A 72089-nucleotide genomic window follows, 5' to 3' on the forward strand; every position below is an offset into this window, starting at 1 on the left:
CTAATCCGCTTTAGATGTTCTCCTTTCCCAATCCGTCATTAGTTTTTTTGCTCCGTATGTAGTAGAATTCGTTAACTTCATCTACTTCGTAACTATCAATTCTTATGTTAAGTTTCGATCTGTTCTCAATCTGCTGAAAGGTGGCTACACTGAGCCACAGCGCCAAAAATCGCGCCAGAGAGTATTGTTCCGCCGCCTCCACTGGCAGTGCTTATTGAGAGTTAGCGGCAGGCAGTTCTTGCCGAGAAGTTGTGGTGGACACTGCTTGTAGCTGAAGTGGGATGAGATGTGGTAGTGCAGAGTGTTGTTCCATGTTTTATGCAGTTGTTGATGGGAGAGATAGCAGATGTTGTTCCAATGCAGATATTGTAATGATCTGAGTGCTTTTCGTCAATATAAATTAAGGTAACTAACTACTGTTCTTTATTTTCTTATATTTGTGTGTCCTGAATAATGTGTCATTACAGGTTCAGTCAACAAAGCATCTGGCTTGTGTTCTTGTATTAGAGTGTAATTCTGATTTTCTTGCGCCATTATAGTATTTCTAATTTTCTTTTATCACGTCAGTATAATTGGTATTTAACATTTCTTGTCTTGTTGAAGAAGAACCGTGCCAGATGTGCGTTGAGTCACACTACCACACACAGAACAGCGACACTTGTGCTTTGTTGGTTTCATAGATTTTATAGTTGCTCAGGTGCAAACAGCAACAGGTGACATCATCTCAGTAGAATCAGTCCATCAGTGGCACCCAGCATTGTGGAACAGGTGCTGACAGCAACAAGTGACATCATCTCAGTAGAAGCAGTTCATCAGTGGCACCCAACAATGTTGAACAGGTGCTACAGCAACAAGTGACATTATTTCAATAGATGCAGTCATCAGTGGCACCCAGCAATATTGAGCAGGTGCAGACATCAGTCCATAATATTCACTATCACTAATCACACTGTTGATCAGAGTTTATCAGCAGAAATGAAACATGTCCTAGTGGCACCAATCACGTAGAAAAAGTGCAAGTAACAGTCCATAATATTCACTATCACTAATTAGACAGTTCATCAGCAGTAATTAAACATTTCCAGGTGGCACCCATTATGTTGAACAAGTGCAGGTAACAGTCCATAATATTCACTATCACTAATCAGACAGTTCATCAGCAGAAATTAAACATTTCTAAGTGTCACACATCAATTTGAACAGGTGCAGGTGTGAACAACAGTTTGAATGCACACACAATTGCTTTTACAAAATTATTATCAATGCTCTTACACTAAACATACAAATCATAACAAACACATAAATGATGTCAGATAATTGTCATATTAACTATTACAAGTACACAAACATCAGTAAACCTATAATATTTATGGGTGTCAGTGCAAGCCACTACAAACAAATAAAATAATATTTAGGAGATAGGTGGGTAGGATTAGGAAAGGAAAACACACAAAACACACTCACTAATCTTTCATCCACATTAAGTACTACTGTGTAATTGAATAGTGTTAACTGTGTACATGCACTTCTGTCAAAATTTCGTGTTCATCATGTGTATCAAGTAATAGTGGCAGCAATGTATAACAGTCAATAATAGTTAAGTCAACGTCATAGTCATCATGTCGAGACCAATGTTTGCCGAGCCAGATCAAAATGTACGGATGCTGAACAACTGTCAGTGTGCCAAGATATGCAACTTCCTCTCTCCAAAAAAAAAAGTACTTACTGCTTAGTGATTTAACAAAGTGTGTGTAGACAATCTTCCTTCCATTTTAGTGTTCTAGTCTGCTATCTTCATCCTCCTTGTTCCATATAGACCAAAAAAAAAAAAAAATATGCACCTCACTTACTTCACCTCTTATACACCAAAACTCCAATCAACTTCATATAATCTCAATACCTCAATAATACCTCTTCAATACGTCGATACATATAAACCTTATTGCCAGTATCATTTCACTTCCATAACAACTCTTTCCTCTAGTCAGTCTCCTTGAACAAATACAGATAAAATCCTAATGCAAACTTCCTCATCCCATACAATCCGAAGACACACTGTCAACACACAACCTCTGTGTAATCCATCTGACCAAAATCTTCTATTCATTATGAATTATAAACAAAGAATGCATACATGACCTCTAACAGACTTAGTTCGAATAACTCTCAGTAATTAAGTACGATTACGGAGTGTGAATGATCCTAATATTTCACAGTGTGTACACCACTTCAAGAATTATGGCAACAGAAGCAAACATGTGGAGTATTTCTTGTGTCAAGTGTCACTTCCTATTTCAATTGCTCACGAAAAATGCAGTGTAATAACTGTGTTGGTATGTCATGTCGTTAGCTTCCTTCCTATTGGCATACATTTATACAGCTTTCATAAAACCTCCAGCTCATGTGACTTCTATGAAGTTTCTTGTACTAATGTCGTTCGTCGAATTATAGCAGTTCATTTTCCTATCTTAAAAATATAAGGCACTGAGCGTAAGCAAAGCAAGCAATAGCGAGTAAATATACCAGTAGTGAACAGAATGTCAACAAGTGGATGCAGCACAGTTCTTACAACGAGGCTCTGCCAAGCGAACAATCTGTAACTAATACCATAGTGTAACCTAAACTCTATGTTCATACACAGTATATCAGCATTTATATATACCAAATTAAAGTATAGTTATGACAACAAGCAGAAATGTGTAAATATGCAATCCATACGCATAGCAGTAAACATATATCTTACGTACTAAACAGGTCATTAGCATAAGCAAATAAATGTTCATATGTAATCTTAATAAGTAAAGATGAAGGCGCAAGCAGATAAATCACGAAGTATAACTTACATACCTAACCACATCAGCACAATTAATCAGGTGACAATTATAATTTAAATAAATAAGCACAGCAGGCACATAATAAAATAAATATGACATCAGTGAAAAAGCATAGCAGCCAAGCGATGCATAATATACACAAGTAACAATCCAGTTCATTAATAATCATTGTCAAAATCAGTTAACGTACGCAAGCACGTTGCTTCACAAGTAATTTCATAGAACATGAAATTTAGCACAAAGTATGCATCACGTAATCGCGAGCAGCAAATTACGTCTAAAGTACGTACCTAAGTGGAAATATGTTACCTGAAAAATAAACTCAATTAATAATTACCTTTTTAGTTTATTACTTTCTTCTTCGAAATGACATTTTTCCTGAAATTTTCTCGATAGCAAGTCGTCTTAACGTCGGACACGCACAGAATTTACCTGAAGTTCTTAAATATTTTATAGAACCGTATCCTGAAAAATACTGAATGTTAATAACAGAATTCATCAAGTCACTATAGCTTTATACTGAATTTAGTCGGAGAAATTAGACTGTGTATTTATTTATGGCTGTCAGTGCATTCGCACTGAGCGCTCGATCAGCTGTAGGCGCGTGACGTAGGAAGTGATTGTTTGCGGTCAACGACTGCCTTGTGCGGCGCGCAGACTTGACTCTTGCTTTGAGTATATGCCGCCGCCAAAACACAGCGCGGTATCCTTGTACTCTCCGTGTGTTTACATACAACTGTTAGTTTCTCACAAGTATGTCATTCCTAAAAAAAAAATTTCAAAAGTATATCATTCCACAAAAATTTTAACGTTAGATATATGATGTATTCCTTTAGAGCGTCGTGATTTAAGGGTTTCTACTTCAACAGTGTTATCATGAATAATTTTGCGAATCCTATATGGACCGTTATAAAGCAGAAAAAATTTCCGACACAAGCCTTTTCCTTTGTGAGACAAGCGATGAGACTTAATTAACACCTTCTGACCAACTGATAATATTTTTAAACGACCAGGACGCTTTGCTGATTTCACTCTTCTAGCAGCCGCAGATGCAATATTTTGCAGAGCCAGGTTCACAACTTCAGAATGCCGCAGTTTCCGTGTAGGCGGAAAAGGAACGATTTCAGAAATGCGATTTGTCGGTGCTTTGTTTTTTAATATCAGTATAGGTGGTAAAGAAGTTGAGTCGTTAGGAAGTTCATTCAGAATGTTTTGAAAAATATGAAGATACTGATCCCAGGTTCTGTGATTCTGATGACAATAAAGACGACACAATTTATTGATTTCCTTCATCCATCTCTCTGAAGCGTTAGATTGAGGGTGAAAAAGTGAAATGAAAATTGGTTTAATTTTACAACGCCGTAGAGTACGAAGCCAAATTTTAGAACGAAACTGTGATCCATTATCTGATATAACCTTATCAACATGACCCACTTCTTTAAGAAAATGTTTGATGAAAGCGTTAGATACTGAACGAGCTGTTGCTTTGCGTAACGGTGTAAAACACACATATTTTGATGTCAACTCCACCGCTACGAAAATGTACGCAAAACCATTAGTAGATCGAACCACCGGACCGAACAAATCAACTGCAGCCATGTCCTTTAATTTTGCTGGAATGATAGGAAACAACGGTGCTCTGTGAGAAACTGTCGGCGGTTTAGCCTTTTGACATAATTTGCATTTGGCAAGAACAAATCGAATACGTTTTTCCATATTATTGAAGTAGCAATTTTCTCGTAATTTATGAAAGCATTTTCTGGGACCAAAGTGTGCATAACTGAAATGCGTATACCAAATCAGCTTATTAACCCACTCATCAGGAATACAAACTAACCAAACAGAGTTGTCGACCGATTTTCGTTTGAAAAGAATGTCATTGCGAACTAAATAATGCTGTCTAATCGCTACGCTTTCCTTTCTCCTCCACTTATCCTTAATGTCCTTCCAGATTGGATCCTTATTTTGCTCCTTAGCAATATCCTGGAGCGAAGACGAAATAAAGTTCTCAAACGCAACACCTTGAATATACATCAAACAATAATTGTTTTCCTTGCTGTCCTCTTCAGCACTTTGTTTCAAACCCATAGGTGCACGTGATAAAGCATCGGCAACAATATTTGAAGAACCCTGTATGTAAACAATACTAAAATCAAATTCCTGTAGGTACAATGCCCATCGTGACAATCTGCCGTGAGTTAATTTTGTTGACATAAGAAATTCCAAAGCTCGATGATCGGTGTAAACCTTAGTATGTCTGCCAAACAAGAATGTCCGAAATTTTGTAAAAGCCCAAACAACAGCCAAAGCTTCAAGTTCCGTAATCGAATAATTCTTTTCTGATTTAGAACGAACACGACTTCCAAATGCAATAGTCCTTTGTACTACAACGCCGTTTTCTTCTATCTCTTGAAATAAATGTGCACCTAGTCCTTTGTATGATGAGTCCGTGGGCAAACAAAAATCTTTAGATAAATCCGGGTGTGAAAGAAGTGGAGCAGCAACTAAAGCATCACGAAGTTGTTCAAATTCTGCCTGAGCTTCCTCATCCCAACACCAATTAGATTTCTTTCCGGATAGTTCACATAAACGAGGTGTGGCCAAATTGTCCAATTTAACAAAGCGTCTAAGAAAATTACAGACACCAAGAAAACTACGAACATCACGTTTTGTGGTAGGAACAGCATAATTACGAATTGCGTCTAATTTTTCTGGATCAGGAAGAATACCTTCTGTAGAAATAATGTGACCGAGAAATTTCACCTGAGAACGACCAAATTCAGATTTTTCCAAGTTTACAGTAATGTCAACTCTTGCAAAAATACGTAATAATGAATCCAAAATTTTGTTGTGCTCACTCCAAGAATGTTTAGCAATAAGAATATCGTCAACATATGAAGTAATATTGTCACGAAGATAAACAGATAAAATTTCATTTAAGCTACGAATGAATGCTGCAGAAAATATAGTAAGTCCAAACGGTAAATTCCAAAGTCACTTTTGGGTAAAACAGTCATATCCGGTTATTGTTTATCTACTCTCTAGATAGATTGATAGTAGAAGAGTTGTTTTTGATAGATGCAAAGAATAGTAAAAGAGTAGGTAGCAGTGCAGAAAACTAAAAGAGAAATAGCACCACTACAGCTCGGGGCCCTATGCTCGCTACGGCACATATTCACTTAAGAGTAGAGAATCCCCTGAGGACAAGTTCGCGCGCCTGTCGCTCTCTTGTTGCGTCCCGTAAATGAAACAAATTGTTTTCTTCAAACCCCTCTGGTATCTGTGATTCTAAATTTCTTCTGCTATCTTTTCCTACGATTTCGCCTTCAATTTGTTTGACTTGCTTTTTTAATGCCTCAAATTCCCTTTTCACGCGTTCATTAAATTTTCCCTGATTTTCAACATGTTTATTTATGCTCTGGTACTCTTCGGTTTCTGAAAATGGCAATGGAGCTGTATCATCTGAATCTCTGTCCCCATTTAAACTAAGATTTGTCAATTTATCTGAAATCTCCTCCACTCTTTCCGATAAGTCGCCAATTTGTTCTTTCTGTTTATTTACGTCTTCCGTAAGTGTCGCTACTCGCGTTTCAGTATTAACGCATTTAGTAGTTAACTGTTCATACTGTTGTGTTAGGTTATTTAATCTGTCATTTGGTACGGATTTCTCGATTCTCTCAAATATTTCCTCCTTATCGTGTGCACGTTGTAAATTTAACTCTGAAAAATTTTGCACTATCACGCGATCTCTTTCTTCCTGTTCTCTATCCTGTTCCCTTTGTCTAATCTCTACTGCAACCAATCTATTATTGTGAGCATTCAAAATCGGTTGTACCTCTTCTCGAATTTCTTTCTTTAATTCATCTTTCATATTTTTGAAACATGTCCCTATTCGTGAATCTAACCGTGTTTCCATTGTTTCCATCTCTGTTTCTAGGCGTGTTGCGACCGTTTTCAATTCAGATCCTAACTGTGATCCCAATGAGTCTAACCGTGTTTCCATTGTTTCCATCTGTGTTTTTAATTCAGATCGAAACTGCTCCATTGTTCCTCTATCTGTTTTTAATTCAGATCTAAACCGTGCTTCCTTTGTTCCCATTTGTGATCCCAAATTTAATATTGCACTCATCAACTGCTCCGTGTTAAGTTGTTCGAAATTCTTTTCGCCCCTAACATTTCCCACAAAACTAACTTCCTTCTGCATAGCTGTAAGGCTATCTCTGTTCGATACTACTTCAGAATCCTCTATCGTTAATCTCGTATTCTGTGAATTTTCTGATTGAGAAAAATTTTGAAATGGTTCTGGACTATTCTCCCGACTTATTAAATTGTTTTCAACTTCATTATTCATCACACTGTTGTCCTGTGTTGGCGAGTTCGCCATGTTAACAATTTCGTCATTCTCACTATCCATCATTTTTGCCTTTTTCATCGACCGCGTAATCATTTACAAAATGTACAAAACTCGTCACTATATGAAATTTATACACAATGACACTTTATCACCAACAATATCAATCACACGAAATGCTTCCTTCAAACACGATTAACGAACAATAGAAGAATGACAATCACCAAATCTACACATGCAATACAAGCTACAATTACTAAACTACAAATTACTACAACAATACTACTGTCTACTATTTTTACAATCAGAAGATTCCAAGGGACGATCCGAAGCAGCGGTCGCCACGTGCATGGGGGCTTAATAAAATGTAATGCAAATATTTTTGGTAGCTGTAAGTCCGATTACGCAAGTCTCGTAAACGGCTGACCCTGACAACTAATTGTTACGCTATCTGACTGCATAGAATGACAACAAAGAATGAAATGAAAATTTTCGTTAACACAGTTAATTAATTAAGTCCCCAGCAACTATAAAATCTATGAAACCAACAAAGCACAAGTGTCGCTGTTCTGTGTGTGGTAGTGTGACTCAACGCACATCTGGCACGGTTCTTCTTCAACAAGACAAGAAATGTTAAATACCAATTATACTGACGTGATAAAAGAAAATTAGAAATACTATAATGGCGCAAGAAAATCAGAATTACACTCTAATACAAGAACACAAGCCAGATGCTTTGTTGACTGAACCTGTAATGACACATTATTCAGGACACACAAATATAAGAAAATAAAGAACAGTAGTTAGTTACCTTAATTTATATTGACGAAAAGCACTCAGATCATTACAATATCTGCATTGGAACAACATCTGCTATCTCTCCCATCAACAACTGCATAAAACATGGAACAACACTCTGCACTACCACATCTCATCCCACTTCAGCTACAAGCAGTGTCCACCACAACTTCTCGGCAAGAACTGCCTGCCGCTAACTCTCAATAAGCACTGCCAGTGGAGGCGGCGGAACAATACTCTCTGGCGCGATTTTTGGCGCTGTGGCTCAGTGTAGCCACCTTTCACTGCTCCTTATCTTTACTTTCGTCTTTCTTCAATTTACAGTCAATCCTTACACTACACTCATTAGGCTGTTCCATTCAGGAGACTAGCTCTTCTTCATTTTCACTCAGGATCAGCGAATCGTATCGTTGATACCCTTTCACCTTAAATTTTAATTCCGTTCCTGAAGCTTTCATTTGCGTCAGCGGTTCTTTGACATATAGATTGTACAGTAGTGGCGAAAGACTACGTCTCTGTCTTACACCATTTTTAGGCCAAGCACTTCCTTCTTCGTTTTCCATTCTTGTTCTTCCCTCTTGGTCATTGTACGTGTTGTTTATTACCCGTCTCTCCCTATAGCTTAACACCATTTTCCTCTGAATTTCGAACATCTGACACTGTCGAACGCTTTTTCCAGGTAGACAAATATTATGAACGTGTTTCGATTTTTCTTAAGGCATTCTTCCATTATCAACCGCAACGTCAGAATTTCTTCCCTGTACCTTTACCTCTCTTAAATACAAAATCATCGTCTTCCAACACAACCTAAATTCTCTTTTCCATTCTTTTGTATATTTCAGCTATTTGGATGCATGAGCTGCTAAGCTGTTAGTGCGATAATTCTCGCACTTTTCACCTGTTGCATTCTTCTGAATTTTGTGGATAATATTTTTTTGAAAGTCAGATATAATATCTCTACACTCATACATTCTACATACCAACTTGAATAGTAGTTTCGTTGCCACTTTCCCCACAATCTTATCAGTTCCTTCTGTCTTATGTGATCTTAACTCTTCCGAAGCTCTTTTAAATTCTGACTCTAATTCAGGATCCCCTGCTTCCTCTATATCTACTGCTCTTTCGTCTTCTGTCACATCAGATGTGTTCCCCCACGTAGAGGCCTTCATCGTGTTTTTTCCACCTATCTGCTGTCTTCTCTGCATTTAATAGTGGAATTCCAGTTGCACTCTTAATATTGCTACTCTTCATTTAATATCACAGAAGGTTGTTTTGATTTTCCTGCATGCTAAGTCAGTCTTTCCGAAAATCTTTTCTTTTCCGATTTCTTCACATATTTCTTGCAGCTACTTCGTCTTAGTTTCCCTGCGCTTCCTATTTATTTCATTCCTCAGCGACATATATATTTGTATTCCTAAACTTCCCTAACCATTTTGGTACTTCCTTCTTTTATCGATCAACTATTTTTTCTGTTACCCATGGTTTCTTCCCTACTTCCGTGTGCGAAATTTTTTAAGCTGTCCATTCCTCTTCACCTGTATTGCAATATCTGTCTTAGAAAACTTCTAGCGTATCTCTTCATTCCTTAGTACTTCCGTATCCCACTCCTTTGTATACTGATTCTTCCTGATTAATCTCTTATACTTCAGCCTACTATTCATCATTACTAAATTGTGAACTGAGTCTCTATCTGCTTCTGGAGACCCCTTAAAGTCCAGTATCTGATTTCGCTGGAGTATTCGGTATTTCCATCTGAAATTAACTGCAAAAGTTAGTCTTTGTCTCTCTCATTCCTAATGCTAAGCCCATACTCCCTTGTAATCCTTCCCTCTACTCCTTTCCCCACAACAGCATTCGAATCCTCCATGACTATTAGATTTTCATTTTCCTTTGCCTACAGAATTAGCCGTTCAGTCTCCTCATATACTTCCTCTGTCGCTTTATCTTCAGGTTCCGATGTCGACATGTATAGCTGAAATAACGTTATTGGGGTTGGTTTGCTGTAGATTGTGATGGAAGCAACCCTATCACTGAACTATTTACAGTAACACACTCTCTGAACTACCGGAATATTGCTCCCCTTATACCACTGTCTGCGTCTGTTGATATCACCCTTTACCTATTTGACAGAAGTACCGGCCTTCTTTCCATTTCACTTGACTGACACCCACTATATTTAGATTGAGTCTTTGCATTTCCCTTTCCATATATTGTAGCTTCTCTACCACGTTCGAGCTTCTGACATTCCATTCGCCGACTATGTGATTCCCTTGGACTTCTACTAGGTCTTGTCTTTTTACCTATTTGATCATCTCCTGAATTCACTATCTCATCTATCAAAGTTACTCATTCACCCTCCACTGTATTCCTTTCCCCTGCTCCATTTGAAACACCCAAAAACCGCCTGTTGCTGCAACTTACTGTTAGTCCCGTCTTCCTCCTATGGTCACTTCCCTTTTGACAGTTCCCTCCTGGAGATCCAAATGATGGACTGTTCCGGAATCTTTTGCGTAAGGAGACAATAACACGACCGTTTCTTTTCAATTAAAGGCCACATAACGTGTGGATACACGTTACGTGCCTTTAATTCTGTGGTTACTATTGCCTTCTGCATGCTCATGACGATAGCCATTGCTGATTCTTCCACCTTTAGGGGCAATTTCCCACCCCTTGGCCAAGAGAATGTCCAGAACCTCTATCCTTTCGTCCACCATCTTTGACAAGCTGTTGGCAGAATGAGCGTGACTTCTTATGCCGGAAGTCTTCGGCCGCTACTGTTGAGTATCTTTCTTCAAAATTTAAGTTGTGGCCGGGATAGAATTCGGGACAGAGGACGTTTTGTTAAAGAAAGGCCCTAGCCCTAGACCACGGGTGCTATATGACACTATGTTGTACGCAAATGTGGATAAGTGTAAGAACGTGACTGAGAAGCAAAAGTTGCCTATCGTGTTTTGTCATACTCAAGGCGACACGGTTTATGAATTTACTGGACTTTTAGCAGTGTTATAACACATGTGGCCATGAAACACGAAGTCGGATCCAAACACGACAGGAATTGCTGCATCAAATGAATGAAGGTCCATCCCAACCTGTTAGCGAGATAACATTGCAACAGGAAATGCATGCAACGATCATTTGCAGTTAGTCACTTCGCAGAACACCATTTCCCACACAGGCACATGAAGCTGATCTTCGTAAAAAGCTAGAAACGATCGAATGTGGACAGTAGCTGACTGGCTGAATGTAATGTGGTGTGACGAACGACGTTTTTACATAGATTTAAATGAAACACGCGTCTAAAGCGTCGGACGATAAATGCAGAATTTCTCTGAAATTTTGTGCAAGGTCAGTGCAAGCCGGAGGTGGGCCTTTGATGTTTTTCAGGCGTTTCTCTTATGAAGAATCAGGCCACACATTGAGGAGACTACTAACGTGAACCAACACGCTTATTTGAACAACTGGAAAGATGAGTTGTTGTCTTTCAGTTAATATTTGACTGCCAGAATGAGATTTTCACTCTGCAGCGGAGTGTGCGCAAATATGAAACTTCCTGGCAGATCAAAACTGTGTGCCCGACCGAGACTCGAACTCGGGACCTTTGCTTTCACGGGAAAGTGCTCTACCATCTCAGCTACCGAAGCACGACTCACAACCGCTCCTCACACCTATACTTCTGCCAGTTTCATATCAGTGCATTTCATATCAGTGCATTCTGTGGCTAAGCCATGTCTCCGCAGTATCCTTTCTTTCAGGAGTGCTAGTTCTGCAAGGTTTGCAGGAGAGCTTCTGTAAAGTTTGGAAGGTAGGAGACGAGATACTGGTAAAAGTAAAGCTGTGAGGACCGGCCGTGAGTCGTGCTTCGGTAGCTCAGATGGTAAGTCTGCTTTCCGCAGCGCTGCGGCGAGGACGTCTTGTTTACGTCCCGTCCGCGCGGTCGCGAGTGCCCGTAGTTGTTTACTACTGCGTTGTCGCTAGTTTAGAGTCCATTACTACCGACGCAACATGGCACATTCATACAGACAAACCACCATCAAGATCAGTTTCCAACCCGATCATGCACGACCGCGAGCTTTTGAAGTGGAACGTTTTCTACGTGACGACGTTAAAATTGAACCGCGAGACATAATTGGTATCCATCTCTCTATCACGAGCAGTGTTGTCTACGTCAAGCTAGTAAGTGACGTGGTGTGCAACAGAATCGTGCACGCACATGCGAACGATCTTAAATTCAAACATTCTGATGGCCATATTGGGGCGGTCTCTATCGATCACGCGGGGCTTGGCCTCCGTACGATACGCGTCTTCGAACTCCCTTTCGAAGTACCACCGGACGTAGTCACCGCGGCTTTCCAGCCCTACGGTAGAGTGATCAGCCATATGGGTCTCACACGATCGCTGTTTCCGGAATCCATGTTGATTCCTACATAGTAGATTCTGAGTTTCCAAAAACGACATGATATTCGAGCAAAAAACATGTTCTAAAATTCTACAACAGATCGACGTCAGAGATATAGGTCTATAGTTTTGCGCATCTGCTTGACGACCCTTCTTGAAGACTGGGACTACCTGTGCTCTTTTCCAATCATTTGGAACCTTCCGTTCCTCTAGAGACTTGCGGTACACGGCTGTTAGAAGGGGGGCAAGTTCTTTCGCGTACTCTGTGTAGAATCGAATTAGTATCCCGTCAGGTCCAGTGGACTTTCCTCTGTTGAGTGATTCCAGTTGCTTTTCTATTCCTTGGACACTTATTTCGATGTCAGTCATTTTTTCGTTTGTGCGAGGATTTAGAGAAGGAACTGCAGTGCGGTCTTCCTCTGTGAAACAGCTTTGGAAAAAGCGTTATTCTCCTGTAATGTTACTGCAAATGATTTCTTTTGCCATGGCTTCCGTCACAGCCACAGCACAGCCAAAACTGTATCTGGGACATTAGCAGACATCCCTTTTTGCTGCAGCCGTTGAACTTCCGAACGTTGCTTTCGGCTAGTTTCGCCCACTGCCGTGTAGCAAGAGCCGAGCCTAGGTCACTGGCACCTGTGCGAGTCGCTTCCTTGTGACATAGAAACGAGATTTTTTCAAAGTGGTCGTCTTTGGAGGGCGGTTCTTAGACCTCATGGGGCCAGCCTGTCATCATCGAACAGCTAGATTATCTTATGATATCTATTCTGTGGAATGTGTATCAAAGACAAGGCAGCCCCAACTGTGGCAGGACTTTGAACTTCGACTGCCGCCTGATCACCCAGGTGCTATGGCAGCTGAGCACTCAGCCCCCTTCCTGTGTCAACGAAGCCCAGACCCCCGATGGGGTTCGAATTGAGGATTGCTTCGCGCTCTACCACTGAGGCGACTCTCAGTCTAACGTATTCTGAGTGACAACAGCGGACGCCTGGCCAGTAATGCGAGACATCCCTTTCCACTGCAGGAGCAGCGGTGCACGGCTTGCGCTATCGCTCTCATCGCTGGTCTGAGATAACAGCACACCCGCAGACGCCGTATTCTGTTTTCTCTATTTTGTAAGAAACCAGATTTTTAAAAGACAGTATGGCAACGGAGGATATAAATAATATACATTTTATGCATAATTTAGTTACAACGATGAGAGTAATGTTATAAATATCGACAGATACTCCAATGCTCATCAGGAAAAGAGGTGTAGCTGTGGTTAGCACACTAGATTCAAATCCGGGAGCACAATGATTCAAATATGCCTCCTGTTTTCCAGATCGTAGCTTTCTAACTATATTTACTTCTGTACGAAATTTAGTCCGAATTTACCACCCACTCTATAAAAACGTACGAGTATGTGTTACCAAAACTACGTCTTTACAAACTGTTATCCAACATACACTCGTATAGTAACCTCTAACTAAACAGAATCTAATTTGAAATGAATTGTAACTGATCTGAATGCAACTTCTCTTCATATTAAATGCACGACTGAAATAAAACAATTATCTGGTCCTAATCAAAATTTCCACTTACCTCGCGTGTTGGAAACATTGTTGCAGATTTCCCGAAAACAGAACAGGAAACAGCAAGCAGGCAGGGGCTAAGCTACATCTTTATTTCTAAATGAACGTTCAGGCTGTTGCATAACACACGGTGCATTGTGGTAATGCGTAATGATAAACCACTGAACAGTGGTATGGGGACAGTAACTATTCCTGTGAAACGAATTTCCAAACAACGATTTTTGAAATGAAATATGTATTCAAAAAGGCAGAGTAAAACTTCGCTTGACCATCACACACAACAGTGGTCTGAACTACGCTTATCAAAGTGCACCGTGATGTAAAAAGGTTACAATGTTAACAGAAAATTTCCATAAAAATCAAACAGCTTAATCAGTTGATATCCTATGCCTGATTCAACGAAGTGGTGTGGTCTTTCTCTCAGCTCTGAGCAAATGAACAAATTTAACTAGCTACCAAGAATCATTTCTAAAATTAGGTGTACAGTGCTGCAGTCTTACCTCAGACTTCTTCTCTAAAAAAAAAAAAAAATCGTATTATTTTCACCGTACAATATATACATCATATTCATCCATGCTGTGGTTCACAATTAATCTTTACAATGAATCTTTCTTCATCTAACAGATACAGTTACAAGTCAACACAGCTACTAAACATGTCCATCACTACCACACTTCACTAAGAATGTGTCAGGCTGCGCAGAGGAAAAGACTGTGCCACAACAAGACCAAAGATTGTTTGACGGAACCGTAGCTTGCTCTCTCTGCGGCATGCACGTCGATAGCATACAAAAATCTATATGACATGTCCACATTACAATATGTTGGCCATGATTTCCCTAAATCCCTTCTGGTAAATGCCGATATTGTTCATTTGAACGGACACTAAAGTGTGATTAATGCACAACAGTGAATTACGAGATAACAACAAATTAATGAGACAAGTGCGTACACTAGGCACCATTTTAAAAGCTCGTATACGTCGCTGTTCACACACTATGCGCCAAAATACGTTGATTTACTTCAGCAAGCCACAAACCGCTTAATAAAAAGCTGTAAAGTTCCTGTACCACCAGCAGTGAGCTGGGAGCCAGACCACTACAGGTAAATCAGCAACAATGAAGTATTTAGTGTTACAAAAAGAAAATCACACGATGAAAAATGCATAAGTTAATTACATAACATAAAGAAAACAAACGCATGGCATTTTTTTATATATACAAGCAATAATTTCTTCCACGGAGGAATGACGATAGGTACGCTTCATTACTCTCTGGTGTGTCTTCCGAACATGACGCAGCCAGGACAAAAGCATCATAGGCGCAAAGATGCTACATGGTGCCAGTGCCATAGAGATTCGCCACTTGGCGCTAGTTCCACGACCGCCACAGTTGGCGCTGTGGGTGAAGATATTGACTTCGCCTCGGGCAGTTGCCGGCAAGTAAAATCTGCCAAGTCCGGACGCCAACGGACAGAAGCCTACTTGGATGATATAGTAGCAGCTCTCACCCACTTAGATATAGATCATCATCCATGCTGACTTAGACAGGGAACGTCGTTTAGTGAAAGCTTAGAAATGAACAGACAGTTGCAAAAAATGGCCCTGAGCACCATCGGACTTAACATCAGAGGCCAACAGTCCCCTAGAACTTAGAACTACTTAAACCTAACTAACCTAGGGACATCAGACACATCCATGCCCGAGGCAGGATTCGAACCTGTGACCGTAGCCGCCGCGCGATTCCAGACTGAAGCGCCTAGAACCGCTTGGCCACACAAATTTCATTTGCGTGTACAGTGAAGCTTCCGTACGATTATTTGCACTTAGCCATTGATGGCCTTTTTTGTGTTGTACTACATTCAGTGTTGCAGATTCGATTATTCAACAAGTCACCAAGATAAGTAAACCTTTTTAACTCATTTGTGTGACTCTGTCACTAATTCGTTAGTTGTAGAACTTTCGTTCTCCTATCCAGTTACCTGACCGTGGGGCACAGCTGTGCAATACTGCCACAGAGAAATTGTCTTAGCAGTGTACTGCACCAGAAGCCGTTTCACGAACTCACGTACTCGGCCTACTGTAACAACAATGGCAACTCGGCTTGGAGCAGTAAAATCTCAGTCCACATCGTATCTATGAGCAGTGTATCCATTGACAAATGACGATCAGTAGCCAGAATGAGAAATCCAGAGTTCTGAGACGCGTGGACGTAGTAAGTCTCTGCAGGTTAGGAAGCGCTAAATCAGATCACAAAGAAATTTCAGATACGTGCAAGCTCTTATAATCGTCCTCTTTCTCTTCTTTATACCTCCACAGGCATTAGTTTTTACCACTTCCTGCCAAGGTTCACAATTAATATGTCTTTTCAACAGCGAAGAGATCTGTTACATCTCTTTCAGTCTTAAGACTTCCTGTGAAGCTTATTGTTATTGCTGAATGAACACATGTTGGCTATTTCTGTACTGTACGTCTTACATTTTGAGTTCATGTCTGGCTTTTAGAAACGATTTTAGCATCATCACCTGACACGGTTTGTATCTTCCAGTTTATTTTCATCAACTTGTAATTTCCATTTCTGATACGTATCGTCTAATCTTCTAATTTAATTTCAGTCATCTCGTAACTCCCATTTCTAATCTTTTAGAGGATCGTCATCATAAACATAATGTAAAGAGAATTTAAATCCTACAACATCGGTAACTAACGTTGCCTTAACCTTGGTTGAACGAGATGCACTGATTAAGATAAATAAACACATTAACAATAATGTACAAGTGCAAAAAGCTAAATTTTTCCTCATCTCTTTCTCCATTTCCGATAGATGACTTGGAAAAAGCTATCCTGTAACTTTACACCTGATTCAAAATATTTTGCACACACAAAGAGAATTAAAATGTACATAACGTAACCGACGTAGCCTTGCCCTCGATATAGTCTCGGTGTCTTCCGTCCAACACTGAACCAGTATTTTATAATTTTTTTTCTGTTCCCTCAATGTAATGTTACTTCTTCCTGTATTCTAGACCAGTGAAGTTTTTCACTGGATCTGGTTACCACACATTTCTATAGGAAATCAGTACTTAAATTCAAACGAAAAACGTCCCAGACACACTGCTAATTATACATTTAAGAGGTACAATATGTTCATAACTACATTCATCGTCATCGTCTTCACCGTCATCACAGATTTTTTTTGTATTTTTCTTTCTTTCTTTATTTTTTTTTAACAATCGTATTGACCAACAAGGATTCTGTTAACAACTTCAGTTCCTCTCCTTCCTTTTTTGTTGTTTCCTATGTTTCCTGTATTCCCTCATTTTCTCCCCATGAAGTCTCTTCCTTTCTTCTGTCCATGTTGTTCTCGATTTTTTATTCCTTCTGCATTGAAAGCCTTCCAAATTTAGTATCTTATTTCTAAAACGGTTTCTTTCTGCTATTTCTGATTCTTTGATGTTGTTTCTTTCTAGATCTTTCCTTACTTCTGTAATCCATGCTATAGTCGACTCCTTCTTCCAGAAATGTAGGAGTATATGTTTTGTTAGTTTATTTCCAACCATTCGGTACAGGTGTAAAAAAGGTTAATCTTCGTTTGGCCATTACTTCAGATAGTTTCTCTATATTCTTGCACATTTCCTCATTACTTCTTATTTTCTAACCATCTGCAGTTTTTATTGCACCCATTTATTTTTCTGATAATTCTTCTTCCCAGTACCTCTAGTTTGTCCATCTTATAGTTCATAGTTCGGCATTCAGATCCATATAAACATTGTGGTCGTACCACTGTGGTGTAGTGTTTTAGTTTTGTTTATCTAGATATACATTTCTTGTTGCAAACATTTTTGGTCAGACCATATGCTCTACCCATTTGGTTATTTCTTACATCTATTGCAGATTTTTCTAGTCCATTTTGTTGTATAGTCTCTCCAATATATTTAAGTTTATTTACCTGCTCTATTTCATCTACCTGTGTTCCTATTTGGCGCATTTTATGAATTTTATTTTTTCAGCTGAAATTTTGAAACCAGTTCTGTTTGCTATTTTTTCCCAGAAGGTTTTTCTGAATAACTGCTTCTGTCAGGTTTTCTGAAAGTATTGCCAAATCATCCGCAAAAGCCAAACAGCTTACCTTGATTCCTTTTGTTTTCCTTCCCAGAGTCAATCGTAAAATTCTGTGATTTTTAGTTCCGAAATCCTGATCGTTACAATATCTTCTAGAACACAATTAAAGAGTAAAGGTGAAAAACATCACCTTGTCTAACACCAGTTTATATTTCAAATGGCTGAGGTACTTCTGCCATAAATTTGACTTTAAATATTGTACCTGTTAGTGTTTCACGAATTATATTTGCTAATTTTCATTTAACGCCAAATTCTTTAATCGCCTTATCTATTGTTTATTATTGTATACAATCGAATGTTTTCTTGAAATCAATAAATGATACAATTATTGGTTTGCTGGGTAACATTCTACGACGAACTATTGACTTTAAATTAAAGTTCTTCACAGTGTGGAGCGGCGAGTAAGTTACTTCACTGGTTTAATGACGTGAGCCTGGCACCTAATATAGTGGTCAGGGAAACACACTGACCTTAGTTTCCAGTCTGCACGGCCACATTCTGGTCCAGCCCAATGAAAGAAAAGTGTCTATTTCCCATTTCTTTGCGGGATCAGGATTATGATTTCAGTAAAAGTTTAAAGTTCCAATCAAGATTTAATTTAAATAAAGTTTTTCACAAACAACACTTAAAATTACGTTATGTTCAATTAGAAAACAAGTCTTTCTAATCTAACAGCACCTTTTGCAGTTCATATGCGACCTCTACGGTAACTTCCTACCAGATTGTTTTTCACCCTGACTAACATCATTCAATTGTAAGTTCGCGATAAATGTTCAAATATTGATGCTCGCCATAAAAGTGGAAATAAATTCACCACTTGCCACGCGGAATTGAATTTCACAAGGACGGCACACTAACAGTTATTTTACCGAATTCTAAACGATCCAGGACGGTTTACAGTCCTCGCAAGTTCACTATCCGTTATCACTGCCAAATACGCGCTTGTCACAGCTCAGCTCTGACGTCATCTGAGGCAAAGCGTGACCAGACGTTTAACTGGCGTGGACCTCACGGTGTCTGAGAGCGAAGTGAACCTTCCTAATGCTTCAGGGGTTGTATTTATAAGGTTCTGGTGCGGACTGCCGTGAAAACATTTGTTGTCTCTGTATATTTGCATACGGCGGCAGTCTACAATCGACCGCTTTCTCGGGTACAGAATCTTTAATAATATAGTTACTAATTACTTCAGAAACTTCGTAATTTTTGCTGGTATGCATATAAGCAGTTTGAAAGCACGTAGAAAGTTTCAGCTCGCTAGAATGAAAACTTTGCTTAACAGAATTTATTTAGTGGAACTAACGGTAGATTGTTACCTCTGAAGCATACCTTTGCTGAGACTTACATAACTTGCTATTTATATTACAAGTCTTAAACTTGGTGTACCTCTATTATTTGATATATTTGATCATCTGGTTTCACCAAATTCCTCTATCATTAAAATATCAAGTACTTAATTACAACACTTAGGTACATTTTAGTTACAAAATTAGTCTTAATTTAATTACTCAAAAACTATAAGAGGTGAATTAATTTGGTCTCTCTGGTATTATTTTTGTGGTATATTGAAGCATAAAACAAATTTTCAACTTTCTAAGTCCATTATTTAGCGCCTCTGATTTTTCCGAAAAACGTGGATTCTGGCGTTAATTTTTTTATGGGTTTGGAGACCAGCATCACTTATTTATAACTTCTAACTGTACCTTGTGACCAAATTGTGGCTTCCTAGCGTCATTATTTAGCGCCTCTGATTTTTCTCTTAAAATGGCATTTTTCCGTAAACTATTGAGTTTAGACAATCATGACTTCGTATTTGGAACATTATTACACTAAACTATAGTTGAACAGAGTTTTAAACATAAATTTTGATTTTTAATTTTATACTTAATTGTGGTGCAATACTTTGTGCGCTACATGCAGACGCGTTAAGGTGACGTGGTGCTACTAGCAGTGAACTGGGGTAAGTCCCAGAGCACTCACTCGCCTCTATATCTCACACATGATACAGCGCTTGGTTTGCTTCATCAACCCCTTTTTAATTTTTGTGCGAGTATCTATTTTTGAACAAAATTATGTATCCAAAAAGAACAAACAGGCGATGTAATATTTAGCTTACCTCTTTTAACTGATATTGACTTTTAGGCAATTCCTTATTACTACATATACAAAATAACCGTACTTACATACACATACGAAAATATAGTATACAAGACTTTCACAAAATCATTTACATAAATTTGATTAGTAACATTCCATAATTTTTTTAATAGTTGCAAACTTATTGTTATTAATTTTTGTATTTAATATGAGTTTTTACTTGTAAGCAATACACAAGAATTTATCACTGCGCAGTACTCACATTTTTCACCTTATTTGTAGGCACTACAGTTGGTGTCTCTACAACACTCATTTATTTTCACTAACTGACAGAAACGTAGGAGGAAATCGTACGTACTATGGGTGGTGTCCTTTCGTCCAATCCTCCTACAGCTTGTTGTGTCATTTGTGTTGCCTCCATGTCCCTGAGAAACAGACAACACAGTCTAAGTTTCTGTTCTCAATTTATATCTAAGGGAGGACAAAGTACATCTTCCAGTTTATATTCTGGCACTAGTCTACTAATTGAGAACTTGTCTGAAAGACCATTAGCACTAAGTCAAATCTGAGAAAATGATTGATGTTTTCTTCCTTCCATAAATGACCTTTAAGGTTCTGAAATAGTGAAACTTTCGGCTAATATTGTTACTTGAGATGCTGCTTTAGCTTAGAAAATTGAATAACGTGTAAAATTAATTTGGCTCCATTATCGTATGGATTAGTTTACGAAATAAGTCATTTGCTGACCATCACATACTTTGCTTTATTGTATGTATTATTAAAAAAACTGTATGTAATTCGATTTTTATGATCTGCATTTCCCAATATTTGTAAGATTATGTTGTCTGTTTTTGCCATATCAACCTTATTGACTGCCTTAAGCAAGAATTAAGAGTTTTCCACCATTTTATGAGACGTGAGGGAAATTATTCATCAATTCTCCATCATTTAATTATATATCTCAACTTACTTACTTCATTTCTCCCTTTCTTCCATCTTCAAAATACTCCGGTTCCGCCACTTCTTCTCCCTTTGTCAGTCTACTGACCTCCTCATCCCTCTATATATTTGATGTGATCCTCACACTGCTTCCAAACAGCTCCCTGCGATTAATGCTAAAACGCTATTGCTTGCCTCTAGGGGCATTACATTCTTAACCTCTCTGCTCTTCACAACCTTATTCTAATGGATTATTTTTAAGCATGCCTTGCTTCATTAACATTTTATACTGCAAAATGTTTCTCTTATTTTGTAGTTTCTAAACCTTTTTACAGTCCTGATTTTTATTTATTTATCTTAGCCATTTTTTTACCTCTTATTGATACTCAAATTTATTTTTGCCATTCACTAGGAAGATTACTTACTAAGAAGACTTTAAACCTAATACAATATATACAACATGAAGACATATGTGATTCTTACTTGTTATGATATAACAGAAGAAGGGAATGAAACTTGAAACTGAAATAAAGTTTCATCCAGCTGGGACCGCACGGTACGCCAAACCGTGTATCCGCCAAAGAGTGGCAGACTCCCTACAGTAACCAGTTACTGTTAAATCTAAACTCCTTTAGATATACAATATTTCGTAGACCTAGTTCCCTTTTACTCTTTGGGTATTCGAAGCGGTATGGTCCATGATAGATTTGCATAAACTTTTTCTGCAGAAAATTTCTTTAATTTTTCCTTTGTTCTGACCAGTACTAGCTAACCAATCTTAAAACTAGTGGGGGAAGCTTTTGCGTCATGCCTATTTTTTTTCTATCTAAAGCTCTTTTGCGTATATTTGCCCTGACCTGTGATTTCTTCTCATCCAATGAACTCTGAGTTAGAACCTGAAAGTCTATCATACTTGAAATGATATTATGAGGTTCCTGATTAAACATCAGTTCACACGGAGCAAATCCTGTGGCATCGTGTTTAAGATTATTAATTATCTCTTCAAAATTTTTGATATGATCTGCCCAAGTTGAATGCTTCCTGGCACAGTAAGTTCTACACAGTCTATTCAGCTCCCGCATAACTCTTTCACTCATATTCACCTGCGGAATATATGCTGAGATCCAATTATGGCGAGTACCGTTCCTTTCAAGACACACCTTAAATTTTTCAGTTACAAATTGAGAACCATTATCTGACTAAAAATTCTTTGCCTTGCCAATTTTCACTAAATAATCCTTCTCCAGCTTGTCTACAAGCGTTTTGGCATTAGCCCGTTTTAACGGATAAAGTTTGACATATTTGCTAAACCCATCAATTACCACAAAAACGTGGGTTCAAAATGGCTCAAATGGCTCTGAGCACTATGGGACTTAACTTCTAAGGTCATCAGTCCCCTAGAACTTAGAACTACTTAAACCTAACTAACCTAAGGACATCACACACATCCATGCCCGAGGCAGGATTCGAACCTGCGACCGTAGCGGCCGCGCGGTTCCGGACTGTAGCGCCTTTAACCGCTTGGCCACCACGGCCGGGCAAAAAACGTGGGTACATCCTCCTTTAGATGTCGGGAGGCGTCCAAAAAGATCGACTGAAAATAACTCTTGGGGTTCACTTGGGTCTACGTGGTGCATATCGCCTTGCACTATTCTATTTATTGCCCTTACCTTTTGACAAATAACACGGGATGCCAGCCTTTTTGTTATTCTACGATGCATGTTATAGAAGAGGACTTTCTCACTTAGTTTAGCAATGCACTTCTTAGCCCCATAATGACCATATCTTAGATGTACATTATCTATTAGCGGATCTACATGCTGTGAAGGAAAACACACTTTCCATTCTGCTAAATCTACCTTCCTTCTACGGGACAAAATTTCTTTATGTAAGCAGTAATATTGTGCTACCTTTGAATAATTGGGCTCCCCTAAATAGCTTTTGACTAGGTTCAGTTGATCGTCATCATTCTGCTCACGTCTTAAGTTTTTAAATACTTTCTTTAGGGCACTCTCCTCTCTGAACTGACCTATGGCCAATATACTTACCTCATTCCTATCCGCCAAGGGAATCTCTGATTCATTCCTTAATTCAGCACTTCTTGACAGCCCATCTGCTACTAGATTGTTCTTTCCCTGTATGTAATTAATTTCAAGGTCGAACTGCTGAAGGTACATAGCCCACCTAGTTAGTCTTGGACGCCTCAATTTACAAGTCTACCAAAATGTAAGTGCCTTGTGACCACTATAGATAATCACCTTATGTCCTAACAAATAGTGCTCAAATTTCTGCAGGCCATACACGATGGCTAGTGCCTCTAATTCTGAAATTCCACAATTTCGCTCAGCAGATTGCAGTGAACGACTCGCAAAAGCAATGGTTTTATGAACCTCCTGGTCGCCTTCTGTTTCCATCTGAAACAATTCTACTGCAATCCCATAACCACTCGCATCCACTGACATGCAAAAGTGTTTCGTAAAATCTGGATGGTGCAAGAGCGGACTATTAATTAAACAGTTTTTCAATCCTTCAAATGCCGACTGGCATTCTTGAGTCCAAACCCATGGGGTACTCTTTTTTAATAAGTTGAGTAAACATGGAACATTAAAGAAATGATTTTTAACAAAACATCGGTAGAATCCAAACAAACCGAACATTGACCTGAGTTGCTTTTTATTTCGGGGCGCTACAAACTTTTCAATGGCTGATAATTTGGATTCTTCCGGCAATATACCATCCCCGCTAATTTCATGGCCCAGGAATTTTATTCTGTCCTTTACACATTCAGTCTTTTCTAATTCCAGTTTCATATCTCCATTTTCAAGAGCTTCTAGTACCCTGTCCAACAGATGGATATGTTCTTCCCATGTAGGAGTTGCCAACAGAATATCATTTACGTAAATAATTACCTGATCTAATAATTCCTGTCCTAATACATGAGACATAACTCTAACAAAGGCACTAACAGAAATATTCAATCCGAATGGGACTACTTTGTACTGGTAGCACACTCCTTCATACAAAAAGGCTGTATATTTTCGTGATTCCTTTGCCAGGCACAAATTCCAGTACCCACATGTTACGTCCATTGAAGTGAGGTACTTTACACATCGGAATATTTGAATCAGCTCGTCCATATTCTGAGGAAGGTCACTTTCTCTGATAACAATTTCATTTAACCAGCGTGCATCCAGTACTAATCTGACACTTTCATCACGCTTAGCCACAACAACAAGAGGACTATTAGATTCACTAACTGCTTGCTCGATGACACCCCAAGCCAACATACGTTGAATTTCCTTTCGAACTGCTTGTTTCCTTGAAACATGTATCGGATAAGGTTCTTTGAAAAATACTCTCCCTGGTTTGACATTCAATTTGCATTCATATCCTCTAACTTCACCAGGTGCATTTGAGGGTACATTACTAGGCGTAGTTAACACACTCTTTAATTCTGATCTTTGTTCATCAGAAATTTGCTTTGTTGGTTGTACCTTTCCCTCTATTTCTTCTAGGATATATCTCTCCCCAACATTTGCGTCTTGCATATTACTACAGAATTCAGTGTTTTCCTGTAGGTACCCTTTATTCTTTATTACTCTAATAGGCATATCCCAGGTTTCATTATTACCGCCTATATGACTTCCTATAAAAGGGTCTCTCATCACTTGAGTGTCAGGTAAAGTTAAAATTGAGTTGTTCTGGACAAAATCGATGTTTCCCTGATACTTTGACAAGAAGTCGGTACCTATCAACGTATCAACACTTAGGCCAAGTTCTATTAAACAAGGATGATCTATTACTACGTTACTTATACCAATGGGTATCAAAGCTTCGTGCTGGACTGGTCTAGAAACGTTTCCACTAGCACCTATAATCTTTAAACCACTTACTTTCATAACCGTTAACTCCTTTTATTGGCAATAGTTTCAAAACATGCTTGGGACAAGGCACTTGCTTCACTGCCACTGTCTAGAAGACAGCGTACAGTTACTCCTGATATGTTTGTTTTGATAACAGGGTGACTTATTTTACATTGAATAGGTTGCTCATACACTTCTTCTAATAAATCCTTTTCAATTTGCTTCCAGCTAAAGTAGTTTTGATCAGTTGCCAGTACATTTACATTTAAATTTTGAGGTTCATTAATCTCTATACTTTTAGCTGCCTTTTCCAATCTATCCACTAATTTTAAATCGAAGCATTTGATAAGTCCTTCTACTTCTGTTTACTGCACATCAGCCAAAGTATTCTCTAACTCTGAGCAACTGCGTCCCTGCGCAACATTGCTATTCATAATAATGTCGTCATCTTCTACCATTTGGGGCACGTTAATACAGCTACTAGGTTCCTTCTCCTCGTTGCTATTTCTGCCCCCTTCATTCATCAATTCCTCCTCTCTAAAGTTTTCCAAGACTGATTCTACTTCTGCTACTTCAACTCTAGCTTTTACATTGCCATTATTATCGAAGATGTAAGCTTTTACCTCATCATCATCCACACCAGATTCAAACCCATTCATTATTTCTTCATTATTATCTACAGTGTGTTCTTGTTCTTCTTTGACCCATATCTCCAGCGTATCCAAAATATTGTCCACTATTTTGTGAGAGTGGTTTAACACATCACTGGTACTGTCTGTTCTATTTTCATCATCCCTGTTTTCTGTCTGTGTATGTTGGCTGACTGTTGTTTGTGTTTTTGTTACTGGCTGTGTTACTGTTACCGCCTGGTGGGCGCCACTTTCCTCATAGGTGGGATTTAGTTTCCCACACGCGGCCTGTTGTGTTCATTTGCTACAGCACTAGATACAGTCGCATTTTGTTCCCATTCTGGTCTCAATGGCCTTGTGTTTACTTCTTAGCTTTCGTTATAGTAATTGTGACGAAAGCGTGGTGAGTGTCTACCCCCTCTTCCTCTGCCAAGGTTTTCATTTCGATAATTTGTTCTTGTGTGCCTAACTTCCATATTTCTAAAATTCACGTACCCATTGTCTTGATTTCTGTTTCGTACGTGATTGTTAGATGATCTATTCGGATGCTGCATCTGTTGCTCTGCAGCAGCTACTATTTCAACTCTCTCTAGATATTCAATAAATTTATCTACATTGTCTCTAGGGGCGGAAATGATCCTTTTCTGTCAGTACCACGGCAGCTAACCTTCTAAACCCATAATTATCGTATTCGGTTTCATCTTTTCTGTCAAATGTGACAGTCTTGAAACCCACTTCCTAGAGATATCATTTACTGATTCACGTCCTGGGGAAAAATTTTTACCACTCCAAAATTCTCTTAAAACATCATTGTGCTTGTTATGTGAGCAGTATTCGTTAAGAAATGCAGATTTAAATTCAGCCAAAGTTTTACATTTTATCATTATATCACCCGACCATCGCAAAGCATCTCCTGAAAAAATGACTTCTTATAAATGAAATTTTCTGACCATCCAGTAGGCATTACGTCTTCAAAATCATTCCAAAACTCAAGGGATCAAAGCGTAAGAATTGCCGACATCCAATAAAAGCGGCGTCAACTGAAGCCACATGCTGTACAGTAGTACTACTAGAACTAACAGAGGTTACTCTAAATTCTAGGTTTGCAATGTTAGTATTCATTTCTCCTACTTGTGACTCTACTGCTTGTACCCTGTTAGAACATCTTTTGTCCACCTCTTCAATATTGTGCTGACAGGTTTCTACCTTAATTTTTACCTCATCTATCCTTCTTGAGCAATGTTTGGATTCGCTGCCTAATCTTTCTCACAAACTCCCTTCCAAGAGTTCATCTGCATCTTGAAAATCTTTGCAAACTTTGTCACTTTCGCATTTAAAAGTACTATGCATTTTCGATAATTGTTGCCCTACTTTTACTTGAATATCATGATGGACACCATCCATCTTGTAATTTAAGCTGTTCATTTTAGATTTCATTTCCTCTTTCGGTTCCTCATTACTAACCTCAATCTTATTTTCCAACTCTTTATTACTATTTTTTAGTTCTTTTTGATTTGCCTCTAGTTTAGCAAACAACAATTGCATCCAATTCGGAGCCTCTACTTTGCCACTTGGCATTTCCTGACCTGGCTGAACTTGAGAGATATTGAGCTCAGTTTCACTACCTGATAAAGTTATCAACTCTATCGGCTCCCTTTTGACTTCTATGTCACTGACTGGTTGTAATCTGGCACTCGCATTTAAATTCAAATCAGATACTACTGCTGACAAATTTCTCTCTGATTTAATATTTATGGGCTTAGCGGAACCATCCTCATTAAATTCAGTTTCTGATCCTGAGGATTCATGGTCAGAGACAGGTCCCGTTTTGAAATTTAAGTAATTCTCCATTCTACTAATCTGTTAGCAGTAATTAACAAATAGTGTAAATATTTTTGACTTAACTTAAATGCTTGATTTCGACGAATTGTGTCGGTGCGATGTACCAACAACCGTGATGCGACGCGTCGCAGCCAAAAGCAGCATCTGTGGTGGTGAAAATGACCGCAGGAATCATCTACTGCAGTTGCTCGAGTGGGGGGCTAGGCACCGTTGAGCGCTCGCCTTTCTTCCTTCCTTCACCATTCAAGTTACTGCGGTTCACTTTTATTGTTAATTCACCAAACTCGCGATTAATTCTAACACTGTTCCGACAATAATTCCTGTCTATCCCAGTTCGGTATCCTTTCACTATTCAGAGAAATTGCTTTCATTTCCCCGACGATACACCACATGTGGGACGGCGAGTAAGTTACTTCACTGGTTTTAAAAGTTTGATGCCGTCTTTAATCACGTGAGCCTGGCAACTAATTTGGTGGTCAGCCTGAAACCGCAGGAAACATACTGACCTTAGTTTCCAGTTTGCACGGCCACATTCCGGTCCAGCCCAATGAAAGAAAAGTGTCTATTTCCCATTTCTTTGCGGGATCAGGACTATGACTTCCGTAAAAGTTTAAAGTTCCAATCAATATTTAATTTAATTAAAGTTTCTCACAAATAACACTTGAAATTGCGTTATGTTCAATTAGAAAACAAGTCTTTCTAATTTAACAGCACCTTTTGCAGTTCATATGCGACCTCTACGGTAACTTCCTACCAGATTATTTTTCGCCCTAACATCACTAAATTGAAAGCTCGCGATAAATGTTCAAAAATTGATGCTCGCCATAAAAGTGGAAATAAATTCACCACTTGCCATGCGGAATTGAATTTCACACGGACGGCACACTAACAGTTATTTTACCGAATTCTAAATGATCCAGGACGGTGTACAGTCCTCGCGAGTTCACTATCCGTTTTCACTGCCAAATACGCGCTTGTCACAACTCAGCTCTGACGCCATCCGAGGCAGAGCGCGACCAGACGTTTAACTGGCGTGGACCTCACCATGTCTGAGAGCGAGGCGAACCTTCCTACTGCTTCAGGGGCTGTATTTATAAAGTGCCGGTGCGGACTGCCGAGGAAACATTTATTGTCTCTGTATATTTGCATACGGCGGCAGTCTACAAACGACCGCTATCTCGGGCACAGAATCTTTAATAATATGGTTACCAATCACTTCAGAAACTTCTTAATTTTTGCTGGTGCACAGATAAGCAGTTTGAAAGCACGTAGAAAATTTCAGCTCGCTAGAATGAATACTTTGCTTAGTAGAATTTATTTAGTGGAACTAACGGTAGATTGTTACCTCTGAAGCATACCTTTGCTGAGACTTATATAACTTGCTATTTATATTACAAGTCTTAAACTTGGTGTACCTCTATTATTTGATATATTTGATCATCTGGTTTCACCAAATTCCTCTATCATTAAAATATCAAGTACTTAATTACAACACTTAGGTACATTTTAGTTACAAAATTACTTTTAAATTAGTTACTCAAAAACTATAAGAGGTAGAGTAACTTTGACTCCCTGTTATTATTTTTGGGGTGTACTGAAGCATAAAACAAATTTTCAACTTTCTAAGTCCATTATCTAGCGCCTCTGATTTATCCTAAAAACGTGGATCCTGGCGTTAAATTTTTTATGGTTTTGGAGACCAGCATGACTTATTTATAACTTCTAACTGTACCTTTCGACCAATTTCTGGCTTCCTAGCATCATTGTTTAGCGCTTCTGATTTTTCTCTTAAAACGGCATTTTTCCGAAAACTATTTAGTTTAGAACATCAGGACTTGGTATCTGGAACATTATAAACTAAACTATAATTTAACAAAGTTTTAAAGATAAATTTTGATTTTTAATTTCATGCTAAATTGTGGTGCAATACTTTGTGCGCTACATGCAGACGCGTTTAGGTGACGTGGCGCTACTATCAGTGAACTGGGGTAAGTCCCGGCGCACTAGCTCGCCTCTGTATCTTACACATGATACAGCGGTTGGTTTGCTTCAACAGGATCTTCCCTTCCGAAAACCACCCTGATATTCTCCTAGTTGTTTGTCTAAAGTATCTACCACTCTGTTCAGAAGAATTTTTGATTAAATTTTGAATCCCACTGGCAGAAGTGACACTCCTCGGTAACTACTGACGTTTTGTTGGTCTCCCTTTTTATGTAGCGGGTGGATTAGTGCTGTTTTCCATTCAACTCGAATCTTTTCAGTTTTCCAAATGTTCTCAGAAGCAATTGTAAATCCTTTATGAGTTTTGGTTCTGACCACTTCAAAAATCCTGCTGTATGGGAGTCTTCACAACTTGCTTTATTGTTTTCGAGTGTTAAGATGGCTTCATGAATTTCTAACTCTCTAGGTGGAAATTTTCCTCTAGATTTTGAGGCGTCACTGGAAACTCTAATTTATCTGTTGGAACTGGACAGTTTAACAGACTTTTAAAAAATTGCTAAAATTTCAGAATTTTCTTTGTTATTTAATCCCATTTTGCCATTTTCATCTTTGAAACAAATAATTGCAGCCTGATATCCTTCAAGTATCTATTTAAAAGTTTGGTAAAAATTTTTAGTATTATTTTTGGTGAAATTTTCTTGTATATCAATAAGCTGAAAATCTTCGAAGTTTCTTTTGATTTTCCGGATAATTTTATTATGTTTCTTTTCTTTGTTGTCTGAATCGTTCAAAGTCTTCCTTTTTTTTTCGAACATGTCCACTTCTCCATTTTTGATCCCTTTGCATTAGTGCTTCTTCACACTCCTCGTTCCAACATGTCTTCTTTTTATTCTTGGCCAGTCCTAAAGTTTTCCCTGCTGCTTGAGTTATTTGCATCTGGAGTTCACGCCAATCACCTTCTTCTCTTGTCTTAATTTCTTCTGTAAATTGTTCTATATTTTCTTTTGTAATATTAGCTATAGTGGTGTTGTATCTGATCACTTTTTGGCCGCCTTTTTTGTTTTAGATGGGAGAAATTTTATTTTAATCTTAGAGATCTGAGTCAAATTCCCCATTTCTGACTATGTTAACATTCATAATTTCCGTGATATACCTTTTAGATATGGCTACTTGATCCAGGTGAAATTCTCCTAGGTTGGGATTTGCATGTCTCCAAGTTTGGGCTTTGTTTGGTAGTTTGTGGAAATGCGTGGACATGAGTTTTAACTGGAAGAGTTTACACATATTAATTAGTATTTCACCATTTCTTTTTGTCACTTAGTGTGCTGGATATTCACGTACAGTAGTCCTAAATTTATTTTCCCTCCCAATTTGCGCATTGAAATCACCAATAAGTATTTTAACGTTCTTTTTATGTATGACAGAAACTTTAGATTCTAAAATATCCCAGAATTGATTTACTTTCTCCAGATTTCTACTGTTGTCTGCATTTATAGGTACATCACAGTTTATGAGGGTGTAAATTTTATTCCTTTACTTTATTGTTCACATGGATATTCCTTCTGAATTCGACATAAATACTGTATCACTGTCCACGATTTTTTTGTTTACATAAAATGCTGTTCCAAACATCGTCGTGTATCCCATTATTGTAACAGCTGGTTTCCACTTATAAATTCTACAATGTTGTGTATCAACTACATTCTAATCTATGATATTTTGTTTCCTGGACTGCTATAGTTTTTATCGTTCTTCTGCAGAAATAATTCTAATTCCTTTTGCTTCCCAATTTTTATAAGACAATTTTCATTTAATGTTCCAAAGCAGTACTTCTTCTTGAACTGACACTTGGAAGGCTTTTCATTATATTCCATCTCCTCGTCATCGCAAATGTTGGGACTCCCCAGAATCCAAGGTTCCATTCCATTACATGATGTAATGGTGGATTCCTTATCAGAGTTACCACCTGGGGTAGAGCATCCATGGTTCGAATTTTCCATTTTGCGACATGAAGCTGTAAATTGTAAAAAGTAGGGAATCCAAAGTTATCCCTGAATTCCCAAAGTATCTGTTATTGTTATTATCTTTTTTTTTCCTTTTTTATTGGTTATTAACGTTTAAGTAACTGCCTTAAACATCTCAGTTATTTTGAAGGTTCCTGCCCTCTTATCCTCATAAAATACAATAAATTCTTCCTCTGTTTTACTGACAACTTCTTAACAGCGTTAATTTAAGGCATCTCCGTGAATCTGTGCTTCACTACTAGTCTTTCAAATGCTATACAATTTACAGTATTTCAGATGGCTCTGAGCACTATGGGACTTATTATCTGAGATCATGAGTCCCCTAGAACTTAGAACTACTTAAACCTAACTACCTTAAGGACAACACACACATCCATGCCCGAGGCAGGATTCGAACCTGCGACCGTAGTGGTCGCGCAGCTCCAGACTGAAGTGCCTAGAACCGCTCGGCCACAACGGCCGGCATTTACAGTTGTGTACGCTCCCGCGGTCAGTGTCAGTCGACATATAAGTTTCCTGATTATGATACCGCGTCATATTGTATAAATAAACTATTAAAGGTTTAGACAGAGAAGACCCATAAGGAGGTAATTGAGGCGATTCGGTGGTTTCACTAGTAATAGCTTTTTTACAATATGATGGCGCGTTTCGTCACAGGGTTGTTTGGTAACCGTGATTGCGTTACGGAGATGTTTAGCAAACTCAAGTGGCAGACTCTGCAAGAGAGGCGCTCTGCATCGCGGTGTAGCTTGCTGTCCAGGTTTCGGGAGGGTGCGTTTCTGGATGAGGTATCGAATATATTGCTTCCCCCTACTTATTCCACCCGAGGAGATCACGAATGTAAAATTAGAGAGATTCAAGCGCGCACGGAGGCTTTCGGACAGTCGTTCTTCACGCGAACCATACGCGACTGGAACAGAAAAGGGAGGTAATGACAGTGGCAAGTAAAGTGCCCTCCGCCACACACCGTTGGGTGGCTTGCAGAGTATAAATGTAGATGTAAATGAAACATTTATGTTAGCTACACAATAAAATAATGATGTTCTGATGCCGATGTTCTCTAGCTGTTCACTAACTTGCAGATTTAGACCATGGGGGTGAAAAAGTAATGTTAAATAGTATTATGGTCGCAGAATTTCAGATGACGCTTGTTTGCGGTTTTGGTGAACATGTCATGTTGGGTCAGATGTTAGAGACCACCTAATTTTTTTTTCTTTTTTACATATTTTCGTAAGATTTTTCCTGTGTTTCAATTTGTACAGCTTCAAAGTACTCTCAAAATATTATGGTCTTTGAAGCATATACTCCTTTCGATAAATGAACATGCAAAGTCACAATATTAATTTATTGGTCATTATCTCCATGTGCCCCTAAATTATTGTTAGTATGTACTGCTCATGCGCTACGCTTGTTATAGTGTTATTAAGGGTGTCGGGTAAGGTATGATTGTAATAAAAGAATAATGGGGAATCGTGTATAGTATTTGAAGGCTTATGCACCATACACGAAATCCTTCAGAGCGGTATTTCCTAACACATACATTTGGACGGACGTCGCAGAGAGAACATCACCATACTATGAAAGTGGGCTGAGTAAATGATTAATTCACAGAGAAGAAAGCCCTTCTATATTCGGTGTATGGCACCACAGGAAAGTGACGCCAGATGATGTAATTAAAATATCTTTATTTCATAGTTTTATTTAATAGCCAGTATTAATATTAATGTAGAGATAAATACATCCAGTTTCGTGAATGGCCTGACGGTTCGGAATGAACAGAGGAACCCCAGCAACTAACGCGTACAATGGATAGTTGTGTAATACATCACTGCATAAATGTAATATTGTTTTAAGGAGTGACACAAGTGACAAATACTTATTTCAGTTGGATGAAGTACGGGAGTTTCATAAAGTAAAGGGAGACTGCTTTTAAAAATGTTGCTGTTACACAGGATACAATCGCTGTAGAGAGACATTTAGAATAGATTAACGTATATTTGACATGTTTCACAGCGGTTCGCTGTAAAAGAACATTAACTTTCTACAACACTGTCACATTTCCTGTCTCATCGTACACCACAGGATGGAAATCATTTATCAAATAGAGTCGCTCTAGAAAGTGATGCACTTAATCCTGGAATCGGAATAAATTGTTGAATCAAGCTACACAGGGTTCTAACGGTAGATGTTCGCTTAGTAACTCACCGAGAAGTACAAAATAAGGGAAAGGAGAGACGAGTGAAACAACGAGACAGTTTTGAATTCATTGAAAACCAAATATGTGAATGGGTAGCGACGTATATCCCAAAGGATTCTTTATTAGTTCGATTTATTTCTCAGGTCCCCACAATGTTGATGTTTTTAGATATTTCCAAAGATCGCTTTACTCCTAATCATGGTGATTAATAATTCCTTAAGCCACGGGTGGGCAATTTATGAACTAGAGGTCGAGTGCAGCCTTCCAGTTTGACAGCAGCATAGTGTAACCTAGGGACCCACATTACATCAATGTTATATTTACTATATGCGCAAGAGACACGATTCTTCCTCCCAGTAAGATCATCTTCTGAGAGTAGATGTGTTTCCGTTTAATTGCCGCAATCGTGCTTACATTGAAACTAGGCGCTGCTGAAATCGTTCGATACATATATTTGCTTGGTGTACTTGTTCCGAGTATTCCTAACGGTTGCATTAAAATTGAAAAATGGCTTTTCTTCAAGAGAAATGTAGCTTCCTTGCAGTTTAAAATTTTGTGTCGACTAAGACTGGAAAAAAACATTTCCCTGTCGCGGTCAGGAACCCTATCCACTGACCTATTCAAACTCGACGATATAACCGCCGACGCCAATACCTCATCTCCTATGATCCAGGAATGCTAGTCCCGCGAGGTGTGCTGGAGAACTTCTCTGAAGTTTGGAAGGCAGGTGATAAGGTACTGGCGAAAATAAAGCTGTCTGAAGGGGACGTGATTCGTCCTTGGACACCCTCAGTCGGAAGAGCGATTGACTGTCAAACATCAAGGTCCAAGTTCCGATTCTTGATCCAGCACACAGTTTTAATCTTCCAGGAGGTTCCAAATCATTACACAATGTGCTGCAGAGTGGAAATTCCGCGTGTAAGAGAAATTTACGTCAATTATAACTTGAAAGACGATAAGGATTGAGGGCAAAAAATGAATCAAATACTTCATGCTGTGTTTTTCTTTAGATTTCTTGCTGTTGATTGCATGTCATTTGTTTCGCACATATTAAAGGTCAAAAATTCAGTAATGGTTATCAGACAGTACTAGTTATAACACAAGCATCTGCCATGTGAAATAAATCAGACACTGGTATTTCAGAGTCGCTGAGGATATTTTATCTGACTAGTGACATGGAGACAGCATGATAATTTGTCTCCTGCAATATTCTCTAACAGCAGGAACCCACAACAAATGGTGTACTGAGGAAATAAGAACGGTAGCTTTAGTTTGGAATGTAGCAAATTCATCCATCGTAGTAGTATGTCAGGCTTGGTCGTATTGTCCTCCCGTGCACGAGCAGAGTAATTAGAGTCTACAACTGTAATTGAATTTCCTCACCTCCATAGAAACGTCGCTTCTGTCGGTATTCAGGGTACGCTCATGGAATGTGACTCTCAGCATTGCGAACACGATAAAGCACACACTTTTGGTCGTTCACTGTTCTGTTACGTCGGACTACACACTCGTAGATGTCTAATTTATTGTACAGAAACAGATGATGGTCATTATCTTCGTTGCAACTAATGAACACTGGCAAATACTTTAAATTGTCTTTTGGCTGATACGAAGGGTTTCGTTCATGAGACTTCGGTACAGCTGCAGAAATTCCGTTACATATTAGATACTTCAAAGGAATAATTAGGAATGAAAATACCGCATAGTTGCTTACAGAGAACTGCATTATACGTACAAGAGTCTAATGTGGTTAGTAAAATATACGCTACACATGTATTTCTGTTTCAAACTTCGTGTAGTCCTTATTGTAGCATGTGTGGCATTTGTAGCAGCGTCACAGCTTCTGGTGGAGAGTCACCGAAGATCTGTTCACAAGAAGGACTGTACGCTACCTATGTACGAAGTTTTGCTGTCTTTATTTAAATGTTGTTTAAGACAGAAGGAAAGGCAGCATCGGTAGTAGACTTCTCATACGTTTATTGTAGATAGATTTAACCTACTGTGTAGATATCTTCAGTGCAATTATATCCACAATGAGTCATCGTGACTTGGATATAACTGCACTGTAGATAGCTACGCCGTAGCTGACATCGGTCTCCAATAAATATATTTAAAAAAATTCCTCCTGTCTTGGATGTCATTACTATGGTCGTGAGGACGCTGTTCCTGATGTAAACAAATCTGAAAATAAATCTTATTTTCGCAGCTTCCTACCTTCTACACCAACCACATCTGTTTAATAAATCAGTCTATTACAATGTTTGACTATTGCATACTGTGATACTTTCCTGACAAACGGACCAGCAGCCATGAAAGATTGATGAAGTTTTGGGACAGAGTTATTTTCAATACAGTACATCAAATAAATCGATAACGTACGAAGAAACATAAAGAGTAATCTTCAGAGAATGAGTACTATTACATATTGGAGATGTATATTGGAAAGGAAAAGAGGAAAAAAAGTGGTGATGTGTTCCAGCAAGTGAAATTATTGAACTCTAATTGTGCTGAACTTGGAGAGCAGAGAAGTATATAAATGGACAACTGGTACAGCTATCCCAACTTGTCCAAGAGATTTCTAGACTAGAGCACTTACCCTTTAGGCACTGTAAGACGAAGAAGCAAAACCATACCAGCCATATTCAGTGGTCTGTGGAAACGACTAACATTCACAATATCGAACAACATCGTTGAAGTGAAATGGGCTGATACCAAAAATATGTGATTTTACCTTTTTATTTTCAGAACTACTTGGCAAGATTTTCTGGTTGCTGACAGTGTCATTTACTGATTTTTTCTATTTTTATTTACCTGATATTCATCAGGCATTTCACTACAAAATTTCTGTGTAGTGACTTTATGCGCTACCACGCGAGCAGGAGCATTTTTGGTTTTGCCATAATCCTTAACGAAAACACAGTACGAAGTTTCATCCGAAAAAAGAAACAAACTCTTTTACAAAAGTAGCGTCATAAGATTTGATCCGTATATTCTTTCAACGTATTAACGCTATTAACGACTGCGGCTGCTTTGAAGGATGCAGAGCTTGGCAGGTGATGTGAATGTAGCCTTCTCCCAACCATTTTGCCCAAGTCGGTGGGGTTAAAGACATGAAAACATAGAGCCTGTGAAACCCGTATTAGTCATGGACAGCAAATTTTAATCAAATAGCACCTGTTGCTGCACAAGGGTCTATGCTGAAAGTCTAGAAGATTATAACACATCGTAAGACATTCAAAGAAACTATTTAAGTCCCACTGAAATGGCGGCAGCTGATTTACTGTGCGATATTTTAATTCCTCCCTGCCTTCTATATTAGTAGTACACGTATCATACTGCTATATAACCAAACAAACTTAAATTAAATAATTAGATATCTGAACCTAATCGTCAACTTTCCACGGTCTCCCCTATGTGACTTGTGATAGATTGTAATAAGATCCTTTTCTTTCTTTTGGATAGCTGTCTACCGCAGTTTCAGTGTCATACGCTATAATCTCCCTACTAAAACACCTCCAGAAGAACTTTTACATTACCTGTCGCGAAAAGTTTTTGTTCCAGATATAACTTTTAAGAGGCTCACTTTCTTTAACTGCCCTGGAGTGACCTGTTTAACTTCTTCGTAGTCCGCCTTCTCTTACATACAAACCGTATCTCCACTGGCACGTACGTGCTCTTTATGGGTGGACATGTATATTTATCGCTTGAAACGTCTTGTTATACTAACTTCGCTTTCTGGGAGAACGTAATTCCTTTTAATGTTTGTAATGTGGTTCTTTTCCAAGAACTCTCCCGTCTGGTAAACTTCACACTGTACCCTCTGGTGCGACCGTGAGGTATTTCTGTTGCAACGAGCAGATCTCTCGTGCCCCGTGACATCTTTATCTAGTGGAGATGTACAAAATGACTTAAACCCGTGTAAACTTATCCACTACAAAATGAATTCAACGGTTTAATTTATTACAACTAGTGAAGTAAGTTGCTGTCAACACTTAATTTTAGTTTTCCACATAATTGCTTTTGTATCTACAAAAATTTTGTTCAGTTCTACAGCACTTTTCTCACAGACTGTAGCTAATTCATCGCAGGTATTCCGTTTAAGGTATCTTGATGACCCCGAATTACCTTTAGAGCAATCGACTTTCTATCAAGAAGGTTGAAATACAAATTCCATTTCAGATACTTTAATGCTTCTAACGATTGAATCTCCCTCCACAGGGATTACATCGGAAAGCCTGGTGTTTTCTACATTATCCTACAAAAGTCTGTGGTTTCTTCACGAATTTATTGAAGAGCTAATTGAGAAGTAGCGGCTCCGGTCAAGAAAACTGACAATGACCGGGAGAGCGATGTTTTGACCAAATGCTGCTCCATAATCGCATCCACTGACATGTATCGGCTGAGTATGACCCGGCGGTCGGTCGGTAAGTCCAGTTAGCATGGAGTTTAGTTTACTTTTTTCTTCAGGAATTTAAATTATTCACAAACACGGAGAAATAACGTATCTTAGTTACTTTACAGGTCACTTTTTAGACTAGGTCTTCAATTTCTGCTAACAGTACTTCATCGCTATAGCATTGGTACATAGAATGGCCGAGTATTGGGCACCTGTATAGGCCAGAACACATGTGAAAAAGGGATTGATATTGAACAAAGAGAAGCCATAAGTATAATACCGGGATTGCTTAGACCTACCACTGTTGATTGGCTAACCATAGTAATATAGCATTGCCTGAAATCAGGTGGAATCAAATACTATTCAGACAATACAGTAAAAAACTGTCGAAGCAAAATTTTCCTCTGGATCCAAATCTGACACCAAAGAGCCTTTGAAATCAAGGTCACCTTCATGACAAACAAGTGAAGATGTGTTTCTCTGCGGTTCAGAAAAGCAATGGAAAAAATAGTGGAGCACATCCAAACAGCAGAACAGTAGCCTGGTCGGTGATCCAAATAGCCCAATATAGGGCTTTAACTTCCCGAGAAGAGGGTGGACTACCACAGACTGTTGAGGACAGGCGTCAGAAGACATAGGTAGACGATGATAAGATGCGGCCTCTCGTACGACCTGCAGTGCGAATGTGCACTCACCCAATGGATGGACCACCTGATCATGGCTTTAGAGATGAACTTGAGGAGATGTATAAATCACTGATTCACTGGATTTTAAAAAAAGGCTGTTTAAAATATGTAGCATGCATGACTAATTACGTTCCATTTTATGGTGTACATTCTTTCACATATGTATTTCACTGGGTGAAACACTAACGAATACATAAATGTAAATACATTGGTATATCTGTAATAATATAATACTATCCTGGTAGCCCTTTATGTTTCGCAACTGGTATTTCGGTTGCTATGGGTTTATTTACAGATTGTCATTTTTTATTTGTGGTTCACTGTTGCTATTTGGGTTAACGTATCATTTTCTGAGAGCAGCTATAGGCTCAACAAAATGGAATGGCAAGTGGAGAAATGGGAACATTTCGGACACATTCTTCCGTTTGAGTTCAGTTAAGGGGTGGTCGTAGAAGAGAGATCTAGAAACATTTGTGCCGTGTATGGGAAAAGTACAATTGGGCAAAGAAAATAGTTTACTCGTTTTAAGGGCCAATGTTTTGACATTACTGATTTCCAAGGCCTTTGGCGTTTAATGACGATCGTTGAAACACAATACTCCACAATGATCCACGTCAGTGTACTAGAGGAATGGCAACTGTGGCGAATTGTGATCATTCCACCATCGTGCAACATTTTTTATGCACTGGGGAAGGTTCAAAATTTGTGTGTACCGTTTGCGTATGCTCTACGCCAAAATCACAAAAATCAGTGGATGGTCTTGAGAGTATCTCCGTTTTCTTGTCATAGCTCGAGAACAACAAGGAACTTTACTGATCTTGTATCCTTGCTGGCGACGAGGAATAGTGTATTTATGGTAACACAAGGGAAAAATGGAATGACTGAGCACTAACAAAGCCCCAACTCCCCGTACTCGCATCCAAAAAAGATATTTTTATCCATTTGTGGAAGAGTGACGATGTGGTGTACTACGAATTGCTTCCCCGAGGTGTAACCGTCAATGTTGACATTTATAATCAACAACTCAGACGTCTTGCAGTCGCGCCGGCTTGTGTGGCCCAGCGGTTCGAAGCGCTTCAATCTGGAACCGCGCGACCGCTACGGTCGCAGGTTCGAATCCTGCCTCAGGCATGGATGTGTGTGGTATCTTTATGTTAGTTAGGTTTAAGTAGTTTTAAGTTCTAGGCGACTGATGACCTAAAATTTAAGTCCCATAGTGCTCAAAGCCATTTGAACCATTTTGCAGTCGCAATCCAAGGACCAGGAAATCTGTGTGAAGTGATGCTACTCCACGATAACACTCGTTCGCAGTCTTCTAGGTTGACAAAAGACACTATACAGTGATTGGATTATGAATTCATTCCGCACCCACCTTATTCAGCAGATTTAGTGCACTAAAATAGTTTCCTTTTTCACTCTCTATCGAAAAACTTTCAAGGAACCTACTTTCCGAAAGAAAATGCGCTCCGAAAATGGCTCGACGAGTTCCTGGCCTAAAAACTAAGTGATTTCTACATTTATGCAATCGAAAAGTGTCCCAGCGTTGGCAGACTGATGTAAATAGTGATGCAGAACGTGTAATTGATGACTAAAATTTCTGTTAAGTATATCTGTTGTATTTACTAGGGTTGGAACTTAAATAGTGGCAACTATTTATTCACAACTGATACAAAAGAGATACATGTTTGCACCTGTTGTTCTTCAAAGTAGTCACCAGCTTTGTGTAGAACCCGTTGCCAGCGATGTGGAACGCGTAGTATACTGTTAGCAGAGCCTGTTCTGCTGATGGTGCGAATGGAGCGGTCAAATGCCTGTCGAATCTCTGGAACAGTTCTGAAGAGAATGCCACGAAGTGGTAGCTTCATCTTCGGAATTAAATCAAAGGCACGAGGACTTAAGTCCGGGGAGTATGGTGGGTGGTACAGTACTTCCCAGTCCCATCGACCGAACAGAGCAGCCACTGCTTGCGCTGTATGCGCCCGCGCATTGTCGTACAAAATGATGAGTGGATTGAGCAGAAATTGTCACCGCTTCTTTCGCAAGGTGGTCGCAGGTGATGCTCCAGAAACGAACAGTAATACTGTGCACTGACGGTGGCACTGTATCTTGAGTTTCCACGACTATGGAAATTACGATAATAAAATGAAAACAAAATACAGTTGGCAATTAGCAAAATGGTAGCGGTGTGGCATCTTTCTTAGCCATATATTAGGCTGGAATATATTTTAATGAAATTTCCGCTTCTTACTGTTAATTGTTCATTTATTTTGTACGATAACGGTTTCTGATTTATAACTATTCTTAAGCGTATGTTGAAGTGTTTGTTCAAATGGTTCAAATGGCTCTGAGCACTATGGGACTCAACTGCTGAGGTCATTAGTCCCCTAGAACTTAGAACTAGTTAAACCTAACTAACCTAAGGACATCACACACATCCGTGCCCGAGGCAGGATTCGAACCTGCGACCGTAGCGGTCTCGCGGTTCCAGACTGCAGCGCCTAGAACCGCACGGCCACTTCGGCCGGCGAAGTGTTTGTGTCTGACCCGTTTCTGACACGCCATCGTCGAGAAAACATATATCTGGTCTTACAGACCAGTTTCGTATTAGGAATGAAATATATTTTTTCACGATTATGTGTCACAGACAAGTCAGACATATTTTAACGTTTCAGCATGCACTTGAAAGTGGATATAAATCAGAAATCATGAGTGTGTAAAATAAGTGATCAGTTTACAGTCAAATGATGGAAATTTATTTCAAGAACTTCAATATGACTTTAGTTCCACACGGAGGAAAAATCTATACCCAGGAACAGGTTAAGAAGTAAATAAATATTCTACGCATAACAGACAGGTAGGGATGCGATGTAATAAAAAACAGGGAAGTTCTTCGCTTCTTCCAAGAACAGTGTGGGCTAGTCCGTTAGAGAAATGATTAACTGCGTATGTAGCCATTTACACTAGCGTCAATAGGCAGCGTAGAAGAAAGGCGTCTGCTACAAAAGTAAGGCTACATTCGTAAGCCCTGTTCAAGGGTGTACGGGCTTGTTGGATACATCCATGGCTAGATGAGTGCAATCGGACAGAAAAGTTTCTTCGTCTTTTACCAGGGTCTTGCATTGTCCCTTCTAAGAAAGTCTGTGTAGTCACAGAGTTGTAATACAAATGTCTCCTTTGATAGATTTTCTTCTGTAATTTTTCCCTATTTTAAGCCATTCTCTTGAGTAGTGTCCTTCTTTTTGTTTAAACATGGTGCCACAGTCAATGCCAGAAATATTTGTCTGCGTTTGTAGACAAACCCTCTTCAGTCAAAATACGAACACAAAATACTCACGAAGGCGAGCAGCGTCTCCTTTAAAGAGAGGTTCAACTGATAAACTTCCTTCGCAGGAGTTATGGCATTTTGACAAAGCCTACATAAGTGTGAATTTGACAAAGAAAGTGGCTCATGTACGAGGCACTTAAGTTAGCCGACATTACTGATGGCTGTGACCGAAAGGTCTCAGTACGATACAGACTACGAGATTCTAATTAGTCAAAAGTAATTAATTTTGGAAAAGAATTTTTTATATTATGACGTCTATTAATTATTACTGATTTGATACGCTTAGTCAGTAGCGTGTATGAAGGTGATAATGCGATATAGTATTACAAATGAATATTGTATTATCTATTAAGTGAGTAAATTGTAGTCTGGGAAGTGTGCCTGTAAAGTGGGAATGAATAATACTCGGAGGGGAAATTTGTAATGTTCAATTAGCCCGTTTATGAAACTGTGGGCAACAAACATTTTACGACAATTGAGTTATTGAAGAGGGGGTTATTTCTTATATTTTCTATATTTTTATATTTTCTAAATTTTTTCATGTAATAAACTGCTCATAAACGCTATTAAGCTATGATTGGCGTAGACGAAAAACCGTGGGATAGCACGGGTTTTATACTGATAGATCATTGGCTGTAATGTTTCTCAGCCAATGACAATAGAGTAGGTTCGCACGTATTTTGTGGAGCAAAGAACTGCTTTGTGAGGTCTAAGGACGATTCCAAGCTCAGTCTTCATATGTTCGGACACGTGTGTCGGGAGCTCTGCATGTACGTAATGATCTTGAAGAATTATGAATTCAACTTGACCGTCGTGTCTTGCAAAGTAATCGCGAAAGTGGAAGAAGGATGAACACGCGAAACTCCGAATTTTCAGTTTTTTTTTCTCTTTATTTGATTTCGATTCCTCCAGAGGGGGGGGGGGGGGGGAGGGACTGTCAGCAGCGTAATACGCCGCTCTGCAGCCTGCAGAAATGTTAAAAACATAATGAGGAGATATCAAAACAATAAAAACAGGCGATAAAATGGCGAATGTTTAAAACTCGAACACGGCGAAAATATAAAAACAAAGGGTCGGTGATATTGATTAAAACTTATAGTAATTAGACAGGCACAATTAAAAACATGGTGACAGTATGGTTTCTGTTCGCTAGATTTAAAAAAACACACCTAGCGATAGTACGGTGTCTGTTCGCAACACTTAAAAAGGAGATGCAAACATGGAACACTCACATAAACACTGCACTATAAAGTAAACATGAAAGCATATGGGGGGGGAGGGGGAAGAGCTGAACAGATGAGGGTGATAAAAGGGTAGGAGAAGTGGAAAAGCCAAAAAGGCGGGAGCCGAGGGAGGGAGACGACACAGAAAAAAAGGGGGGCAGGGCAGAGGCGATAAGGAGTGGGGATGCAGTGGAGCGGAAAGCAAAAGGGGAGAAGATGGAATCGAAGAGAGGGTAGGCAAGGAAAAAATAGGGGGTAAAGGGGGGGGAGAAGAAGCCCGAGAAAAGGACAGAGGGAGTGAGGGGGAGGTGAGGATCAGAGTTGGCAGGAGGGATAAATGAAGAGAGAGAGGGCATCGTACAGGACAGTGAGTTGACGGAAGGCACCTTTTAATCGGAGATGAAGGGTGTAGAGGTGGAGGGTAGCGGGGACACAACGGTGAAGGCGCGGCAGTGGGTGGAGGTTGGAGAGGAGAGGAGCAACCAGCAGTTGGGGGCATCAAGTCGGAGGGAAGTGTTAAGGATGCGGATATGTTCAAGGAAAACGAGCAGCTGGGGGAAAGGAATCAGTTCATAGACGACCTGCTTGGAGGATGGGAGGCGTATACGGAAGGCGAGGCGGAGTGCTTGGTGCTCGAGGATTTGGAGGGACTTACAGGATTAGGGAGGTGCCGAATTTTCCGTGTTAACTGTGACTTTTTAACTAACTAAAATCCGCTTGGCATACTGCGCAAATCGAAACCGAGAACTGAACGTTCAAAGTGATCGCGTTGTGGAATATATTGAAAGGTGTCTGTTGATTCAGCGCCCCTTCATTTCGATTACGTATTTTTGGATATCAGTAACAGAAAAGTTCTTATGTATTTTTCCGACCTCTGCTGCATGATAAGTATTTAAGTTTCACTGGCGGTCATTGAAGCGACTATTTCAGCTAATCAATGCCTAGGGCATGGTGGTGCCAAGTCAGTGCGATGTATCTGAAGGAACGAAAGCGCGCAGTTACAAGGTGACAGTTCCCAGGAGTCAGTTGCCTTGAAGCACTCATGCTGAGGCAGTCGGTCTGTTTCGGTTGGATGTGTGAAGATTCAAGTGAGTTTGCCGTTTAGTGCATTGCATGTTTTTATGAGTTAGTCGGTATTGATTTTGAGCAGTTTTGCGAGTGAACTGCATGTTATTGTGAGTTGGTGCGAGCAGACAGCGTTGAGCCGTAAGAGACTGGTTAGTTGTTTCTATCATATGTGGTCTGATAATCCTGTTACCTTTCACTTGAAGTGAAGCGGTGGATGATATGGGTATTGGTGGTCGCTACAGCACTAGTTTTAAGAGGGCAGGCTATGTTTTTTACATTGATTTCGACAAACACATCTTGCTCCTCTCTTTTCATCCGGTTCAGCGATCCGAGGCAAGGTGTAGAAAACAGTAGTTTTCCTTTCCTCACGCTTGGCGTGTATCTAGTGGCAGTGTGACTGATGAACCACGTATTACAGTGACGATTAAGCTAAGCTTAATATTCAGCATTGCTTACGTTCGAATATTTAACCAGAGATCGGGAGTTAGTAAGGGACTGTTCTCATTCATAAAACAGACGGGAAATATTTCTTTAGTTTCTTAATATTTCCAATCCAGGGATCGAGCCATATTACTTACTGTATTAGGTGTTGCAGATGCTACTTGTTGTATTAATTTGTGTATTCTCGTGGTAAATATTATAATAAACGAAACATTTATTAGAATTTTGCTGTATCTTCACTTTGTTAAGAGAAATGTTTTCATCTCATGCTTTTTATAAGGGAGGAATAAATAAAAAATTTCCTATTCATGTTAGTGTGGCTTCTTAACTTTTACTGGCTCAGTACGATGTCTAAGAAGCCTCACAGTCAGGATCAATTTTATAAAAGTAATCTAAGTCAGCATGCCGAATGGCGAAGCTGCGCCTGCCGGTTTCTTATTATTTTCAGGTGGTGTGGCCTTGTCAGTCCATGCCTGAGTAACTGTACCTGTGGTTTAATTTCTTACTCGCATATCTATGGACACTTACTGGCTGCTAGCAGCCTACAACGGTTGTTTAATTATTGAGCCACATCCGAACACCTCCAAAATACTGAAAATTTGTACCTTTGCGAAATAAATATGTTGGTGTCTGTCGAACCGTGCTTGAATTTAGTTAGATACTCAACACCGATATAGATATATAGTTTTAAAAGACGCCATACACTATGACAAAGCGTTCTGTCACAGATAACCCGTTTCGTAATCTTTTCGCTAACATGATTGGTTAACTACCATAAGCTGGTTGTAGTGAGTGACTGTATTTGTGAGTGAATCTCGAAACTGTAACTCCGGACTACCACGGACTTGACGGTGTTTTGTATATCAGAAGCAGCGACATATAGAATAACTTCACTCAAGAACCGTGCATCCTTCGCTAGCTCTGTTAAAGTGATATCGCCGAAAATATCTGACGCCATCAGTAGAAACGCCTAGCGCACCTAGTTTCCCCCTACAACATTCTCTGCCCGAAGAACATTACCAACTTTCTAACAGGACAGACGTGGACTGGACTGCAGAAGAAAAGCTGTTTAAGAAAAGGTGAGTGGATAGTTTTCTGTATGTGTTCCAAACAAACCCGGGGCGCCTTTGCACACTCACCATAGCTTTGTCACTGAAGTTAGGGCATTCAGCTTTTTCGACGATCGGAACTCTTCGTGGTTCCACCGCCTGCTATACCTTCTGGCTCAGAGTCACAGTCTACGACTACAATAACATCTCGGTAATCGACTCACACCAGAATGAAGGACGAACTCTACACCTGCCTCGAAATACAAGAAGGTAGAACTAGGAAGCACTGGTGCTACAGTTGTAAACTGTCATAACGGCGTCGAGGGAGAACCAGAGCTCCAAGCTCTCACAGAGAGCGGAAGACAAAAAATCGCAATGATTAATGGAAACTGCCTAAAGCTGTAGGTAAGTTCAGCCGGAGTTTTAACAAGGGCTTATCGTTGTTCAGAAAGGATACTCTTGGAGACCGCCATATGCGGCCTCATACGTTGGTATAGGATAATCGATTGGAGGTGCGGAGAAATCTGGAGATGTGACAATGTGGCGCACCGAATTAATAGTCTTTTATTTCCGAGAGTTTTATAGTCACTCTCTCTGCTTCCCATTGTGACGTAGCAGCGGGCGTGGTGTGCCTGCACAGCACAGAGGTGCAGGGTAAAGCGTCAGCGGCCAGCGAGGATTCTGCTGGCGCACCCCTCATTTTGACTCATGTCAGTGATGTTGCCAAATCGTAGGAGAGTATGGTGGCCAGTATGTCTCGCCAGCTTGGAGTGGGAGTGGCTGTGGACGTCTGTCGGAGCCTCAACAATCTGAATGACGCTGCTCTGAGGCTCGGCCCCAGATATCTGCACGACCCCGTTGTTTGTTGTCTAGATGGTGTGTACTCGGAAGAACCTACAATGAAATGAAGGACAGCCTGAAAACCAGTCCCAACAGTCAACCAATAAGGCAATACTTGTCTTGCCCAGGAGTAGTGGCGTAGGCTCCCTGTTACCAATACGTGCAAATCACGGCAGGACTGGAGGTTGACGAGTTCAACTCCTCGATGCAGCCAGAAGTTTGAGGACGCATAGCAGTAGATGCAGAGCTGGCGGCACCTTGTAAAGCATTGTTGTACCCACCGGGTCACATGTAACTACTAGAAGCAACACTCCATCGAAATCAGTGATGTATATGGTGCAACCAGAATCTTAGAATGAGTGAAAGGAAGACGAGGGCATTATATCAGTCTATGACACGATGCCACAATATTGGTAATCGAATGTGCTTCCGTTTCCTGATCCTGTCAGCGCTATAGGCTAGCCTAATTTTTAACTTCAGAGCGTTCCTTTATGCACAATTTGCAGCCTTAAAAGCGTTCTTAGGTTGCCCACAGGAGTAGTTACTATATGTAGTGTCGGTACATACTAGTACTGTCTGTTCTACACTGCTGTCCAGAAGCCGAACCCTGATGCTCTCTCTCCTACAGAGGCAGTGAGCCCCCTGCTAGTTTGTACTACGGGTCTTCTGAGAGTGTCACTGGTTATGCCATAGTTGGGTAAATAGCAGGAATTTTCCACTGACGGTCGTCCCAGTCGGTTTTCAAATAAATTTTATTCCTTGCTTAACTGGTATTCTGCAGTGTAGAAACGTATTAAAATCAGTTTGCTGTATCGTGGTTGTTGCTGTTAGAAGTAGGTTATCTTGTTTTGAAACTGAGGTAGATAGTCGCTGCGAGTCAGTATTGTTACAAGTATACCCTAGTACGGTAATAAATTAGTAATTTGCTTCTTTTACCTAGCCCAGTGCTCTTGTCTCGCCTTGTCTTTATCTGCCAGAACTCTGAGGTTTGACGTGGCGAGAACCCATGGGGTTGCCCCGGCTTTGGATGGCCGCGGCTTGAAGAGAGGTCTGCAATACGGGGGGGAGCTGGTACGAAGCATTGCAGCAATTGGTTGGCATAGCGGAAGAGCAGTAGTGGCGCGGAGTTTGGCAGTGGTCACGAACCAGACGCTGTCACTGGTAGTCGGTTGTTTGTGCCTGCTGGGTCCGCCGTGGCCTGTCCTGCGTATGGCGCGGTGCTTGCTACCTTCCAGTGTGTTTGGTACCTTCCTGTGCCTCTGCTGTTGCCGACTAGAGCTGCCTTGGTACCTTGCAACCGAGTTCGTGCTTCGCTGTGTTTACGGCGTTGAAATCGTTTTACCCGGTAGTAGTTGTGTTGCCTGCTTAGTGCCTCGTCTTGGCTCACTCAATTGCCGTGGCAGTGCCCTGGTTGTTAATTGAACATTGTGGTTGTGTGGTTTGAAAATTTGACTGTGTAACAACTTGTGGGAACATCGGAGAAATGATAGAAATCTATTATTAATTTTAACAACTTTTAATAATGCGCTAAAGACACTTACTCTTTTAGTTGTGAGGTCTCCATGAAGTTAGTAAATGTATTTTTTTGTATATACTCTATATATGACAATCTGTAAAGCTCGCACCCAAACGTCAGTTACTTGTCTTATACGGTAAAGCATGGGTGCCATGGTAACTTCTGAAAGTGAGCCGTGTGCCAAAATAATTTTCCTATGTTTTTGATGAAGCTGTTATTAGTCTAGCTGTACCGCCTACGGCGTTGCGTGACCAAGATGACTAAACAGCCTATGCTATTCATGGATTCATGGCCAGCCAAGCTCGACAACTCTGTAATCCATTTTGACTGTTTGTAAATTTATTAACTGAGACGTTGGCAGTAAGTCTTGATGACTGAATTAAATTTGAACAAAGATTTAGGTGTTTTTAGCTAACTTGTTAAATAACTTAAAACCAATTATCTGAAGTTAAATTTCCATTCTATCAAAGTTTTATCCTTTAAAAAACTGCACTGGGAAATCAGAGTGAATCTATGCCGTTGCCAGTAGTAGAATGTTTCATGTTTTTATAAATAACCATATATTAATACTGTGTACAGTAAAATAGGACTCAGTGCTTCCACGCCAGCACCCTGCGCCCTGCAACCCATCTTTCACAAGGGAAATTTGAGTCTCTTTTCGAACAGGTACACGCCACAAACAGTTGTCGTTGTTGGAGATTTCAATCTACACTCCATACGTTGTCGAAAGTACATCTTCAAAATCGGTGGCAAGCCTAAATCATCACCCGAAATTGTTCAAAATACTTTCTAGAAAAAATATTTTGAGCAACAATTTCAGGAGCCCACACGAAGAAGAAATGGCTCAGATAAGATATTTTACCTCACAGCCACAAAAAGTCCTGAGAAAATAGACTGCGCCATAATGGATGGAGGTGTTACTCATCACAAGGTCGTTGTAGCGAGACTGAATACCGTAAATTCAAAGTCACCAAAAGTAAAAGAAAGATATACTTATTTAAAAAATTCAGATATAAATTTGGTTGACGCCTTTGTTGGACGCAATTTGCACCCTTTGCATAGTAACTATGTATGAGTTGACAAAATGCTATGTATAGCACTGGCAGCACTTCGGATTTTCACACTAATGAAACTGATAAGAAGTGGTGCAGATGTCACACTGTATGCAAGGCAGGTCAGGACCCGGTTTCAAAAGCAACGAAAACGCGTGCCGCATTTAAAAGTGTGCAAAATCTCTAAGACTGACTATGCTTTACAGAAGCACGAAATTTAGCGCGCACTTCAATGGGAGATGCTTTTAACAGTTTCCACAACGAAACTCCGTCTCGATATCTGGCAGAAAATCCAAAGTGATTCTGGTTGTATGTAAAATACGCCATCATTAACACACAATCACTAATTTAAATGCATTAAAACGGTAATGCTAACGACGACAGTGATACAAAATCGGAGTTGCTAGTCATGGTTTTCCACAATTCCTGTGCAAAATAAGAGCAGTAAAAGTTCGAGTCGCTCAAGAAGGCAAGTCTTCCGGTCCTCATGGAATACAAATTAGGTTTCTTTCGAAATAGGCTGATGTTATAGACTAGGTTTTAGCAGTTATGTTAAACACATCGGTCGACGAAAGATGCGAACCCAAGAAATTAGGCGTTCAGTAGGCCATAACAATACACAAGATAGAAAGAAGAAGTAATCCGCTGAACTGTCGTATCATATTGCTGACACTAACTTCTGGTAGGATTTTGAAACATACAAGATGCTCGAACAGTATGAAATACCTCGAAGAAAACGATCTTTTGACAGATTCAGAAAATAACGTTCTAATGAAACACAACGTTCTAACTTTCTAGTGAAATACAACTGGTTCTTTGTTCACACAACAGGTGATCTCAGGGTAAAGTCTGACGTTCCAGAACCGCTCTTCATAAGAGTAGTCTAATCAAATTGGGTGCATGTAGACAACCGTCTCAGTTGTGCCACTAGATTCGAGAATTCCTGTGAGAAGAGTCTCAATTGACGGGAATTCGTCAAGTGACACGGAAGTTGTATCTACAGTAGTGGAAATCAATATAAAGGCATCGTTCCTACGAGAGTCTAAAGTGTACATGTATGACATTTATTAAGAAAGTACTAGATACATACAAGATATAAGCAATCACAACAGACTTACATGTTTCTTTCGTAACACGAGTAACAAAATATGGCGTTTGAACTTCCTGAGTGGAAACTGACAAAAGGTACTCAATGTCCTCTTGTGTTATGTATTGTTAGTACTTTGTGCAAACTCCGACCTTCCTACTTACCTCAGATATTCTCTTCGCCATATATTTTGTTAGAGTTTGAATTTCATGCAGTGAAATAGCCGGCCACTGTTCTCGTATCTCCATTTTCAGCTCACATGCGACCTCAAATGGCCTTCCATTGCGAAAATACACCTTGTGAGCATCCTCGAAATGTCTTCCACGAGGTTCAGGTCCAGGCTACGTGCAGGCTAGGGCAAGACATCCATATCATTAACTTCATACAAACTTTTCGCTGTAGCAGAATCATACACGGATGCATTATTTTGTTGAAATATTACACTTTTGTTCCCTAAGTCCTCATACATTTTAATCCATTCTGTCTGTAACATCTCGACGTACATATTAGAGTTCATTCCGGTGTTCACTAAAGAAATGCATGATTTACCTGTAGTGCAGAAGTCTGCCACAATCGTAACACTTCCACTAAAAAAATTACAGCTCATTCTGAATTCTGACCTGCCGCTTTGTTCTCAGATCATACGAGGTGCATTCAAGTTCTAAGGCCTCCGATTGTATTTTCTCCGGAGTGGAAAGAGATAGAAACATGCGCATTGTTTTAAAATGAGGCCGCGTTCATTATCAATACGTCCCAGAGATGGCAGCACCATACGGCAGATGGAATTTTACCGCCAGCGGCGAGAATGAGAACTGTTTGAAATACTTAAAATGGCGACATTTTCCTTACTTGAACAGCGTGCAATCATTCATTTTCTGAATTTGCGTGGTGTGAAACCAACTGAAATTCATCGACAGTTGAAGGAGACATGTGGTGATGGAGTTATGGATGTGTCGAAAGTGCGTTCGTGGGTGCGACAGTTTAATGAAGGCAGAACATTGTGCGACAACAAACCGAAACAACCTCAGGCTCGCACAAGACGGTCTGACAACGTGATCGAGAAAGTGGAGAGAATTGATTTGGGGGAACGCCGAATGACTGTTGAACAGATCGCCTTCAGAGTTGGCATTTCTGTGGGTTCTGTGCACACAATCCTGCATGACGACCTGAAAATACGAAAAGTGTCATCCAGGTGGGTGCCACGAATGCTGACGGACGACCACATGACTGCCCGTGTGGCATGTGGTCAAGCAATGTTGACGCGCAACGACAGCATGAATGGGACTCTCTTTTCGTCGGTTGTGACATTGGATGAGACGTGGGTGCCATTTTTCAATCCAGAAACGAAGCACCAGTCAGCTCAATGGAAGCACACAGATTAACCGCCACCAAAAAAATTTCGGGTAGCTGCCAGTGCTGAAAAGATGATGGTGTCCATGTGCTGGGACATCGAGGGCGTAATCCTTACCCATTTCATTCCAAAGGGCACTATGGTAAGAGGTGCATCCTACGAAAATGTTTTGAAGAACAAATGCCTTCCTGCACTGCAACAAAAACGTCCGGGAAGGGGTGCGCGTGTGCTGTTTCAACAAGACGACGCACCCGCACATCGAGCTAACGTTACGCAACAGTTTCTTCGTGTTAACAACTTTGAAGTGTTTCCTCATGCTCCCTACTCACCTGACCTGGCTCCTAGTGACTTTTGGCTTTTTCCAACAATGAAAGAAACTCTCCGTGGCCGCACATTCACCAGCTGTGCTGCTATTACCTCAGCGATTTTCCAGTGGTCAAAATAGACTTCTAAAGAAGCCTTCGCCGCTGCCATGGAATCATGGCGTCAGCGTTGTGAAAAATGTGTACGTCCGCAGGGCGATTACGTCGAGAAGTAACGCCAGTTTCATCGATTTCGGGTGAGTAGTTAATTAGAAAAAAAATCGGAGGCCTTAGAACTTGAATGCACCTCGTATCAATAATACAACAGAAAACCATCAGAATCGTTTAATTTAAACTTTTTCTTCTCACTGAAGATCACTTTATCCCATTCTCAAGTCGATGACATATGTTTTCAGTGTAGCCTGTTTATGTCTGGATGTTGGAGCATTTTGCAGCCGTTTCTTGAACACAGACGTTTTCATTTGACATAATTCTTTGTAGACGTCTGTTAGTTACTGGCAGCTGAGCAACAAGTTGAGAGGAAAAACGGTTTGTAGGCCTTTCTTCACGCTTAAGTAACCGTTTATATCTCTCGGATAATTTCCTAATTTGGCCATATTTTCCGTTCTGTCCGTATCGTGCACCCAGTCTAACGACTTTACAAATCGCTGTACCAAAACGGTTGAGCTTCTAGGCAATTTGACGATTATAGACACTCATTTTCTTCCATGCATTGATTTTTTTCCCTTTTTCATCACGGGATATCCTTTTTCCGCTTTGGAATGTCACAATCGTGGTTTTTGTACACAATACGCACTGTCACTAATGCTGTATGTTTCCTGTCCGCAGGAAAGGTCCATAAGCACAAATTAACATCGCACAGAGCCAATTGCATTTATAACACGCATGATATTAGTACCAGATTACTCTCTACCACCTGAACCGTAGATGTATTGTTATGATGTACTACTGACATCAAATTCGGTACCATTTGACTGCATTTTTCAGTATACTGGATGTCTTACTATTGCATATACTCTGTGTACAACTGTTCCGACCGACAATGTTAATTTTCCTACAGATGTCCACGGCTTTACGTTGGTTTCCACTACTGTAGTACGTTCAGAGGAAGTATTATAGGCGCTTTGCTGCTCTTTACCTCTGGCGGCGTGCTCGAAACTAATGCCTCTGAACCTTTTCATCTGTTCTCAATGTCATACATGTTATTCGGTCGACTTTGCCGCTTCGCTGACGCAAGTTGCAACTCTCTTGAGACCAATAATAACGATCGGGGTTAATTTAAGAAAAACACATTAGTGGCCCAAATTGAAGCTTGATTTATCAATCCCAAAAAATATTTGTATTTTACAACAATTCAGTCATGAGTCAGCTTACAGTTACGAATATTCTTGCGAAACCCACACAAATACTTATCATTTTTCAATTAAATTTATAATGATGAGGAAATTAGCATACTATATAAAATTCTTAAATTAAATTTATAATGTACGAGAAAATTAGCATTCTATATAAAATTATAAATGGTACTCAAAAAATTTCAACTATGCAGCACAATGGGGGCCCAACTATACAAATAGTTAATTAATGAAACAGTCCATCGGTGGCAGGCTATCTCCTCGCGACTAGATCACAACTGTGAGCCAATCCCACAACTGGACTTGAAAATAAGTTCAACAATCACCAAATAAAAACATTAAAACGAGTACATCTCCCCTGCATACTCTGCTTTCACACAGACAAGATAAAACGAAGCTGCCCAAAGGCTACCTACATGTGTAACCGAAACAACAGTAGAACTTCACTGATTGGCAAAAATCCTGTTCCACATAAATCACGTTAAGTTGTTAAATAAATTACCAGTCCCCAATACACAATTAAATAAATCGAAAACGCAGTAGGCCCAAAGACTTTCATCACATGCCCACAAGGGCTTTACAATAACAGAATTACTGAGTCTATTATTTCCTAGTCCGGCGACACAACCATCGTGGTACGATACCTAAAGAATTACAATAAAGTACTCAACCCTAGGCTGTAACGAGAGATCAGTAGAATCGTTTGTGTCCTGCAAACACTCAGGCTTCGTGCGATGATAGGAAAGCCGCCGAAGCATAAGGAAAACGCTTCCCGGTTCCGGTCCAACAGAACACCAACCCGTCAACCCCTGCTGACAGATGGCTGACAACACACGCCATATAACAAACAGCAAAACAAGTTTGATAAAATATTAACGTACACAGTAATACATAAGAGGGCAAATAAAAATTCAGCTATTAAAATTTTAAATATGGGAGCGGCTCGCTCATAACTTTGCATGTTGACCTTAGCAGCAATAACAAGAAGCTATTTACAAGGTCATTAAAAGGAACAATTACATACTAATTAAAACAAGCTTTAAAAATCAAGGTATACCTTTACTGGGACCTCTTAGTGGCTAATAAACACTGTAATTGGGATAAGCACCAAACACCAGATAGCCCGTTAAACAGTGCACCTAAAGCCCGAAGGGCACCTCAGCACAGAGTAAGACAGTGTGCACACACACCTGAGCCACCTTTAGGCTGAGCGCACTCTACTTTAGTTACAGGCCAAATCCAATAACTCACCCCAATAAGGGCAATGAGGCTTACAGCAAACAGAAGCTACAAACAGTGCTATCCAGTTGTCAATAACAACAAACGATGATTTCTAGTACAGGATTAACGTAGGCGCATACAATCCCCCCCCCCAAAGAGGTCACCGAAAACTGGATTCCTTGCCAGCTCACACCAGGCAGAATTAACAATCTTTAAGAACAGTAATTACTAAACCATCTTCATAGACAATTTCAAACAAATACCAAGGAGTCCAAAAGCTTCAGGACTCCAGTTAAGCACCGGATAATACTGACCTGCTGCTCGTGGCAGCTGAAAAGTTGCTCAGGACATCTCGAAGCATTTAGCATACAACAGTTGGCTGATGCACGTCGGAACCAGACTGCATGCAACGAGAGCCGCTTAATGCCCTCTAAACTTGCCGGTGGCAACGGTCAACGCTGAGAGAAACACGGGCCCCCATAGCCCAACGGTCAATGATGTTAACTCGCTGCGATGGCCAGGACGCTGAGCACTCAGGCACACCCGTCCAGCTCCGTGTCCGACACCCCACTGGCCACAACACAGCCCCAGAGGGGAAACACATAACCCAGCAAAGCTGATATGACGAGGGACAGAGTCGACGGGGTGCGCGCACAAGTGGCGCTAGTAGGATCACAGTCAAGCCCTCACGGGAGCCACCACGGCTCACATCTGCTACCAGAGGGCTTAGGTTATTAGCTTGTAACTTGGCAGTCTGTAAAGTGCGGTGCGTGAGAAACATCCGGCCTTACTCGAGTTTCTACAAGCATGAACTTCAAGAGTTCGTCCACACATGCAGCACCCTCTCCTTCAGCATAGCAGTGTCAGACACACACGAGCGCTGCGACTTCTGCAACAATTCGACCCCTTGGTTTCACAGGAATAAATCATCCCCCACACAGTCCCGTCTTGACACAACCCGATTTCCCCATATTTCCAAAACTTATAGAACAACTTCGAAGGCTTCATTGTTTGTGATCGATGAAGCGGTGCAAGCAGAAGTGAGGTGACTCCTTGAACAAAGTCAAACATTCTAATGTGATTGTATGAAGACACTGGTGTCTCGGTGGGAGAAATGTGTTGACTTGTAACGCGCGCGCTCTGGGCACACGTTACTCTTTAAAGCCTGTACTATGGTAAGTTAACGGGCTTCCCGTTATGATAATGGATTTTCGTATAGATATTGACCGCGTGTACCTGAATGCAGGCAAATCAGACTTACACCCACTCTGTAATAACAATGATACGTCAAGTAAGTCCGAAAAGCAACTACACGTCAGGACGGACAAAAAGCAACACAGCAGATGCTACCTATTTGTTAATAATACGGACGCTAGCCTAATTAGGCATTGACTGAGTTTATTTCCTGTACAAGTTGATGTACGTTCATGCAAAACAACACGTAGTAACACTGCATAATATGGTAAATTTTAGAACCAGAGAATCTATTGAACTGATAGTTTCACTTTCTGTACTGATATGGAGAAACCATGAATACACAACACCACACTATAAGGTATACTACCAGACTTCGTACTGTCTATTGATATGATTAAAATCGGGCATAGGTTACCCTAGAAAAATAGTAATTTCGCGCCACAAACAAAATGTCAATTTTAATTAAGATAAAATACTGATAAATTTGGCTTTTATATTGACTTTAACTTTTACTGGTCAAATCACTTTAGAACACTTCAGAATTCAAATGAATAAAAAAAGGGGGGACCCTGAAACTGTTATGACCACTGTATTAAAAAATTTGATTACTGAAATCATTATGTGCTCAAGATTTCCAATATATGAGTTACTACTCTTTTCATCTTATGTCCTGCTCATTTAAATACCATTATATATATCTCGAAATAATTAAACTTCATTACTAAATCAATATGAAAATTATCTTCCAACTTTGTCAGCCCTTCGTTATTCATTAATTAGTTCATTAACAAAACAGTTCTTTAAACTCCATTCTAACTTATTTAGGTCTGCAGGTCATTATTATTAACACAAACTTTAATTCTTCATTTCGGGACACTCAGATTGCACAACGTTTGGAAAGGACCCTGTCTAGGATAGTTGTGAGGTTAATTAAATGATAGGACAGTTCTGGTATTTGAACAATATGCAACAAAAGTAACACTGGTCCATACGAATACAGTACTAAAAGTTTCAACCTGTTTGTATCGATGCGGCGGTTGGCGGGCGGCGAGATGGTGAGGCACAGAGCACACATACAACCACAGCAATGGCTCTTGATGTATCAGCACTTTGTTTCCTCACAGCGTCGCAATACTTTTCCATTTAGTGCCTATGGAATTTTGCCATGCTGTATGGGCGTAGAAACGGCATATCAGAGGCTCAATGAAACTGCGTCTTCCAGGAGAGCCTCCTCGCTCCAGAACGGGTTGCTCAGACCAATGCCCAACTCCGACTACTACTGCTGAGCCCGTTATGCCGTGCAACGCCCGTGCGCATTTTCCCGCGCTCGCCTGCCTTCCACCTTTCACCGCTTCCTTACAGACAGGGTATTCATCCGTGGTTTTGCATTCTACATATCCTAATACAATGCCTACGTATGGACCAGACGCACAATTACAATTTTAAACATCTTACAGTAGTTTCAATGTTTCTTAAATTTCAATTCTGTTACAATATTGTTTGACATTTGACATAAACATTAATATTCACATCGAAATTTGCCTACAGTATTCTTAACACAGTGACATGAAACAAAAAGGAAATGAAATCAGAACATCGATTACACTAATTTATCGAAAAATCAGACGGAAAAAAAATTTACTTATATGTACAATAGTACAGCGTTGTTGTTGTTACACATGCCCCTGTTTCCAGTATATTTCACTAAGTGCAAGTTTGATGGGAACACTAAATTTAATTGTTATACAGTGGTTCTGAATCTTTGTGTGAATGTCCCATCATAAAAGTTTATACCACAAACTTCCTTCCAGTCACATAATATAGGTCTATACTTTTTTTTATATATCAAGAACATTTACCTATCATTTACTTAAGTGCCTTTGACTCAGTCCATCCTCCTATCACAACATTATTTAAGTAGCAAATTACTCATTGATATTAAATTTCTCAGACAAATAAATTCAAATGCTGAAACACAAACACTTAATTACAAAGCATATACAAATACCTATATACACTATAAGACAAGTTGTCGATGCTTGCATTGAATGGCAGTCCATTTCCTTATTTACTAATAAACACACAATAATATTTAGAAAAATCACTACATATATTTACTGCCTGTTATTCAGATTTGGGCTGTCCATTTCGCATCATTTTATCACATCTCCTGTACCACACTTACAATTCTCCTTTGACTATTTACCTGCCCTCTTTGATTTTTGGCAGTCCTTTATATTATGACTCATTTACTTCCCACTTTGGTTTTTGGCAGTCCCATCTTTTATCTGGCTTACAGCATTTGCTTTTTCTTTTCAACCCTTTTCTCCATACATCTTTATATTTATAGTACAATTGGTAATCTGAAACTCACATAACTACAGTAGCACACTGACATTGGTATACATACATTTACAAATATTTGTTACATTTGGAATAAAATAGTTTCAGCATAAGATACAGCACATTTACTGCAAATTGCTGTCTGAGTGTACTTAGGTCACTCACTCCTAGGAACATACAGTTTCAGGTCCACAACGTTTCTTACACCTAAAGGTCTCTTGGATTGAGAGTAGATCAGGTAGTAAGCATTATCATGTGGAATGTTCTGTATTATATACGGTCCATTATAAATATATTTAAATATGGAAATTTCATGGTTCAGTTCACTAAATTTTTCGTGGGTTTTTAAAAGAACATAATCCCCAATTTTAAATTTTGAAACTTTCAGATTTTTATCATGTCTTTTAGATCTAGCTTCAGCTTTTTGCTTCGCCCTTTTTCTGACTAATTCTTTCCTTTGACTCAACCCCAAGCTTGTACAAGGCGGAAACTCTAGTTTTTCCTCAATTAAACTTTTACTTCTGCTGCCTAACAAAATTTCTTCCGGTGGGAACCCAGTAGATTCATGATGTACTGTGTTCATGACATTCTCAAAGTCCAATATAAATCTGCCTCAGGCTCTAAATCATGCCCCTTTCTGTTTTTTCCATAACGCACCTTGGTCGACTGTGACATTGTCCCAAGATACGTTTCTGACTCGTGAACCATTTATATCTGGTGGCTTTCTAGGGTTCTGGAGTTCAAAGTCTTTACTTACATGAAATATTTGCAAAATAAACACTGAGTCGTCAGGTGGTTCTTTATTTCTTTGTTCAGTCTCAACATCTGGATTTTGTTTTGAAACTTCGTCATGAGTAGGTACAATATCGCAGTTAGCTGTATTCCCATTACTTTCACTAGTACCGAAATACTTGTCATCTGAACTATCGTCTGAATCCGACCATTCTGGATCGCTTCCAGGTGCTAACATAAAAGCTTTTCTGAGACAGGCACTAAGTTCTCCCTCTGCATTTTCATCAGACTTTGATTTTAACTCAGTATCCTCTTTTGACAAAACGACCTCGTTATCAGCTTTATTCACATCCACTATTACTTCATATTTAATGTAATCCTCGTGGACTTCCATTACTCGTAGGTAATTACCTGCCCCTTCCCCACGGTGCCTTTCGGTAGCAGGTTGTACTGTTGGCGGATCGTTAACAGAAGTTACTTCCTCGTCAATGCTTAGGATTTCATCATCCAATTCCATCCTATCTTTAACCTTCGTCCTATCGGCAGCACGCGTACTTTGCGCGGCGCTATTTACTCTCTCCTCTTTAAATTCGGGCCACGTCACCTTATCGACGTCCCTACTATTTCTTTTTTCAGTAATTAACCTCCTTACCTCATACTCCTTCTTAAAATCCTCCCAATCACACTGTTTGAGGCCAATGTACAGATCGTCGATCTGCACACACCAATCAGTTACTTCTGCTAGTTCATTCTCGCCATTTACTTTATTGCTGATCATTATGTGTTCTGATCTGATTACTTTGCGTTTTAAGCTGCTCGTCAACGTGTGTTTTAAGCTGACAAACCTGATTACTGACTTGTTTTTGAAGCTGATCATTCTGCGTTTTGAGCTGCTCGGCAACGTGTGTTTTGAGCTGCTCACTCTGTCCTGCAATTTGTTTGGTTAATTGTTCAAATAAATCGTTCATGCTTAAAATTTTCACACTGTTTTGTTCTACGGAATCGGTGTGTTCCAATCCTACTTCAAAAGTTTCTTTCGGTTCTTTCTTTATCTGTGGTGAATCAAACATGTCAGTGGATCCGTTTACGTACCCACTATCATCTACAAAGACGTCCTCTACTTCCTGTTTGATTCCTTGCTGTGTTCTAGGCAATCTCGACATTTCAATCTGTTCGTTAACATGTTCGTGGTATTGTATGTACGCCAATTGTCTTCCGCTAACGCCATCTGTTATTTGGCTGCGTAAACTCCTGTTATTGCCAGCCGCAGTTTCCATTACGCTCGGCACATCTACCATGTCTACGTTCCTGTCCATACTGAATGCAAATTACACCCCTCCAACGTACTTGACGTTCACTGCTATTTACTTTACTGAATAATATTGCAATTCGTGTCACTGAACATCCACTGTTCGGTATTCACATTAATTTGTGATCGACAACAACTGGATGTCCTGTCACCGTCGCCACTTGTAACACGCACGCTCTGGGCACACGTTACTCTTTAAAGCCTGTACTATGGTAAGTTGACGGGCTTCACCTTATGATAAAGGTTTTTCGTATAGATATTGACCGCGTGTACCTGAATGCAGGCAAATCAGACTTACACCCACTCTGTAATAACAATGATACGTCAAGTAAGTCCGAAAAGCAACTACACGTCAGGACGGACCAAAAGCAACACAGCAGATGCTACCAATTTGTTAATAATACGGAAGCTAGCCTAATTAGGCATTGTCTGAGTTTATTTCCTGTACAAGTTGATGTACGTTCATGCAAAACAACACGTAGTAACACTGCATAATATGGTAAATTTTAGAACCAGAGAATCTGTTGAACTGATAGTTTCACTTTCTGTACTGATATGGAGAAACCATGAATACACAACACCACACTATAAGGTATACTACCAGACTTCGTACTGTCTATTGATCTGATTAAAATCGGGCATAGGTTACCCTAGAAAAATAGTAATTTCGCGCCACAAACAAAATGTCAATTTTAATTAAGATAAAATACTGATAAATTTGGCTTTTATATTGACTTTAACTTTTACTGGTCAAATCACTTTAGAACACTTCAGAATTCAAATGAATAAAAAAAGAGGGGACCCTGAAACTGTTATGATCACTGTATTAAAAAATTTGTTTACTGAAATCATTATGTGCTCAAGATTTCCAATATATGAGTTACTACTCTTTTCATCTTATTTCCTGCTCATTTAAATACCATTATATATATCTCGAAATAATTAAACTTCATTACTAAATCAATATGAAAATTATCTTCCAACTTTGTCAGCCCTTCGTTATTCATTAATTAGTTCATTAACAAAACAGTTCTTTAAACTCCATTCTAACTTATTTAGGTCTGCAGGTCATTATTATTAACACAAACTTTAATTCTTCATTTCGGGACACTCGGACTGCACAACGTTTGGAAAGGACCCTGTCTAGGATAGTTGTGAGGTTAATTAAATGATAGGACAGTTCTGGTATTTGAACAATATGCAACAAAAGTAACACTGGTCCATACGAATACAGTACTAAAAGTTTCAACCTGTTTGTATCGATGCGGCGGTTGGCGGGCGGCGAGATGGCGAGGCACAGAGCACACATACAACCACAGCAATGGCTCTTGATGTATCAGCACTTTATTTCTTCATAGCGTCGCAATACTTTTCCATTTAGTGCCTATGGAATTTTGCCAAGCTGTATGGGCGTAGGAACGGCATATCCGAGGCTGAATGAAACAGCGTCTTCCAGGAGAGCCTCCTCACTCCAGAACGGGTTGCTCAAACCAATGCCCAACTCCGACTACTACTACTGAGCCCGTTATGCCGTGCAACGCCCGTGCGCATTTTCCCGCGCTCGCCTGCCATCCACCTTTTACCGCTTCCTTACAGACAGGTTATTCACCCGAGGTTTTGCATTCTACATATCCTAATATATTGCCTACGTGTGGACCAGACGCACAGTTATAATTTTAAACATCTTACAATAGTTTCAATGTTTCTTACATTTCAATTCTGTTACAATATTGTTTAACATTTGACATCAACATTAATATTCACATCGAAATTTGCTTACAGTATTCTTAACACAATGACATGAAACAAAAAGGAAATGAAATCAGAACATCGATTACACTAATTTATCGAAAAATCAGATGGAAAAAAAAACTTACTTATATGTACAATACTACAGCGTTGTCGTTGTTACAAACTGACATGGTGGCTATGTTTGGAAGTTAGCAGGGACGGTGAAGAAGTTTATTACTCTGAAATTTATTCCACGTGACTACCTTTATCAATAAACTGAATGCTGGAATATAATATAACATGAGCTGCATACTGTTACTAGTATATCGAGTGTATAGAGACTAGGTGCCACATAGATTGTTTAAATAGGGCCCGCATCGGGAGAACTTCCTCCTAACGTTCGTTACATGTCGTAATCACCAGAGACCACGACCTTTATAGTTCTCGAAGCTGTTTGGCTCTCAAAGACAGCCCTGCTCTCCCGCTCTCGATGCTACTCACTCTAAGCAGTCTTGGAGCTCAAAAAATCAACCAAGTAATATTGTAATGAAAGAAGGATGTTGGAGCACATAAGAACACGGACCGACCGTGAAAAATAAAATATAAATCAGAGGCGCAGTGTACTCGAAGGAAGCACATGCTACAACTGCAAGCTCACAAATAACAGAGTATCAGGCAAACGTCTTTCCTTACGCGTATTTTGGAGACACATAATTATCTTCATAACGAATCAGGCTCTATCCTTCAGAACAATGCTATATGTATTATCCCCTTCTACAATAATCTATTTTTACGTACATACAATTTAGATACCGGTTTCACTTAGAGTTAAACAATTAATTTTGCACTGCCGTGTGGGACTTCTAATACTGAAAGTACAAGAAACATTCACTCGTGTGAACATTACCACATTACACATTGATTTTAGATTCGTTTAACTGCACTCCACTCTACTGTCACCTTGCGTACAGTAAAAACTTGAAGACTTATTGGAAATTCACACCAGCGCCGAGCCATGCAAGAAATCGCCTACCGAAGACGATGAGACTGCATCTTGTTTGCTATACGCGGTTCTACTGTTGTTCTAAGATTCATCACAGTTGCAAGGAGACTTCCTATCACACAATCAAAACCACTGTTTCACGTACGCGTTTACTGGCGTATCAAAATTGTGGAATAACTTATCGCTACTCAGCGGCTGTTCCAGACAGTCGGGGTGGTGCCTGGAAAGCCATTTACACTGTAAAAGTACTTACAGATCGAATAAAGATTGCATTTCTTCGGAGTGGTCAGATACGAGTCTGTCCATGATGAAGAACCCAGAGTGCCTCTCGAGAGCGCTCCGTTGCACTCCATCGTACTTCCGCGTTGATGAGTAATCACATCGTTGCTCATTTTATAAACTAGTGAAACAAAATAGCGTTTAAGAGAGGAGATGGTTTTCTTAAGCCCTGTCATCAATTACGTGCTTTAGATAATGTTTAAAATATATTTTTCTTAACCTGAGGGGTCAAGAACAAGTGGGACCGACTATTTTCTCTCGACGCCGGTATCTCGCAATATTGCCGTCAAACTTCTAGGGGGCTCCTCTCAGCATTCACAATCCCAAGCGCTTTCTGATACCGGAACAGTATTACTACACTGAGAAGGTACTAGAAACCTATTATTTTCCCGCGCAATTGGCACTCCCATCTATATCACGCCACGTCAGCCAGTGAGCCTTCCCGCTCGACATGACTCAGAGCCTTCTATACCGATCCTTCGACGTATGACTGCCTTCTGCAGACTCTCATTGTATGTTAACCGGGGGCCTAGAAACGACGGAGAAGCTCCGTCTCCGCCGCAGCCGCAGTGGTCCACAACCCCACGACGACTACCGCAGTCCTCTTCATCCCTCCGCCGCCCAACACCATACCACTCTTTCATGGTTTTTGTGCGGTTCAGCCCCTGGTAGACTCGCCCTCCCCAGGGAACGTCTCATACCAGAGAAGTGTAACCCCTATGTTTTCATGGTAGAGTAATGGTGGTGTACGCGTACGTGTAAAACTTCTTTGCGCAGCAATCGCCGACAGAGTGAGTGTAGCTGAGGCGGAATAAGGGGAACCAGCTCGCAATCGCCGAGGCAGGTGGAAAACCGCCTAAAAACCATCCACGGACTGGCCGGCTCACCGGACCTCGATACAAGTCCACCGGGCGGATTCGTGCTGGTGACCAGGTGCTCCTTCCGAATCCGGAAAGCTGTGCGTTAGACCGAACGGCTAACCGAGCGGGCCTCATTTACATTTCCTTTGATTAATAACGAAAATATATTAATTCACCTTGCCTTATGTCATTTATCCCTTGAGTTGCTGGAAACTGAACCGGTCGAGAAATAGTCTGAAAGTTGTTCCGCAAACAATCTTGTATGCACTTAAGTGAAAATTCCAAAGTAGCAATCAGGGCTTTAGTTGGATAATTACAACTTACGGTACCCTCTTTAGCGTAGGTTAGTTTAAGTTAGTTCAATTAGTGTGTAAGCATAGGGATCGATGACCCAGCAGTTTGGTCCCATAGAAACTTAGGACAAATTTCCAATTTCCGTTATTCCGCTCTACCGGCTTTTAATTCAATTGCATTGCCTTATCTTCGACCATGATCCTTACAAGGATATGAATAGCGTTTCAATTTTGTATCTAACTAAACACGAGAAGTTTTGTTCTCTACACTTCTAAGAAAATCTATGAATATGGAACGTAGGAAACGTGTATGGAATGTAATACTGACATTATTCAATATACCAAATACGCCAAAACACCTGTAGCTGCCGGAAAAACCACGAAGACTTGATATTAAAACGTCAAAACTAACAATACTGTTTCCCAACACAGATGAAAGCAGTTCTACAGTAATTCTTGCTACATATGAGTTAAAAACGTCAGGAATTTCCTACACATTCGCTTTAGAAGCAAAAGTAATTACATTTACAAATACATTCGTGTATTGGAAAGTCGAGTGGTTTGTAAGGATGGGGGGATCATTCGATTCCTCAAAAATTCTTTTATGTTTTGAGGAAAGTGACTTTGTATCTTAACAAGAACAGACAACCGCAGAAATACGCATTTCTCACGCATGGAATACGTATTTGTATTCTCTTCTTTTCAGCAGAGTAAGCTGCAATTATTCTCATATATGAACGTATTTTTTCAGAAATTAGTTGTACAATATGTCAATGAATCAATGACATTGGGATGTTTCTGCGTTTATTCACAATAACTCATGTCACTTGATAATTTTCTGATACATGGAACTCTAAAATGTAACAATTACTTAGTTAAATAAATAGAAAAAGTATTAAAAAAGTAATCCTTACGATGAATGTAGCGTGTACTTTCTCGTCGCTTGGAGCGCCAGTGTCGCTCCAACTGTTAACGGTAACAACGCTCATACCAGAGTATCTCAACTGTATCTAGTAGACTGTGATACAGTGCTGAGCTCGGCCGTGCCAGCTGCGCTGAGTCGTTTCAATCGCTGGTTCTTCTGCACTTATTATTATCATAAATAAGCTGTTAAAATAAATGACCTTGTTAATGTTGTTTATCGCAAAGGACCCTAAAACTAGGAAACACGTTTGAAAAAGGTTTCTGTGTGATATATTCCGTAACGAGGCGCAACATCCAACCCTCACATCACACCGTTTATAGCTGTAACGCAGCTCCTTTTGTTTTTCGTTCTTGCTTCATATGAAGCATCTCCTTGCAGGTCCGTGTTGTCTTATTGACGATTCAAAGGTGATTTGGATGTACCCCCCTCGCAGCAGCAATAATAAATTTTTCTCGTCTAATCAACAATCTCCTGATGCTTTTCTTTCTCTAAGGTATGCCTCTAAACTCTCTCGAATGAGGCTGCGATGAAATTCGGTGACCGGAGTAATCTCTCCATTGTGAATCCTGCAAATAACGTGAACATATTCCTATGAACTACATAGCTGGTCGTATTTGTCCACTGTGCATATAGACACAACGAGATACAACACATATTTTGGTTTAAATTTTTCGGTACTAGTTTGGCGATCCATATACAGAGTTGATTTCATTGTGACTGTACAGTATATCGTCAACGTACATACTTCTCGTTTGTAATGTCACCTCAAGGCCATCATAGCGATTGTTGACCTAAATTGTATCTCACATATTTGCTTGTTCGACTTCACGTTTTGGCGTAACTGTCCTGCTCATGCGAAATGTGCCCAATGCATTTTTTCTTCATTCATCAGTGTAGTATAAGAAAAATAGTTTTCTGTGACAATTACGTCTAGCTTATGTTTTATAGCGTTCAAGTGTTACGGAAAACACGGTGTATCACTCAACCAATACACAGTAATGTCAGCCATTATTAAACTCATCTGAGTTTTAAGAGGACGCGAACAGATTCACAGCGGAGTGTAGCACATTTCCGTATGACTGACAACCGTCGGATACCTTTTCAGGTGCGGACACCTCGTTATTTACACAGTATATCTTCGGTACGGACGGTGAAGGGAACGCTAGCTCCCAACTGACTCCATTTCAGGGAAAAGCTCACAGCTAGCATATTTTATGATTACTAAATAATTTTTATTGTTGCTAGTTGAAAGCTAACAACAATCTAATATTATTTACGTACTTTATTTATATTCCATAATACACTTTCTCAAATTACTCTTAAATTTTTAACTTCAGAGCGTTCCAAACAGTACCGACGGTATATAGTTGAAACGTCCCCTTAGAAAAATTGTACAAGACTGTGCTTAAACTGACACACAATATTTTTTTAGCGCAACGCAATCTGAATTTCAGTAATCCCTACAAAAGAATGGCCCTGACTAAATTAACCTATACGTTTCACAAATCACTTAACTCACAAAAATCTTCGTTACTCGAACTACTGCAATACAGCGAGCGCCACTACTGCCAGCTAAATAAAAGATTCAATTAAAATCTCATTAGCAGTGCCAGTAAATGTTCTCAGTATGTAAGCCTGATAGTCGTTACGTAATCGCGCAACTAACAAGCAAGAATGTACAAATAACAACACTGTGTCGTCTGTGCATTCGTAATTTCTGTTTAAAAATGTTCCCTAGGTTCTAGACTGGATAGTTAACTTCAAAACATTGTTGCATGTTAACAGTTTCTCAGTGCGACAAATTGTACTAGTAGCGTGAAGTGAAAAGATTTATGGCAAAGACTAAGTTAAAAAGTAGATTATCTTTCAATAAACGGTTTTACATGTGAAATGTGGTGTAAACCTTTACTCTTCCTAGTACGCAGAGTTTCAACTTCAACGCAATTATCATGTGGTATACGTCGGATTCTGTAAGGTCCATTGTAAACTAGAAAGAATTTGTGACTCAAGTGTTTCTTCTTATGTGACAATGAATGAGCTTTAATGAGAACTTTCTGACCAATACACAATTTCTTTGCATTTGCTTTACTGTGTAGTTTTCTCCTTTTGTCTGCTGCAGATTTTATATTTTTAATAGCCAAATCAATTATGTCTTTGAGTCGAAGTTTACGTGTATTCGGAAAAGGTACAAGCTCTCTGATTCTGTTCGGTGGTTCTTCATTCTTCAGTACAGGAATAGGTGGTAAAGCAGTGGAGTCATGAGGCATTTCATTCAGCACGTTTTGAAATAAGTGTAAATATCTGTCCCAATACTGATGCTTTCTGTGACAATAAAGTCTGCAAAGCTTATTGATATCTTTCATAATCCGTTCACACGGGTTACAATGTGGTGAGTACAATGAAATAAAAACAGGTTTGATTTTATGGTTCTGAAGCATGCGTGACCAAACAGCAGGTCTGAATTGCGGTCCGTTATCTGAAATGACTTTACTCACGTGTCCAACTTCACGTAAGAAATTTTTAACAAAGGCGTTGGATACAGACCGTCCAGTGGCTTTACGTAACGGAGTGAATGAAACAAATTTTGAAGTAAGTTCAACAGCGACTAGAACGTACGAAAATCCATTAGATGTTCTGACAAGGGGTCCCAAGAGATCAACAGCACCAAATTCTTTTAATTTAGAAGGAATGATTGGAAACAACGGAGCACGTTGTGAGACAGTAGATGGTTTAGCATTTTGACAAAGTTTACAAATAGACAAGACTCTTCGAATTCTCTTTTCCATATTGTTAAAATAACAAGTCGTCCGAAGAATATGATAACATTTTCGTGCACCAAAATGTGCATAGTTAAAATGAATGTACCAAATGAGCATATTAACAAAATCGTCAGGAATGCAAAGTACCCATAGCTTGTCATCAACAGTGCAGCGTTTGAACAGTATGTTGTTTCTAACCAGATAATAATGCCAAATCTGTGTCTGTGTCTTTTCATGCCATTTACTTTTGATGTCTTTCCAAATAGGATCTTTATCTTGTTCATGAGAAATGCCCTTTAAATATGTGGTGATGATGTTTTCAAAGGCGACACTCTGAATGTAAAGAATACTGAAATTTTTCTCGAGGTTGCCTTCTGTGTTACCATTCTCAAGCCCAGCCGGTGCGTGTGACAGTGAGTCCGCAACAATGTTCTCCTTGCCGGGAATGTAGACTATTGTGAAGTGGAATTCTTGCAGAAACAATGCCCAACGTTTTAACCTGTCATGATTTAATTTTGAAGACATAAGAAAATGTAATGCACGATGATCACTGTATACTTTTACGTGCTTACCAGAAAGAAAGAAACGGAATTTGTTAAATGCCCAAACGATAGCTAAAGCTTCTAATTCAGTAATGGAATAATTTTTTTCAAAATTTGGTAGCACTCGGCTAGCGAAAGCAATGGTTTTCTGAACAGTTGTGTCATTTTTTATGGCTTCTTGAAACAAGTGGGCACCAAGACCGACTTTAGAAGAATCCGTGCTAAGGCAGAAATCTTGTGACACATTTGGATGAGCTAGTATTGGCGCGTTAAGTAACGCTTCTTTCAAAGAATTGAATTCCAACTGTGCTTGTTCGTCCCAGTTCCAAATAGTATTTTTTACAGTGAGAGAACAGAGTTTTGGTGTAACTAGAATTCGCATATTCAGAAAAAGACGGTAAAAATTTACGAGACCTAGAAAACTGCGGCCTTGTTTTTTTGTGGATGGAACTGGAATGCCTCTGATTGCTTCTAACTTTTCAGGATCCGGCTGAATGCCTTCAGAAGAAATAATATGTTCCAAAAACTTCACCTTTGTCCTGCCGAATTTAGACTTTTCCAAGTTAACTGTAATTCCAGATTCTGCAAAAATATGTAACAGGCTGTTGTGGATGCAATTGTGTTGTTCCCATGAGGCTTCTGCTATCAGAATATCGTCCACATATCAGGTGATGTGACGTTTTAAGAACTCAGGTAGTATGGAATTTAGCCCGCGAATGAATGCTGCCAAAGAAATATTCAAACCAAAAGGAAGTTTCCGAAACTGATAACAAACGCCAAAACAAAGGAAAGCTGTGTATTTTCTACATTCTGGATGTAGTTCGATCTGATAAAAGCTGGATCTGAGATCAATAGAAGACAACACTTTTACACCATTAAAATTTTGAAGAAGTTCTTCCAACGTTTGAGGCCTGACTGTTTCAGGAATGATGATAGTATTGATTTCTCTCGAATCTAAGACAAGCCTGATCGATCCATTTTTCTTCTCAACAACATGTAATGGATTGTCATATAAGCTTACTGCAGGCTCAATAATGCCCTCGTCAAGCATAGATTGTATTTCTGTTCTAACACGGTCCCTATAATGTTCCGGAATTACGTATGGTCTAACACAAAATTTAGTATGCTCATGAACACGAAATTGGTATTGAAATCCCTTGATTGTTCCTGTTTTGTGAGTAAAAACTGTGGAATGTGCTTGTAAAATCTAAAAAAGTCTTGCCTATCAGTATCATTACAATTCTCAATTGTTCGAATTTTATTCTGAATTAACTCATTAGTATCATATGCGCCATCGATATCATCCCTGTCAGTACTTGCAGAATGATTGTTAGTGTCAAGTTCCGTCGAAAATTCCGAACTGTTGTCTAACAGGAGATAAAGCCGATTAATTTCTTCGTCATGGTTTGAGAGCCAATCTTCAAATTTCAAAGCTACTGACTTACCGTCTTTCTCTAAACTTATTTCTGCATCGTGAAAGTTTAAGGTTGCTTTGTATCCATTCAAAAAGTCTACTCGCAATATAATTTCCGTCGACAATAATGGAACAATAAGAAAGTTCATAGAGAAGCTGTGGCTTTGACAAAAGAATTCTAAGTTGGTTTGTTGGTGTACATCTACACTCTTTCCAAAGATTGCACCTTGTAATTTAATCTAAATGTAACGGAAGTGTGGGGCAATCGTTCGATTTGTTGCAGTTGCTAAAGGCTGTTTCACTAATTACTGAAAAGGGACTGCCAGAGTCAAGTACTGCAGTAAATTTTACGTCATTTACAGTAATGTGAATCACAGGATATGCAATGTTGTTATGTTTTACGTCGTGTTCCTCGAGTAAGATGTCCCTAATGCCTTCCACTTCTACGTAATTACTAGCTATGGCAGCTGCGTCGTCAGTTTCATAAGTACGATTTGTGGCTGCCAGCGATATGAGTCATTGCCTATTGTCTCTTTGTTGGCGCGCGTCGTTATTGGGATTTGGAGACCTATCTTCTACAAATTCACCTTGTCAAGAGGGCCCTGCACTGTTACAATCCCACCAGTTCTGATGCAATTCAGGTCTGTCGTTACGATCATATCGTCTATCGTCATGTCGGTAGATTCCATAGTTTCTATCTTGTCAGTCACGTGGTGGAGAATTTCTCCCGGAATCGTAACTGTGCGCTGGACTGTTGCATCTGAAGTTATTCTGTCTCCCTTGATAATAATTATTTTGGTTCCCATATTGTCTGTTTCTCTGATTGCCTCTGCGATAGTCATTACTGCGGAGAGGTGATGTTTCACTGTAATTATTACTACTATGCCAATGGTTGTCATATGGGTGTTGTCTGTTTTGGTCACGATTTACGTTGTAGGAATAGCCTTGTCGTGTCCATTTATTATTTCTGTCATCGCGGAATTGTGACAGATGTGACCTGTAATTGTTGTGTTCCTGTTTTCGCGTTCCGTGATTGTCAGTCTCAATTTATAATGCTTGTAAGAGTCCCTAAAAAGCTTCAATGTCGTCTTTGCAACGTTCTGCCAAAATAATATATCGTAAATATTTAGGTAATTTGATTAAGCAAATGCGGATGAGTTCTCAGAGGCTGTATTGGTTTGACAGGTACTGATTCTTGTGCAACATGTCTTCAAAATATTTCACAAGACTGGAAAATTCAGATTGTTCGAAATGTTTCATCATTATGAAGCTATGTTTTAATCGGTCTTGTGTAGCTTGAGACCAGTATGCTGAGAGGCAGGCATGACAAAAATTCTCCTTCACTGTGACAATCGTGAATGACTGATCGCATACTTTCAGCTGGTTCATTCTCTAAGTAGCCACACATAAATTCTAATCTGTGCTCTAATGACAAGTTGTGAGGAAAACAATGAGAACATTGATGAAGCCACGCAGTGGATGAATGTCGTTGCCGGAATTCTTAAATGTTTTGAATTTACGTGTAGTAATGAACAGCTTATAGTCAAAATCATCGTGTCAGCGAGTAGCATATCGGTCATTGTTACGTCGTGTCGGCGGTTCCATCTCAAAAATAGGTGCATCTTGCCAATTTCTTTCATAATTTCCGAAATGCCCTGTGTTATTATTTTGTGGCTTTTCCGTATTTATAAGACCCTTTTGCCGTGTTGGAGCTCGAGTGTCCTCTGAAATATGTAATTTTTGTATTACTTGTGCCGACTGATCTTGTACTTCCCGGATTTGTCTTTTGTGTTGCGTATTAATTTGATTCTAATTTTGCTTGAATTTCTGAATTTGTTCATACTCTTCTGTGTCAGTGATGGCTACAGGTCTTGTGTCATTCAGATCATCATCTACCTTTGCAGATAAGTTAGTGAACTGATCCGAAAGTTCAGCTACTTTCTCCGATAGTGTACTTATTTCCTCAGTGTGTTTTTCCGAACCAAATTTCAGAGTGTCCATATGTGTTGGAATCGTATCTACTGTGTCCTTTAAGTTTTCCTGAGTTTTTGCAAGTTGCGTAACCGAATCGGTAGATGCAACTGAGTCTATTTTAGCTTGCAAGGTCTCATGATTTTCATGAACAACAGTTTGCAGTTCCTTTTATGGCTAATTCGTGATTCTGTAATG

This window comes from Schistocerca cancellata, chromosome 3 (assembly GCF_023864275.1).
Source record: "Schistocerca cancellata isolate TAMUIC-IGC-003103 chromosome 3, iqSchCanc2.1, whole genome shotgun sequence".
Lineage (NCBI taxonomy): Eukaryota > Metazoa > Arthropoda > Insecta > Orthoptera > Acrididae > Schistocerca > Schistocerca cancellata.